At 62.2% G+C, this 65,708-nt stretch overlaps 4 protein-coding genes across 19 annotated transcripts; 1 reads left to right on the plus strand and 3 right to left on the minus strand.

Moving 5' to 3' along the window:
- Positions 1–7,214: 7,214 nt before the first annotated feature.
- Positions 7,215–16,698, minus strand: MIDN (midnolin). Of its 6 annotated transcripts, none has more exons than XM_025861198.2 (9): positions 16,559–16,698; positions 14,695–15,346; positions 13,575–13,662; positions 13,332–13,394; positions 11,203–11,331; positions 10,798–11,112; positions 10,474–10,648; positions 9,950–10,210; positions 7,215–9,235 (listed from the first exon to the last, which is right to left on the minus strand). In XM_025861198.2, exons 2-9 carry the CDS (start codon positions 14,925–14,927, stop codon positions 8,958–8,960), a joined length of 1,542 nt encoding a protein of 513 aa, XP_025716983.1. In that variant the 5' UTR covers positions 14,928–15,346; positions 16,559–16,698; the 3' UTR covers positions 7,215–8,957. The 6 variants fall into 6 exon arrangements, with proteins under 6 accessions (XP_025716983.1, XP_025716985.1, XP_025716984.1 ...); XM_025861200.2 differs by having other exon boundaries at positions 10,474–10,618; positions 16,559–16,697; XM_025861199.2 differs by having other exon boundaries at positions 10,474–10,621; positions 16,559–16,697.
- Positions 16,699–19,742: 3,044 nt separating this feature from the next.
- On the minus strand, positions 19,743–22,142 carry ATP5F1D (ATP synthase F1 subunit delta). The gene is made up of 4 exons (XM_025861276.2): positions 21,920–22,142; positions 21,112–21,265; positions 20,510–20,598; positions 19,743–20,359 (listed from the first exon to the last, which is right to left on the minus strand). Exons 1-4 carry the CDS (start codon positions 22,058–22,060, stop codon positions 20,237–20,239), a joined length of 507 nt encoding a protein of 168 aa, XP_025717061.1. The 5' UTR covers positions 22,061–22,142; the 3' UTR covers positions 19,743–20,236.
- A 1,591-nt stretch (positions 22,143–23,733) lies between these two features.
- Positions 23,734–33,777, plus strand: CBARP (CACN subunit beta associated regulatory protein). 7 transcript variants are annotated; one of them, XM_025861215.2, is made up of 10 exons: positions 23,738–25,080; positions 26,834–26,947; positions 27,034–27,173; positions 27,409–27,473; positions 27,829–27,973; positions 28,179–28,332; positions 28,534–28,671; positions 29,170–29,380; positions 30,572–30,755; positions 31,606–33,777. In XM_025861215.2, exons 1-10 carry the CDS (start codon positions 24,367–24,369, stop codon positions 32,687–32,689), a joined length of 2,949 nt encoding a protein of 982 aa, XP_025717000.2. In that variant the 5' UTR covers positions 23,738–24,366; the 3' UTR covers positions 32,690–33,777. The 7 variants fall into 7 exon arrangements, with proteins under 7 accessions (XP_073743374.1, XP_073743372.1, XP_025717000.2 ...); XM_073887270.1 differs by having other exon boundaries at positions 23,739–25,080; positions 28,534–28,722; XM_073887275.1 differs by having other exon boundaries at positions 24,966–25,080; positions 26,051–26,947; positions 28,534–28,722.
- On the minus strand, positions 33,561–54,830 carry STK11 (serine/threonine kinase 11). 5 transcript variants are annotated; one of them, XR_012376605.1, is made up of 11 exons: positions 54,541–54,830; positions 44,909–44,992; positions 43,633–43,722; positions 42,132–42,264; positions 41,910–42,046; positions 40,766–40,893; positions 38,570–38,627; positions 38,106–38,302; positions 35,405–35,618; positions 34,151–34,651; positions 33,561–33,776 (listed from the first exon to the last, which is right to left on the minus strand). XR_012376605.1 is itself a non-coding variant. In XM_025861190.2 (10 exons), the coding sequence occupies exons 1-10, from the start codon at positions 54,828–54,830 to the stop codon at positions 34,282–34,284; spliced, it is 1,701 nt and encodes a 566-aa protein (XP_025716975.1). In that variant the 3' UTR covers positions 34,091–34,281. The 5 variants fall into 5 exon arrangements, 3 of the variants coding, with proteins under 3 accessions (XP_025716975.1, XP_073743377.1, XP_025716977.1); XM_025861190.2 differs by lacking the exon at positions 33,561–33,776 and having other exon boundaries at positions 34,091–34,651; XM_025861192.2 differs by lacking the exon at positions 33,561–33,776 and having other exon boundaries at positions 34,515–34,651; positions 35,405–35,623.
- Between the last annotated feature and the right edge of the window lie 10,878 nt (positions 54,831–65,708).

Consider the following 65,708-nt stretch of genomic DNA (forward strand, 5'->3'; position numbering starts at 1 on the left):
TCATTCATTCATTCCGCCAGCACACAGTTATTAAACGTTTACTACGAGCCCGTTGCTGGGTACTGGTTTCCATGTATACCCACGACTGTCCTAGGTTCCCATTACAGAAAGGACCCATACCTGGGGACACCTGTTGCCAGGTGCGCCTGCTCTGGGCACTGTACGGAAACTGTGTGCGTCTCAGGTGTGCTGCCTGTCTCTGTCCCTGTGGTTTCCCGCATCTGCGTGTCCGTGTTGGGGGCGCTCAGGGGTCTGGGACCACCTTCATCGCTGTCGCGACCGCTGCGCCACCCTCTCCCCACGGACACGAGGGGGCGCTGCAGCCTCGCTGTCACCCCAGCCGGGGGCTCCGGGTCCCGCCGCAAGCTCCAGCGTGGGATGGGGTCCTCGTCCCGCCCACAAGCCTGGCCCCGCGCCTCTGCCAGTGCGCTGGGAGGGGTGGGTGGCGGGGGGGTGGAAGGATGAGGCTCAAAATAGCCGCGGGCACGGGAGAGGCTGCTATTCGTGGCCTGGCCGCGCGGTGCTCGCCGCCTGCCCGGCGGGACGGGGATTAGGCCGGGAGGTCCCCGTCGACGTATCTACCAAATCGCCCCTCCGCGAGCGGCCGCCGCGGAGGGGGCGCCCGCCTCCAGGACCACTTCTCCCACCGCGGTCCAACCCCTCCGCGTCTGGGCGCCCCACCCGCGGGCGTCGCCGTGGAGACGAGGGCGGGGCCGCCTCGCTCCCGCCGCACCCCCTCCGCCTTCCCGCCGGGCCGGGCCTCTGGACGCCGGGTCCTCCCCCGACCCTGGCTAATGACCGGGCGGGAGGCGGTAATGAGCGTCTGGGTCCCGGACGGGCGTTGGCCGGGATGAAAGGCGCGTGTGTGGGGGGGGACCCTCAGGCCGCGTAATTATCGCCCCCTCCCGGTCGGCCAGGCGGGGGCCAGGACAGTGCACCTGGCGGCCTCCCGGCGGGGGCGCACAAGTGGGACCGTCCTGGCAGAGACTCGCCGGCCCGCCTGGCCCAAACCCGCAGGGCTCAGAGCCAGGGTGGGGGAAGCGGAGACTGGATGAGTGTGCGTGTTGCCAGGTGTGGTGCACATGTGTGCCGGTGAGCTGGGGAGTCGTGGGTAAACAGACACAAGGATGGCTGGGGACTGTGCCTGTGTGGACGGGAAAGTGGGGGCTGTGTGTGTGCGCGCGGATACGGAAGTGTGTGCGTGGTGCTCCGTGCGCAAGAACGCAAGGGGGTTGTACACGGACTCCAGAACGTGTGCATAAGGAATATGGATGTGGGATCAGTCACGGACAGGTCTGCGTGTGTGTGCCTCAGGGGACAAGACTCACAGAGCATATGTGCCCGTGGTTCGTGGCGTGACTCATGCCCCCGGGCTGGGCAGAAGTGCTATGTGTCCGCGGTGGCCAGGGTCTCCTAGGGCAGAGGACAGCTACAGGAGGCCAGAAGCCCTGCGGAGAAAGAGTTAAACTGCCCTCCCCCAGTTCCTACCTGCATGAGGAGGTGGGGGTCCTCCGAGGTCTCTAGGAGGCCCCAGGTGGCTACCAACTGTGAACACAGGAAACTCAGCTGTTTGCCACCCTGGGAGAGGTTGCCCCTGGCCTCAGTTTCCCTCCTGTTCCTAGGAAGGGGTCTCCGTAGTGGAGAATGTGCAGGACAGGGGCTGGGGGCACCTAGTGGAGCCCGCTGTGAGTCAAGGCCCAAGAATGTGGAGGCTACCACTCTTCTGTTCCTGCCCAGGCTCCCATCCCAGGATTGCAAAGGCCAGGCACAGCGTGGTTGGTGTTGGTGAGCACAGACTATGGGGCGGGGCCCAGGGACACACAGAGATACACCTGTTGTGTACTTGCAACCCACCTGTGAGAGGGCGAGACCTGTGGGCGTCACATGCCTGCATGTTCGCTCTTTCTGTACTCACGAGGCTCCACAGACCCAGACAGTGACCCCTTCCCTTTCTACGGAGGGAAACAGAGGCACGTGTGTGGCAGCAAGGGCACAGATGGACAAGCACACATCAAGTAGAGCAAACGTACACCAGATGTCTGTGGAACGCCAGAGCTCGGGCATACACAAAGACCCCTGTGTGCTCACAAAAGCCCCAAGGCTTGCCTTGGTGGGGGCGGGGGACACAACCCACTGGATTTTGAGACTGGGGAAGGGCTGAGGTTCACACCGCCCCACCCCTGGGGGTAGGAGGAGCTGTCCCCCACAAGTGTCCTATCTGCTCACTTGACCTTGGCCCCACACTCAAGATGTCATCCACACACAGGCTCCCTGTGGGCACAAGGAGGGGCTTGTGGTATCTCCATGGCAACACTGGAGTGGCCAGAACGGAGAGTGCCCCCATCCTGTGGCAGTTGCCAGGGGCTCAGAGAAGACAGCTAAGCTGCTGTGGCCCTGGGCAGCCAGCACGAGTGCACATCCCAGCCCCATGTGTCGATGTCACAAGTGTTGGTGTCCCACAACTGGCTCTTCCTTGAAAGTCGGGGATGTCCGGGTGCCCAGCTGTGCAGGCTGCTGTTGCCAGGCCCCCCTCTGGGCCTCAGCTGCCCATCTGAGAAGTGGGTGCAGCAGCAGGGATTCCTAGGGTCAGTGTGGGTGAACGAAGGGCTGCCAGCCACGGACAAGAGCCCACCACGGGGCACTTGGGGTTCTCTGCTTTTTCTTCTGTTGCAGAACACAAAGAAAATGGTCTGATGCTCACGCCCCCTTCTTCCAGGTCCCAACAGGGATGGAGTGAGTGAGTGCACGCACCCCCCGCCTGTCCCCAACCCGGATCATCAGGTCTCTGCTCCTCTGGTGGGCCTAAAGCCATGGAGGGTATGTGGGCAGTGTGTGGCTGGAGCGATGGGTTGTGTTTGGGGGAGGATGCTGCCGTGGGTGACAAGTCTCTGAGGATCTGAGTGCCTGCCCCTGCTGGGTGTGACTTTCAGTTTTGTGGTTTTCTTAAGGGAGGTCTTGGTCCAGGGTGAGAATGGGGGTGCCATTGTTTTGAGAATCATAGTGTTGATTGAGGTTGTAGTGGCACCAAAGTGTGGGCTGGGGCCAGTGTGTGTGTGTGTGGGGGGTGTATTGCAGAGCCAAGAGCCTGGCATTCAGGTGGGGATCGTTATCTACCCCTTAACTGTTGAGGGGTGCACTTCTCCTGAGCGTGGGCAGGAGGGCGTGCTGGTCGGTCTGGTGGCTGGTCGGTCTGCGTGGGAGTCGGGGGTTGCGTGGACTCTCTCGGAGGCCTGTGGGCAGTGTCTGGGGGGTGGGGCGCGTGCAGTCCGGTTGTAGGCAGCTGTCTAGAGGCCCAGCTCCCCCTGCCTGCGGGTGACTGCCTCCCCTCGCGGGTGGCCCCGCCCACATTCCACAGGAGTTGGGGGTGCCCCCTACAGCCCCTGCCCACACCCCAACCTCTGACCCGGCCTGAGCCCACTCCCTCCATCCTGGGCACCCAGTACAGCAGCAGCTGGTTCCAGGGAGGGGCAGCCGGGCGGGGGTGGAGGCTGGAATGTGTGCCGGGGGTGAGGGAGGGCCCCTCTCCCCCTCCCCCCTCCGGAGAGGGGGCGGAAGAGGGGAGGAGTCGGTGGGGCAGAGAGACCCAGAGGGGAACAGAGACAGACCGAGATACTGAGGAAGGCAAAAAGAAAGAGGAAGACAGAACCGGCCAGAGGCAGGAATGGCAGAGGCAGAGAAGTTAGGGAGAAGTCGAGGCAGCAAGCCAGGGACAGGGACCCAGAGGGAGGACCGGCACAGGGGCAGGGCCACAGGTGACAGCAGCCCCGCCCCCACACCGGGGCTGGGCTGCTCACCTGTCCCGGGTCACACCAGAGGCTGCCTGTCCCCTGCCCTCCCAGGGCGGGGCAGCCGTGGGTGGGGCTGGAGTCAAGACTCCTGGGTTGGGCCCCAGCACCCTTGGCTGTGGCTTGGTAACTCCCATTCCCAAGGCACCTGGAGAGTCAAGCAGGTCCCACTGGGCCCGGTGGGGGCAGCTGTGCCCTGGGCACCCGCCTGGTGCTGGGGGTGCAGGAGCAGGCTCCGACGGGGCACCGCTCGTTCCCATCTCCCCAGATGGCTCCTTGCCAGAGGCCCGGCTCCTCCCCAAGGCAGGCCCTGATCCTGGCCTTTGGCATTTCAAAACCGTGGAGCCAGCCCCAATTACCCACTTGGCCGCCCCCAGGGGACTCTGGCCTCAAGCAGAAAGCAGTGACCCCAGCGACCTTCTCCTGCTTGCCCACCTGGACGCAAGCCTCCAGTCCAGACTGCATGCCTTGGCAGCCACACCTGTCCACACAGCCCACCCGACCCGACTGAGTCTTGCGCTTGCCCAGCCTGGGGCTAACCTTGGACCAGAGGTTTTGGCCTGCATGCTCCCCACCTGGCAGAGCCTGCTCCTGGTCACACCGACCGCTGCCTTCTCTGAACGGACTCCTGGTCACAACCAACCTTGCTCCCCTCCGCCAAGCCCCTAGCTCCTCGCAGCCCCCTTGCCAACCACCCCGCTACGAACCCGAGGCCGCCTTCACACAGTGCCCCGTCTGTTCCTCCTCAGGCCGCTCCTCGAGGCCCAGGCTGAAGGCCTAGCCACTGAGCCACGTGAATGTTCTGCTCCCTGGGGGCCACTCAATCCCCAGCCACAGACTTGGGGGATCGCCCCTTTCGGGTCCTCGCCTCGGCGGCTTCCTCCCACCTGTGGTTTTCTCTCCCCCAACTAACTTCGCAGCTGCCCCCCCCCCCAAAATACACCTGCTTGCACGTCTCCAGGTCGTTGCGCACGCTGTCTCCCACCTAGGGGCACCCCTTCCCTCTTCCAACGCTTGGCAAACTCCTATTCCTTTGGCAAAACCTCAGGCCAAGGGCTCTCCTCCCGCTCGCCTTCCTGCGCTCCCCCCGCCCGGGGGCTGCATGCTCCCCCAATCCGGAGGTCGCGTCACCGAGTCGAGGAGGAGGGGGCAGCAGACAATGCCTGGACGTGGAAGGAGGGGTGCGAGCGAGCGCGCCGGTGCGGGGGTCCACGTGCAGCGCCCCCCGCTACGCCCCCTCTTCCGTCCGGGCGCTGCCGAGCCGTCAGACCCTCGGCGCGCCTCCCGCCCCCAAGTTTGCAGACGCGCGACCACAGGGAGGGGGCCGCCCGCCTCCGCGCCGCGCTTGCGCACTCAGCCGGCCCGGGCGCGGTCCCACCCTCCGGCGCTAACGCCACGCTGTCATTGGTGCGTGCGGAGGAGCGAACGGCGGGGCCACCAGTGAGGCGTCCCCCCGGGGTGGGCGGGGCCTGAGCCCCCCGACGCGCTGACGGGGGCGAGCGGGGCGCCCTCCCCGCGGTGACGTCAGACCCGATTCGCGGCGCGTTGCCGTGGAAACCGCGATTCCATTCCTGCGGGTTTCCGGGGGCCACCCCCTCCCATTCAGCTTTTTCCTCAATGGGAGGAGGGGGCGGCGCAGGGCAGACAGCGCCCCCTGCGATCTCCGAAGACCCAGGCCTCGCCGGGCCTCAGTTTACCTTTCTCTCACGTGGCCTAGCCTGCAGCCCCTCTGGCCGCACCTCCCCTCGGTCAGGCACCGCCCCTTGGCTAGGTGCGTGCGCTGTGCGCCCTGCCTGGGGGGGGAGGAGGCCAATGGCCCGCAGCCCCCACCGGGGTGTTGTCCTCCTAGGACCCCAGGGCAGGGCCGTGACCCTTGGACTCCCGGGCTGGGCGCCAGGCAGCGCCCTGAGGGGTGGGTTCCCGGGCAGCAGGGCAAGTGCCCCCCGCCCTCAGCGTGCACACACAGCCTTCGATTCAGCCTGTGATTCAGCGGGTGCCTCAGTTGACACCTCCTTCCACATCCCCCACCCAGCCCTGTGGAATCACCTGGGTACAGCCCTCGGCCCTGACCCCCAGAGGCAGCTGCGTGGGCGGAATCTTCCACCTGAGCTGTCCCACCCACGCCTCCAACCTGTGGCCGTTGACTCTGAGGTCTGGAGAGATCAGCCTGACGTGTGGCATCCTACCTTCCTGCCGTGGGCTTGCGATGATTTTGGGGTGACTGGGCAGGGAGAGGGGCAGAAGGTCCTTCCGGAGATGCTCCCAAGACACTCCTGGGACGGGACCTGTGTCCTTTACCCATGGGGTCCCTGGAGCTGGGGCTGGGAGGGCAAGGGCTTGGGCCATCGGAAATCTGCCCAGGAGTGGGTGGACACCCCGATCCTCTAGGGCACGTGATGTTTCTCTCTGGGCATGGAGTTTTCTCACATACTAGATGGCACCATAGTTAGTTGTAACTCCTGGGGGCAGTGCTCGTTGACTGAGGAAAGACAGGTGAGACGCTGTTACTGTCCTGCCTCTGCCCAGCCCCAGAGTGGATGACAGTGGGACCCCAGAGGGCTGGCCCCTGGCCCGGCCCTCAGCGAGATGCCAGTTGAGTTAGTCCCTAGGCAGTGCAAGGGCAGACAGGAGAGGGGTGTTCCTGGTAGGGCACGGCCCGGACAAAGGCCTGGAGGCTTGATGCATGACCGTCAGGGCTGGGGAGCACTGGAATGCAAGGCCAGGGTGAGGCCAGAGAGGGGTGAGAGTTCACCCAAGGCTGGGACGGCCAGGCCAGAGGCCTTGAACACAAGCCTCAGGCCCTGGGGAATCACTGATTTCCGCCAGAGAGCTTCTGGAGGCCAGGCCCCCAGGAGGGGGCTCTGGTAGCCTCTGGGAGGGCTCAGGTCAGGGGCCCACCCAGGCAGTAAGTACCTCCTGCCCGGCCCAGCAGTTGGAGCAGCCTCCCTGCCAGCAGCTGGGGAAACTGAGGCCCAGAGTGTGTGGTCAGGTATCCCTGGTGACAGTTCCAGGGGTCAGTCCCCAGCCCACTTCCCAGAGCCAGGAACTGAGGCCCCACCCAGGGCGCACTGTAAGCAGGCCGCCCTGTGCCCACACCCTGCAGGACTTCCGGCCTCGGGTACCGGGGAAGTGGCTGGCCCCTCCCTCCCCTGCTGGGGCAACTTCCTGCCCACCCTCACCTCAAGCCGGGAAGGGAACGTGGGAACTGTTCTGGGATGCAACCCCCACCCACTTTCCAGCTCCCACTACCTGAGATGGTGGAAGCCAGCACCTCACAGGGCCACCTGATCACCCCAAGCCCCCTCCTCAGAGGAAAGACCCACCCACCGTGCCACTTCGAGGCATGTAAGACCACCCATCGTACCTGGGAGTCCCCTGTGATGGCCAAGACCCCCCCCCCCCAGCTCCCACAAGTGGGCAGCACATTCACTCGTTTCATTTTCTGTTTATTACTTGAAATCACGGTGTTTGTATAGGTTTATCTTTCCCAATTTTGTTTTCATACAGGAAACTCAACGCAAGGTGCTGGGACCCCACAGCCCGAACCCTGAGGGTGGGTAATGCTTTCTTGGGGGAGCCCTGGTGAGGGCAGAGGGGGGCGGGCTGGTTCCTGCCTGGGGCCTCCACCCTCAGACCCGCGGAGGCACAGGTGTTATTTAAAAATCGTTTAAAAAAAAACCAAAACAGAACACATTTAAATAGGTATCCAAGACAGTTCTTCAAAAACAAACCCACTCCTTTTTTCTTTTTTTTTTTTTTGGAAAATGAAAACAAAAAAACAAATCCTTGACCCCTACCCTCTGACCCCTCCCTACCCACCCCCCCACAAAAAAGTTTACAGAGCTACAATTAACACATGATGTTCACATCTGAAAACCATTAACTTTAAACACATAGGGGGGGCGGTGTTCACCTACGACAGGATGAAGGGAGGAACAGGCAGGGGTGGGGGTGTCTGGAGGACAGAAAGGTGGGGCAAGGACAAGACTGGGGGGCAGGGGGCAGGGGGCAGGGCCCGATCATCTCCATTATCAGTAAAAAATAAGTGAATGAAAAAAACTCCACCCCCATTGAAATGGCCCCAGTAGAGGGCTTGTCCCTCTGCCCCAGGGCAATCTGGGGAATAAGGGCACTAGTGGGGAGGGTCCAATTTAGACCAGCAGCGAACCCCCCCCAAGGGGGTTAATGCTACACAGCGTCACCCCTACCGGGGGCTTCACAGCTCAGCACCCCCTCCCCTCCTGGCCGCCAGAGGGCCTCCAGACACAGCCCACAGGCCCAGATCCCTCCGGTGGGGCCAGGAAGGAGGGCTGGGGGTTATTTCCCCTGTCCCCCCAACCATTTCTCTCCCGAGTTTTCAAGAGACTCCCAACCACTATTGGCTCAGAAAATTAATAGTCTATAAATACCCCAAGCTCAGAACAAAAAGGGGGTGGGGCAGGAGGAAATGGCACAGTGCGTGGACACGAAGGCTGGCGGCTGTCTGTCCCCCTCCCTCTCTTTCCTACTCAGGAGAGGGCCCCACACCCCCACCTGAACCCAGAGGCAGGCTGGGGTCAGCCTACTGAAGCGCCCCCCCCCTTTTTTTTCCTGGAAAAAAGAGACCAAGAGAAAAAAGCACAGATGTGGAGGAGACCTGGCCGTGCAGGTGGCGCAGGCGGTCTCCGGTCGCTGTGGGGCCAGCCGGCCGCCCTGGAGGCCGGGGTGCAGCTGCAGCGGGGCTTCCCTCCTAGGCCCTGCCCGTCTGTAAAGTGCATCATGAGGCATCTACGTTTTTGACTTAAACCTGAAGGGGTGGGGGCGGCTTCCTCGTCTCGTCCCACTCTCAACCATCTGGAGTGACTGCTACATATCTGGAGCTTGGGAAGTGGGCGGGGAAGGACCCAGCTCAGGCCGAGGATGGGAGCCGGCGACGGGAGGCAGAGGCGGGGAGGTGTGAGCTGAACCAAGGAGGCAGGAACCGCGTCCATGGAGAGTTCGGAAAACCATGGTAAGAATGGAAATTAAAAAAACAAAAAACAAAAAAACCAACAAAACGAAAAAAAAAAAAAAAAACTAGAAGGAAGCTGGCGGGGAGGGAGGGGCCCCCCGCTGCCCTGACCGCCTGCTCTCCCGCGCGCAGGCCATGCTGGGGGACTCCGGCCCAGGGTGGTCAGGTGAGGGACGCGGTTCCTAGGCCACCACGAACTCTGACTTAATGTCAGGATTGACTTCCGGCTTCCAAACGGAGTCCTCGAAGTCGAGGCCCAAGCCGGAGGCCTCGCTGGGACCGCCACCTCCCCCGCCGCTGGTGGTGTCGCTGCGGCCGGCCTTGCGGCTTGGCGGCCAGTGGTAGGGGCCGCGGGCGTCGCGCCGGGCCTTCCTGCGGAGCCGCTTCTGCTGGAGAAGCAGCTGCAGACGCTCCACCTTGCAGCGCGTGGCCCGGTTTTCCGTCTGCCGCAGCCGGTCCCCTGCAGGGAGGCAGTGATTGTGACCCCTGAGCCCCTCGGGGCAGAGGCCAGACCCCCCCCCCCCGCCCCCGGCCCGGGTGTAAGGCACAACCCAGCCTTCCTGGGCGCAGTGCACCAGAGAGGGAGCCTCGCTCTAGAGTCCACTGGGTCTGTGGTGGAGCCCGGGGCGCAGTGAAGTCCCTGGGACTCGAGGTGTCCCTGACCTGTCCCTGTGCCGACTAGGCCGGGTCCAGGACAGGCGCTGAGCACACCGCCAACACGCCTATCAGGTGCTACATGGGCCCTCGGGCCGGTGCCTTGGTTTCCCCTTCGCGACCTGGGCTGCAGACCAGCCAGATGCAACAGGGGCACTATTTGGCAGACTCGGGATTTACTGGGGGAAACCTGGTCTCTGGGGGACACAAGCTACCCGGAGCAGCTCTGGCCCCCTCCTTCATCAGACTCGGCCATTCACAGAGGCTCCACCTGCCATCTGGACAAGGTGCTGGGGGGCGGGGGGGCCGGCAAGAAGGAAGTACCCCCCTCAGGAGAGGACAAGGACACTTTGTGCCCCCAGCACACATGCTCCCTTCTCTCGGCTCCCGTGCAGAGCAGGGCGAGAAGCAGCTGCTGGCCCCCCCAGCCCCCCGGGGGTCAGCTGCTCTGAGCAGCGCACAGAGGGGCCTTGAACAGCCCAGGGACGGGGGGGGGGGGGGCGCGCGGCTGGACACTCACCCAGCGGCTTGCACATGCGGGCCTGGCTCAGGGAGGCCGGGGCTGCGGCCGCCAGCTTCTCACAGGAGGTAGTTTTGGGGGTGAGGTCCGGGGCGGGAGACGTGGGTGTGCACTGGGCATGGCAGCGCAGCTGGGTCAGGGACGGGGGCATGCCCTGGTAGTGCCGCGTGGCACTCAGAAGGTCATTGAGGATCTGTAGGATGGTGCCGATGTCACGCCGCGGCCGCCCGCTGCTGTCCTGGCAGTTGGGGTGCAGTGTGCCTGCAGGAGGCAGGGGAGTCGCTGCTGAGTGCTCGCGTGACCGACACGTGGCCTCCGGAGCACACTCGTAGATAGGTGGGACCCCGGGGCGAGAGAGAGACACACAGGGTCTCGCACCCCCCACGGGAGCCCACAGCCTCCTGCGTGGTCATACACGTGCCAGGAGACCCTGGGGTGGGGGTATGAGTGAGAACGTACCCCACCCGCAGCCGGTGATCTCTGGGGGGAGCGGGGGGGTGGCACAAGGGTCCTGTGACACCTACCAGAGAAGGTCCCTGAGAAGACCCCCGGGGCATGGTTCACGAAGCTCTCAATGACGGCACCGGGTTTGCGGGAGCGGGAGGTAGGGCTCCCCGCGGGGGTGGGAGTGGGGCTGGTACCAGCACTGGCAGGGGTCGAACAGTCCATCTGCTGGTCGGAGAAAGGAAGGCATGTAAGCTGTGGGGTGCAAGGAGAGTCCCTGGAGTCCAGAGTCTGGCGGTGGCCTTTCGTACAAAGCACACATCTGGGACTCTGAGCCCCTCCCCTCCCCAAGTCTGGGACAGCCCGCCTTCCCGGCCCCAAGAATAAGCCTTCCCTAGACTCACCTCAGAGCAGGCGGCAGAAGCTGAGTGGGATCGGAAAGAGCCGGCGGTGACAGGTGAGGGGGACGCAGAGGCAGGGCTGCTGGACATCGGGGGGACTCGGGCAGCACTGGACACAGGCCGGCAGGGAGAGGACACGGGGGTGGTCATGCTGGGGTCGCCCCGGGCTGCGGCGGCTGCGGCAGCAGCGGCAGCCAGCACGTGGCGGTGTTGTAGTGGGGCGTGCTGGGCAGCAAGCTGCAGCTGGACGAACATCATGTGGTCACCCACGCGCAGCGCCAGGGTCAGCGGCGAGCGGCCGGACAAGAAGTCACTGACCTGTAGAGAGGGGCCCCGTCAGCGCCAGGGCCCCAGCCTGCTGCGCGCCCCCAGCCCGGCCCAGCCCCGGCCCCCCCCGCGCTGTGTGACCTGGGGCCTCTCGCCGCCCCTCTCTGGGCTCTGGGGTCCCTGTCGGTGCCACGGATGCTTAAATAAAATGAATCGGTATTTCCGGAAGACGCCTCCGCCAGCCCGGCCCGGCCCGGGCGCCACTGGGGGCTGTGGGGGACAGAGGCGGGTCAGATGGGGGGGCCTGGCCCTCCCTGGCCAGCTTGGTTCTTTCAAGGGGAAACTGAGGCCAGAGGGGGCAAGGCCCAGTCAGCAGTCACTGCCCTCGAATAACCCCACCCTCCCAGCCCCCAATTCTCTGCCCGTGAATATGGGAGGGGAGCCAATCTCAGACCCCCTCCCAGTTAAGCCACCCAGGCAGCAAGTGGGCGGGAATTCCTGGACAAATTCTTCTTCCTAACCTTTGCTTTCTCAAGATAAATATTTATCTGTCCTGGGTGGGGCTGAGACTGAGGGGGAGGCTTCGCTGCTGCAGGAGGGGGCCCTGATGGTTCTCTGAGGCCTGGGTCCTGTGAGACCTCCACGTAGCCCGAACGCAAACCCCCAAATCTGGTGGGTGGTGGTGGTGGCGGGGGGGGGGTGCATCTGAGCTCAGTCTGCACTGGGCTCCTCCTCTGGAGCCTAGCCAGTGCTGAGCTTTCCCCAGGGGCCAGGATGGTGGTGGTGGTGGGGGGGGAGGTTTCTGAGAAGTGACATAGGCCGGGATGACTCAGAACCACCGCCTCCCAGCCCTCCGCTGGCAGCGGCTGGCGTAACCTTCTCTGCTTGGGGGCCGTGGGGAGGAGGCGAGGGAGGCGGGCAGTGTGCAGCCCCCACCCTGAAGCCTGGTCTGCATGGCACCCCCCCCCAGCCCCAGAGACTCCCCTTGCAGGAAGGGCCTGGGCTGGCTTCCCAAGAGCAACTGGGGAGTCCCCCCCACCCCTCCACCCTGCAACTTCCTCCCTGGAGAGGGCGAATAGGAGGGCATGACTCGGTGCCAGGCGGGGAAACAGCCCTGGGAGCCCAGTCACTCCGCCCAGTGCCCCCCCTCCCTCCTGACGCAGGCACCCTGGGGCGGATGTGAACCGAAGACACCCCTGGTCCCCCTGCCAACCGCAGGCCCCCCATGAGCAGAGAGCTCAGTTCACATCTTCACCAGGAAATCCAGTGCGGCCCCCCACCTAGCTCCCGGGACCCCAGCTCTGCCTTCAGCCCACCGGCCCTCCTGATGGCAGACCACCCAGCGCCAGTGCCCCTCTTCCTCCTTGCTAGCTAGCTGGTGAGGACAGGATGCTACATGTCGGGGAGGGGGCGAGGGCCTCAGGGCAGGAGGAAGGGAAGCCGCTGAGCAGGTTTCCTGCGGCCAGCCCAGCCCAGCCCACCCCCTAACCGGGGCGGGCAGCAGCCTGCTTCCCCCACCCTGGCAGCGGGCGGATAGCTGAGGCCTGTGTCACCCTCCTGGGAGGAGGGCCCCGCCGCCAGAAAAATGAGGAAAGGAGGAGGTAAAAAAAAAAAAAAAAAAAAAAAAAGGCTGCAACAAAACCGGGAACCCGGCTGTGGGCCAGTCCCTGCCTTCCTCCTCAGCTCCTGGCCAGTTGCTAAATATTTTCCTAACATCCTGTCTAGGCTATGGCCCTGGGGCTGGGTGCCCCCCTCCCCCTTTTGGGTCAGAGAACAAAGGCCAAAGGGAGAAGGGGGAAGGGTGACTCCCCACCCCTTACAATGGGGTCAAAGAAGGCGGAAGGAGTGTCACCTAGGCTGGCCCCTCCAGCCCCCCCCACCCACCCACAGAAATTTGGGGGGGAAAAAAAAAAAGAAAAAAGGTCGCCCTGGGGAAACCGCAGTGGCTGTAGAGGGGGTGCTCCTCAATAGGGGCTGGGGACCCAGGCCCTGGTGTGGGAGCGGTGTGGGAGCGTGGGCCAAGGTCACCCCCTCAGGCAGGCTTGTGAAAGCCCAGCCCCCTCCCCCAAGGCAGCCACCGTGGGAGAGAAGGCCCTCAAGGTCAGGTGGTGAGTGTGAGGGGGGAGGAGGAAGAGGAAGCTGGGTGACCAGGCCAAACCGGCAGGAAGGCTGGGTGGCGCGTACCCTCCCTCCCCGAGGGTCTCCTGGGAGCACAAACACCACCCCCCAGGCCCTCCCCCTGGTCTGGGAGGGACCGGCGCGGGTCTTACCTGCGTCTCGGTCAGGCTTTCCAGGGCCTGCATCACAGACTGTTCTGGCCTTGAGGCCTGGGACTGAAACAGAGAAGCCGCTCTGAGCGTGCGCTCTGGTCCGAGGGCCCGGGCGCCAGGGCAGGGGAGCTGCTCGCCGACTGGGACTGCCCTGGCAGGGTGTGTGCTGGGAACCAAGTTCTCAGGGGAAGGGGCTGCCCGCCTGTGCCAGAGCCTCTGGGGCACTCTGCCCCAGCCATTTACCATGAGGCCCGCCTCCACGGTGGGCACCAGCGTCAGCTTGCTGCCGTCCCCCACGCCGAACTCCTGCAGCTTCCCCGAACTGAGCCGGCTAGGAGGAGGAAGGAAGGAAGAGGGTGAGGCCAAGCAGACAAGGCAGCGACCCAGGGGAGAGCCGTGTGCCTGGGGGAGATGCGGGAGCCCTGCCCACCCCTCTCCCTGCCTGGCCTTCAGAGCAGAAAGGTGGTGTGTGGGGGGGGAGGGGAGCGGGGAGTGTCAAACATCTGGCCCAGAGGGCCCCCATGCGAGTGGCTCAAACCTCCTTCCCAGAAGCCCCAACTCGGCACCGGGGCACCACCTCTGCACCTCAACAAAGCACTTTTTCATCACCCGGGCGCCACTGAACCCTTGCCGTCCTCTGCCACCCTTCCCTCACCCCAGGGCCGGCCCCTGCCTGTAATTCACCAACTCCGGCCCGGCGCTCCTCTTTGTGGGAGCCACAGGGCTTAGCCTTTAGGGTCTTTTGCGGGGCCAGGCTCCCCCTCCTCCCTCCCCCCTCCCTCTCTGGCGCAGGCCGCCGCGGCTCAGACAAAGGAGACCCTCCCCCAACCGCCCCTCCCCCACGGGGGCCCCTCCGCTGGGGATGGACACTGCGTGTCCCTGGAGGCCCGCGGGGGGAGTGCTCCCGGGCCTGGAGGCGATTTAAATACTAGGGAGGAGGGGGCGACTGCGAGAGTGTTCGGTGGTTAGAACAAAGGGGGGTAGAAAAACGCAAGTAGGGGAAGAAAACAGCCAGACGTAGAGGGGGGGCACCGAGCAGATGCGGAAGCCAGCGGGAAATAAGGCAGAGAAGGAGGCGGCCGCGCCCCCCACCCCCGCTGCCGGGACCCCCACAACTGACCCGGACTCCTGCCTTCCCCAGAGGGGAGGGGGCGGCCCTCGCAGCCGCCTTTGTGCGGCGACCCCGGGCGGGGGAGGGGGCCGAGGCAGGCAAGGCCGAGCAGAGGGCGCCCGAGAGCGCGCGGCGCGCCCCCGCCCCCCGTCTGGCCGCCCCCTTCCTTCCCCGTGCGGCGCGCTCTTTGTTCCCGCCCGGGGGCCTGGGCCCGAGGGGGCGGCGGGTCCGGGGGCGGCGCGCGGTACCTACGTGTCTTTGTGGAGCAGCGCCAGGCGCTCCTTGGGCACTTTGAGCCGCTGGGACAGCCGCTTGCGCAGCCCCTCCACCGTTTCGTCCGGGGGCACCGACAGCTCATAGCGGGTGCCCGTCGTGCTGTGGATGGCCAGACTCATGGGCGCCGCCTCGGCCGCCGGGCCTAGGTCGCAGGCGCCGCCGGGGGCCCCGCGCCGGCAGCTCCGGGCGCCGCCGGGCTGCGACTCCATCCCCGGCCGGCGCTGGAGGGCTGGGGTCCGCGGGGCGCCGCCAATCCTCGCCGCGCCTCCGGGCAGTGCGGGGGGGGACTCCCCGAGCCGGGGGTCTTCGGGGTTCCTAGGGGAAGCGCACGTCCCCTTCGAGAAAGTCCCAGGAGCCGAAGGTGAATCAAGAATCAAAAATCCGAGCGGCGCTCCGGGGTCGCGTTGGCTCGTCGGGGCGCCTTCCGGGGGTGGGGACTGCACTCGCGGCTCCTTTCAAGGACGCTGGGCGTGGGGGAGGGTCCGGAGGAGGGGGCGCCGCTTAGGCGGTCGCGCTCGGTACCGTCCGCCGCTCGGGCCGCGCTTCCCCGCGCGTCCCCTCCCTTAGCAACAGCCGTCCCCGCCGCCGCCGCCGCCGCCGCCGCCGCCGCCGCCGCCGCTTGAAAGATCTGGGGGTGAAAGTAACAAGAAAAAAAAGTTATAATGTATCAACGTTCCAAGGGGCGGGGCTGCCGCCCCCTCCCATTCACTACTTACTCCGCCGGCCCAGCGTCGGCCAATCGCCGCGCGCCGAACGCTCAGTCGGCCGCGCGGGCGGGCCAATGGGAAGCGCCGCGGCGTTGCCCCACGTGGCCGCGCGGGCCCGCCCCTCGCCCCGCCCCCGGCCCGGCGGCCAAGGGGAGCTCGGCGGGGGCGGGGCTGGCGCCGCTCTGGCCCGCCCCCGCGCTCCACCCGCCCGCGCCGGGGGCCATTCATACGGCCCGCAACAAAGGGCAGGCGGCCCGAGAGGGATCTGGGTGGGGAGGGGGCGGCGCGGGGTCCCGGTCCCGGGGGACGCGGCGTGGGGGCGGGCACTGTCCCAGCGCCAGGAGGGGCAGGAAGCCGGGGGACCTCCCCCAGCGTCTGTCCGGGAAGCCGCCGCGAGCGGAAGCGGGAGGCGATCCTCGCGCTTCGTGGCCGGGCGGCTCTCAGGAGGTTCGGCCGGCGGGCGTCCCCGACCCGTGGGGCGTGAGGTCCGGCGAGGAGTGGGGCTGCGGGCGGGGCCTGCACCCCGGTGACGTGGGCCGGTGCCGGGAGGGCCCCTCCCGCGCCGGTACCACCTTGCGTCCCATCCCTGTCCCGCGGGCCGGGCCCGCTTCCCGAGTCTCGCCCGCCCGAGCCGTGACGTGACGCGGCGTCCCCGGCTGCGCCCGCGCGCGCCGCTTGGGGCTGCGGTGAGTCAGCAGCGCCGGCGCGCCCCCTGCCGGCCCTGCCCGGGAGCGCTGCCTGAAGTCCTGGGGAGGGGGCGAACGAAGCTGCTGCCCCGGGGCCGGGGAGAGGCCTACGGGACCGCTGGCGAGGTGGGAACCTCTGCTAGGGGTCTGAAGCCTCCAAGGCGGGAGGCTGGGGCCGCACAACTGAAGAAACTGAGGCTGAACAGCAACTTGCTCAAGGTCACTCGCGGGGTAGGAAGAGTGCCCGGGAGGCGGGGCGGGGGCTGAGGTCTTGACGGGGCGGTGCTGCTTGCGCCGAGCCCCTCCCATCCCACGACCCGAGGGGCTTACCAGGGCTGGAGACACCTCGAACCCTGCCTGCCCCCAAAACAAAGAAAAGTGGGGCACCCGTAAGAGCCTAGAGTGGGGACCCTCCTACTCATCCCGCGAGATCCCACCCGCACTCACCGGACGCGGCCAGTTCGAGGTCTCAACAGTCCTGAGTGTACCCAGGTCCGGGGACAGCGCGCAGTGGCGGGGCAGGTCTGGGGCCGAGCGGGCGGCCCCCAAGCCTTTATCCGCACCGCCTTCCCTCGGGGTGGAGTTTGGGCGGGCAGGGGGCGGAGGGCCGGGCGGCCGGTGACGCAGGCGGGCCCCCGCCCCTGTCTGCAGGCCAGGGCCCTGGGGCGCCTTGGGATCTGGGCCACCCACCCCTTAAGCCTCGCCTCGTATATTGGGGGTCGCTGCTGAACCCAGGGTCACAAACGGCTTCACTGATGGGCCGGATCCCCAGGACGGGGTTTCGGGTGCACAGGTTGGCTCCCGCCCCACCCCCCTCCCTGCCGCTCTAGGGCCCGGTGCTTCCGCCTGGGGGCGCCCGCGTGGGGGTGTGCAAGGGAGGGGGGTGCCTGAGTCAGCGGCCACGGTCCAGGAAAACAGGCTGGAGTCACCTGCCTGTTGTGGGGGTGCCCCAGCCAGCTGCCCCGGCAGCCTGGCCTCCTGCATCTCTTAACGGTGACCTCAGAAGGCATTTATGGAGCGATTAACCTGCGCCAGGCCAGCCTGGTGCAGCCAGCCACCACCCGCCGCGTTGTGACCTTTCGGAGCCTGTTTCTGCGGCGGTCCATGGCTGCAGTGGCTCACTCTGGGGCCTCGAGGGTGGGCAGATCACCCTACCCATTTCACAGACCAGGTAACTGACACCCCACAGCAGCAGGTGAAAATGCGGCAGGTCCCGTTTCTCCCAGCGTGTTGCTCTGGGTCGGGAACTTTTTGAGGATGACCGATTGGTGTGGGGCCTTCTCAGTGCTCCTGCTCCGTCTGCCCAAAGGAGGGGACCGCAGGACCTATTCGCCTGCCCCTTGTCCATTTATCTGGTGTCTCACTTTATCTGGTCTGACCACCTCCACCTCCACCCTAGTAGTGGGCACCCCTCCCAGGGCTGTGTTCCTTTCCAGGCCCCCATCCTGCCCCCATCCTGCTCCTGCAGCCTCTGACCCGCCCCCTCCCACGCTCACCATCACCCACACCCAGAAGCTCCCAGCCCCACAGGATCAGGAAACCTTTGGGAGGGGGTCGCTGGGGGCTGGGATTGAGGGATGGATTTGGCCGGACAGAGGACAGTGATCCAGAAAGTGAGCCAGCCAGTGCAAAGCTCAGGCTTGAGGGGGTGCTGTGTGTACCCCCCCACCAGGGGGAGCCTGGAGAGTAGGTTGTGGGGCCACCGCTCAGGGCCTTGGAGGGCCCTGCTGCCAGAGGGATGTGGGGGTGGCAGAGGGAGCTGTGCGCTCTGAAGCCAGAGCATCTCCATGCTGGAGGAGCTCCAGATGGAGCAGGTGGTGCTGGGTCAGGGATTTGTAGCCAGGGTAGCCAGGGCTGCGTGATCTCAGGTGGGTCTGAGACCTTGCCCTTCAGGTTACCAGCGGAGCAGCTGGTCCTCCCAGAACAGGGGCCCCGAGCATCCATGCACATTTAGGGATAGGACAGTGCTCTCAGGAAAGGACTGTAGCCCCAGCCTGGCTCTGCAGGTCCAACTGAAGAAACACACTAAGTCAATCCACTTCCTACTTTTTTCCTTGTTTATCCCATGCTCTAGTCAGTCCCTGGGTGTGAGAACACACGCAGTCCCAGGGGACCCCCTTCCTCAGGATCAAACCTTTATGAGAGCCTGCCTTCAAAGAAAGGGTTGCAACCTCCGGTTCCTGGTCGTATGACCCACTCCACCCTGGATGCTTCCACCCCAGGACAAGGCCTCGGTCAACACAGGCTGTTCCTGCAGGCCTGTATCAGGTGTGGGCATCCCTAAGGCTCCACGGCTCACACTTCCCCCAGGAGGCCTCTTTGTGCTGAGAAACCTTACCTACGTCCGGAGCTGTACCCCCAGCCAGAGGCCGACATCTCTCTGGGAACAGGGGTACACCTAGAGGGACTGCTGGTGTGGGTGGTGCCGGTCCTGTAGCTTGGTTGGAAGTGTTACTGTCATGGTTGTGTTCCCTCGACCACCACCTGAACCCCCTACCCTGTCCTCGGTCCCAGGCCTGACCAGGAACTCTAGGGCCTAGGCTCCAGAACACCAAAACAGGGAGGAACGGGCCTGCACCTGTGGGCCCATGGCTGTCAGCATTCTCTGGCCTGGGGGTTCCTGGGAAAGTGGCGGCCAGCTCCTTGGGCCTACCAGCCCGAGTAGGGGAACCCAGAGAGAAAGCCCGCATAGCTGGGAGCTGGTCTGGAGGCCCTGCAAGCACAGTTCCCGCCACACTGAGCGCCCGTGAAGCCACGGGACAGTCACTCGCATGGGACCGTGACACACGAGTACACAGCCCATCTGTGCCGACAACATGCCCAGGAAAGGCCTCCCTGTCACCTCCAGGCTGCCAGTGACACATGGGAAGGCCCAGACTCTCCTGCACACTCACCCCCCTGGAATCCCCTGCCACCCTGCTCAGGCCCAGGGCTAAGGAAGGGAGATGAGGAGACCCCTTCCCTCAGAGTCTCCTGCTGGCCACCTGCAGCAAGCTTCTGGGCCACCCCTGTGCTTGCAAAAGGGAAGAAATGGGGCAGCACAGAAGCTGCCCAGTGTTAGGGCTGCCCCCACCCAGCTGCCCCACCCCATCTGGGGCCAGCCCAGGGGCCTGGACAGCACAGAGGTGCCACCACCACCGGGGATGAGGCGCACGGCCAGCCAGGGCCACCCACAGGCCGGGTGAGCAGAGGGCTGGGCCTCTGTGGGAGCAGGCAGGACCCGCCTCTTCCCAGCGTGGCTGGGACGGGCCGGGGTGCCCACAGGGCAGACGGCACAGCCTGAAACCTGGCAGAGCCCCAGGAGGCTGTCCAGCAGCCCAGGCCTGGCCCAGGAGCTGGAGCCACGCCCCTGCCAGGCCAGCAACTTGTGCCAATCCCCACCCTCTTGGAATGATGGCAAACAACCTGCCCCCCACCTACCCTGGTTTCACGGGCTATGCCCCCTGCACACCCCCACTCCCCAGTTTACTAGACCCCTGAGGACCCCTTGGGCCCCAGCTTCCAAACGGTGGAGGCTGAGGCTGTTATTTAATGCCTTATCCCACCGCAGGGAAATGCAGAGCTGGGACAAAGACCAGGCAAGGTCCTGAAGACACAGTCCCAGACAAGACACAAAACCAGCATACACGAGTCAGGTCCCTGGTTTTTAATGGGGGGCTCAAGCTGGGGCAAGCTGTCCCACGGAGGTAACTGGGAGCTGAAGTCTCCACGGCAGGGTCTACAGAGTCAGAGGGATGGCGGGTGGCACATCAGGTTGGGAGGGAGGGAGCTGGAACGTGGGAAGAGAGCCCATGGTGGGGGGGTACACACAGCCCCCCTCAAAAAGCAGAGCAGGTCTCTGGGCTCACCCCCAGCCACCAGGCCTGCCAGCCCTGGCAAGAAGCCTGTTCCCTGGGTTTGATGGGGCGTGCTCTTGGCAGAAAACTAGAACCGTGCTGCCCCCTGGCGGCCTTCTCTGGCAAGACCAATCCCTCCACACGGAAATCCCTTTAGGCGGCTTGCTGACCTTCCTCCCCACCCCCCCCACGGTCAGACTGGACCCGCGCGAACTGGTTCAGCCTGCCCAGGACATCCTCTGCCCAGTTCTGGGCCTCGGTTTCCCTGCTGGCAAGGACCACGCACTGCCTACTCGAGAGCTTTCACCAGGGCCTCGTTGGCCTCGATGCGGATTTGGATCTCAGCCCTGGAGGCCTCATCTGCTGCCCCTGACAGCTCCGACTGCGCCTTCTCCAAGTTCACCTTGGCTGCCTGCAGGAAGTGGGCAAATGGGTGAGAGCCAAGCAGCGACCCAGCCTGGTGCCTGCCCCTCCACCAAACTCCAGTTCCCTTCCCTGAAGCCCATGAACTCTAGGACAACCCCAGCCTCCTAGGTACACCAGTCTCTCCTGGGACACTCACCCCCACATCCAGCATGTCCAGCGTCACAACCTCTTCGGCCAGCAACTGGACTGAGGAATCAGCATTCACGGTGACAGAACCACTGCTCACTACAGAAAGAGAAAGACGTAAGACCTCCCCACCCAGTCGTAGGTGACACGAACACCCCCAAACCAGAGAAGTGGCTCCACAGGTAGCCCTAGAACCTAACATGGGAAACAGACAGCTGGAGAGAATGGAATACGCACAGGGGGCCCAGGAGCACCCACTGGGGGCTGGACACACAGAATAGAACCTTGTTTCTTCACCCACCAGTCCATCAGCTAAGCTCGGATCAGGGATGATCGGGGAGCTGAATTTGAATCCTGGCTGTCCCTCCGAGTTGTGCTGGGGAAGCACTTCTTGGGATCCAGGATCCTACACCTCCTCTTAATCGGCCCCTCCCGCATAGGATTTGACTTGTCTCTCAGACACCTGTCCCCCACCCCTACCCTGCCTCCCTACAAGCTCCTTAACCCCAAGTTTGCCCTATGTACTGTTCTTTTATCAACTCTATGACCTGAGACTGGGACCAGCCTGATGAAGTATGGGGCCCCTACCCAGCTCCATCCCACTGGACTCACCGAAGTATTTGGAGGTGGTGCCATCCTCAGCATGGACAACAACCAGCCCTGGCCGCAGGACCTGCAGGGTGGGCACGTGGGCCGCAAGGATGCCAAAGGCTCCTGTCTGCGTGGGCACATCCACTTGCCGGACGTTGGCACCGTTGAAAAACACCTGCAAAAAACACACAGGGAATGCGTCACTGCAGCCCAGTGTTCCAGCGCTCGAGACTGGCTCCCCTGCAGGACAACGGTCAAAGGCGGGAGGGAACACGGATGCGGAACCCAGAGGCGGTCACGCTGGGGCGGGGACTTCAGTTTCGGTCCCCCGCAGCACCTGAGTACCGGCATCTAGCGCAGAGCCCGTCCACACAGAAATGCTGTAAGAGCACAAAAGGCGCAGCGACCCAGGACAAGTGCCCGAGGCTCTGGGACCTGCGGGACGGGGCGGTCCAGTCCTTGGGCGTTGGGACTCCAGAGAAAGGTTACTGAACTCGGAAGACTGTATAGGGCTCGGATTCCAGACCCCAAGAAAGCGCGTAGGGCGCAGATCAAGAGTGTGGGGCAGCCCCTCTGGGACTGGGGGGCTCGGAACCCGGACCAAACGAGGCGGAGGGGGCATGGGTCAGCGGCCCCAGATGCGGTTGTGGGCCTCGGGGCCCCGGGGGCTGGGGAGCGCGGATTCCAGACGACACCGGGGAGGAGCACAGAGCGCGGAACAAGTGGGGATCGACAACCCGAAGGCTGGGGTCTCCGACTGCGGACCACTACGGGTCCGGGCTGGAAATGTCGACCAAGGCGGGGTCCCGAGACGGACCGGCACCCGAACCTGCGTGGGTGAGGCGAAGGTGAAGGACATCTGTCCCGGGCCCGCAGCCGGGGCCGGAGCAGCGGCGGCCTCGGCGTAGGCGCGGGCCCGGCGTCCGAGGGAACGCAGGCCGGGGCGGCGGAGGACTGCGACGGGTAGCATGGCGACGGCTGCGAGCGGACTCCGGCCGGACGCAGGCAGCTTGGAGGACGAGGAGGACGACGCCCGGGGACTTCTGGGAAGGAGTCCAGGCAAAGGCGCACGCGCGAACTACGACTCCCAACGAGCCGCGCAAGACATTGCAACGACGCATTGCGCCCCGCGCGCGGCATGCTGGGGGTTGTAGTTTCCTTCCAGTCCTACCTGCCAGCCGGATGGCAAGATGGGATGTGGGTCAATGCGGAGGACCAGAAGCCTCCGCGGAGCACGGGTCATTTGAATTCAAGGTTTTGGAGGCGCTCATCGGATGCCAAGCACAAGATCCATCAAGGGGAATACCAAGATTCCGGCTCTGGTTTGGGGCAGTGGGGACGTTTATCAAACATTCAATGTAACGAATACGCAAATCATATGGCATATTAGAAGTTAAAAAGCATTTAAAAGAGAAAAGAAAAGCAGACTTGGGAGCCAGGATGGGGTAGGCTGCGACTGTTAGAGATGCAGACGTGCCGGGAAGGACATCCTAGGCGGAGGGTCTAGCGCGGATAAGCGCCCGGCGCGCTGCGAGCGCGGCGCGGCTCGGCTGCAATCCCCGAGCGCCGGCAGAGGGCACTCCGCGACCGGAGATGCATTCGCCGCGGCCCCGCCCAGCCCCTGCCCCCGCGCGCCGTTGACGCACGGACGCGTGCGCGGGCGGCCCGGGGCTCCGCTGACGTCATCTCGGCTCGCGCAGCCTCGCTTGCGCCGTTGACGTCACCACTCCGCCCCCGCGCTCACGCAGGTGGTGCCTCGGGCCAGACCCCCAGGCCCACATCTTGGTCTCCGGCAAAACGCGGAGTGTGGGTTGGGCCGGGCTGGGGCCGACACCGGGTAGGGCCTTGGCTGAGGGCAGAGAGGTGCAGGCCACAGGGGAGGTAGCGGCACTCGGGCCCGGGTCTGGGTAGGCGCGTTGCGACGCGGTGTTGCCTCGGAGACTCCCCAACCCCGGGGACTGCCTGCGCCCTGGCTCCCTGCCTTCCAATATCTGGGCCGCCTGCGGCCAACACAGAGGAAGGACCCAGGCTTAGCGCCCAGACCCCCGCCCCCTCTGGGCCGGCGCTGTGGGACAGAGTCGGGGCATCCTGGCCCAGGGTGCGCGTGTGCAGAGAGAAGCCCCATTCGCATTTCTAGGGGTGCGTCCTGTGCGCAGTCCCAACCGTTCCCAGAGCTCCGGACCCCACATGGAGGCAAGCCCAATCTACGAATCAGTCGGCTTCTCGAACCCATCCACTGGACAATTTCTCTCCCAATTCCTACTCCAGGGTGGCCAATGGGTAAAGGCCCCAAACCTAGAGTTACCCTGGAGATGGCCAGTGGACCCCCGTCGGCATGGCTTGTCCACTCAGTGGGGCCACTAATGGCCACTATTACCGGTTTGCACGGCCCAGCCTCCTCCCCTGTCCTCCAAACAGCTGGGTTCACACAGAGCCAGAGGCATCATGTCATTCTCCTGATGGGAACCACAAGACGGCTTTCCTTGTTCCAACACAACACATTGAACTACAAACATACTTTCGTACCTCAGGTCCTTTGCACATTCAGCTCCAACTCGCTTGAGTCCGCCTTTCCTGGGTATTTACGCACTTAACAAGCACTTTTTGTCTTCAGTGTGCCAGCCCTGTGCCATGCCTGGGAACCCAACTCCTGCCTTGGATGGAACTCACCCTGTAGTGAGGGAAGGGGTGAAGAGGGACACAACACATTGGAGCAAAGAACAGGCGACATGAAGTCCACGGAAAGGGGCAAGGAACTGAAGTGTGGGGTGGGAATTGCTGTTACCAAAGGTAGCCAAGAGGAGATGCACTGACTCTTGACCATTTAGGAAAGAGTTGAAGGAAGCCAGAGAGTGAATCTTTTTTTTTTTTTTTGAAAGATTTATTTGAGAGAGAGAGAATGAGAGATAGAGAGCACGAGAGGGACAAGGGTCAGAGGGAGAAGCAGACTCCCTGCTGAGCAGGGAGCCCGATGTGGGACTCGATCCGGGGACTCCAGGATCATGACCTGAGCCGGAGGCAGACGCCTAACGACTGAGCCACCCAGGCGCCCCAGGGAGTGAATCTTGAAGCTGAGCGGGGAAAGAGTCCGCGAGGCTCAGCACCTACAAGTGCAAAGGCCCTGAGGTTGAAGTGGTAGTGTCAATTTTCACTGGAGGGGAAAGGCATGACATTGCGGTGAACATAGGGCCAGGTGGGCTGGGCAAGAACCCAGACCACGCTGGTGTAGGTTAATAAGCATCTAGAAGCACAAGGCACGATTTTCTGAGATGGAGAATGGGGAGCAGCTTTGGGGTTCACCAGTCATGGAGTTTCTGCCAGAGTAGTCCTGATGTCACCCGGGCTGGGCAGGCCATGGTGGCATTCAACACAGATAATATTTTATTATCTTCACTCATTGTTTGTCCCAGCAAGGCAGCGCGCCTGGTGAACTCGACAATGCCACATATTAGGGAAGAAAAGGGGGGGGCATGTGTCCAACCCCCCAAACTGTGCATCCTGGTGTCCCCCAAGTTAGGGGACGCGAAGGAAGGGAAACCGATGGACCCGACTCCTTCCCTTCGTTCCCCGTCCCTCCGGACCCTGGGAAGGGTCAGGAGCTGTGTCGCAGGGGAGGGGGTGGAGACTCAGCCGCCGCGGGAGACAGCCGCTCCGCGTGAGGAGGGGGCGTCCGGAGCGAGGCTCCGCCCCCCACTCCCGCCGGAAGGGAAGGGGAGGCGGTGGCCGGCGCGCAGCGAGCCAGACGCGGCGGCGAGCGCGGCGGGGGCGGTCGGCCCGGGACCGGGTGGCACCCGCCGGGTCGGAGCGGGCTCGCCGCCAACGCGGTCACGTGCGCGGTCCCTCCTCTTGCGCCTGCCTCCCCCGCGCGCCGCGCTCTCCATTCATAAATTCTCCGCCTGCTCCGCGGCCACCGGGCACCGGAGCCCGCCGGGAACGCCGCGCAGCCGCCCGCCCGCCCGCCCCCCATGGGCCGCGCGCCCCGGCGCTGAGGTAGGCGCGGCGGGCCTGGGGATACGCCAAGGCGGGCGGGGGCAGGCCGGGGCCGCGCGGCCCATGGGATCGCCGCCGGCTCCGGACCACCGGCCCTTTCCGCGAGGCGGCGAGGCCGGAGGGAAGGAGTGGGGGGAGCCGGGGCGGGCGTGGGGGCCACTCTGCGGGGTTCTGCATCCCCCGTTAGTGGCCTGGTGAAGGACCCCCCCCCCCCCCCCTTCCCCGGCCTCAGTTTCCCCCGTGAGATGCAGCGAGGGCGATGGCGTCTCCGTCTCCTGGGTTAGCCCGAAGCGGAGATGTGCCTGGAGTCCGGGCTCTCTGCCTCTCCTTGAGGGCTCTCCATCCCGCCCCGGGGCCGGTTGGGGGCGCGGGGATGGGCGCGGTGGCGAGCGAGCTCGGGGAGGACGGGCTGGACCTCAGGGGCGGGCCCGTGGGGAACGTCCGCCCTCGGGTCTGGTCCCCGCCTACCCCTAGGAGTCCACCTCTCTTCCCCCTCGGCTGCCTGCCATCTTTTCTGATCTCCTGTCGCGGTCCCTGCGCTTCTGCCCCCTCCCCCTCCAGCCGGAACTCATTTCCCGACCTACATATGCGCGCCCCATCCCCCTTGAGGATCCCGGGCAGCCACGGTCATTCTCGGACCGGAACTCTTGAGAACACCTGGCTTTCGCCAGGTCTCCCCCACCCCCATCCTCTGGGCCTGTCCCCCCTGCTGTCGAGTGGGGTTAAAACCCGAAAGGGTTGGGGACGCTGGGGCCTGTGCACTGGCTCACCCTTTCCTCTGGGGACAGACCGAACGCGCGCCCTGCCTGCTCAGGGCTGCGGGTCATCCCGGCCCAGCCTCTGCTCCCTGAGATTCCAGCGTGCAGTCCCCGGTCCTTCCCACCGGGAGGAGGGGGCGTGGGGGGGGCAGTCAGGTGCAATGTCCAGCAGTCCTTTTCCCGAGGGCTGAGCTCCCCTCCCCCGGCCTCAGTTTACCCCTAGCGTGAAGCAAACGTGGAGGCTGGCCTGCTCAGCCAGAGAAGCTGCTCGCGGAGGCGCGGGGCCCCGTGCTGGGCGCTGGCGGGGCGGCGGCTGCAGCAGCCATCTTGCCGTCCAGGACCGGCTCAAGCCGCCCTGCAGGAGGCCTCCCTCCCCCGCGCCCCCTCCTCTCCCCAGTGCGCCCTGGCAACACCCCCCCCCCCCGCTCGGCCTGCTCGCACAGTCGCCATGGGAACCAGATTCTTCAGGGCTGGGAACAGATGCGCCTTCTTTGGCCTTTTCGCTCCCACTAGCGCTGGGTGGAGGGGAGCAGCTACCTCCGGAGTCGTGACTTGGTAGTCGCTGAGCTCAGTGCCTCCGCCCCCTTCCAGCATCCTGATACCACTCGCCGTAGAACCAGTCTCCCGGGACTACGGCAGCCCCCTCCTGTCCCCTGGCAGGGCCCCTGAGGGCTCACGGTAGTGCGCTGACATCTTCAGTGTCCCTCTTCCCCCAGGAGTGCTTCCCCTTTTCTGGGCAGGGTTCCCGGACAGTTGCGACCTTGCTGGGCCGGCCCCACCGGCTGGGGAGGTGGTGGATAGCATACACCTCCCCCGTTTTAAACACGGGGAAACGGACGTCCCGGCGTGGATCTAAGCGGGGTGGGGGCTGCCTCGGGGCTCTCCTCCACCTCTCCGTGAGTCACTGCCCCCTGTGGACTCCTCCTCCCTCTCCCTGGGAGCTAGGAGGGGGAGGGGACAGAGGAGCTGGTCTGAGCAGGCCCTGCCCCCCCCAGGCCCCTCCTCCTAGCCTCACAATGCAGCCCACGCCCACCATGGCCCCTGCCGCCAGCACCACGGCCACGGTTGCCCTGACCTCGAGGTGGGACAACGCCACCGGCAGCCCCACCGTGAGTGAGGGGGATGGAGTGGGTGGCTGGGCCGGGCGGGCCTCCAGAGGCCACGCCCCGCGGTCCTGACCCCTGCTGGCCCACAGGCGGAGCCTGACCCCATCCTGGACAACTACGCGCTGCTGGTGGTGGTCATGTCGCTCTTCGTCGGTGGTGCGCTAGTGGTTCTGTCCGGCGTGCTGCTGCTGTGCAGGCGCTGCTGGGAGGCCCACCGGCGCTTCAACAGGTGCGCAGCCCGCCCGTCCCAGCGGCCTCCCCCGGGCCCGTGCGCGCCTGGAGCCGGGTGACCGTGCACGCGCGTGCGCGCTGTTAGCAGGCGTGTATGTCAGCCTGTATGGTGTTGGGGGCCTGCTTCTAAGTGCCTGGGGAGCACAGTGTGCTACTGGGGCCTAGCCCGATGAGCTCGGGTCCCGGCAGGTGGGCCCTCCGTCCCACCTTGCTGCCCTGCGGTCCCTCCCCAGAGCGACGGAGGAAGCAGAGAAGACCACCACCACCTACCTGGACAATGGTGCTCACCCGGCCCAAGGTGCGGCGCCCCGCCAGGCCCGCCCCCAGCCCGTCTGCCCGCCCTCCCGCCCGCCCCCTCGGGCCGCCTGACCGGCTGTGTCTGTCTGTCTCCCCCACCAGACTGGGCGCAGCTCGATTCCGACTCATCTCTGTTTCCTTAGAGCCCGCGCGTAGGTGCTCACAGGCGCGTGCTGAGCGAGTGAGTGTGTGAGCGGATGTGTGAGTGCCCACCCTGCCCCCTGCCCGGTCCCAGCCCTCAGTCGGGCCCCACCCTTCGCCCCCTCCCCGACCCACCCCAGCCGGCCGCCCGCCCAGCGCCTGCCCAGCGCCAGGCGCGGCGCGCCCGGGGCCCACCCTCTCCGCTCTCCTCGCAGACCCCGACTTCAGGGGGGAGGACCCTGACGGCCAGGATGCAGAGACGGAGCGCTTCCTGTCCACCAGCTACACCGGCCGCCGGGTGTCCTTCAACGAGGCAGCCCTGTTTGAGCAGAGCCGCAAGTCACAGGACAAGGGCCGCCGGTAAGGGGCGGCGCAGCAGGAGGGGACCCTGTCCCCAAGGGAGGTCACAGAGCCTGATGCCCTGTGATTGGACTCACTGCGGGGCGGGTGCTGGCCTTGCTCTCCCTCATGGTGGAGCTAGGGACAGCAGCAAGTGTGGGCTTGGGGGGTTGGGCTGAGCATGGAGGCAGGCTGGCATGGTGACAGGCAGCCATGCCGGGCACAGGTACACCCTGACAGAGGGGGACTTCCACCACCTGAAGAATGCCCGCCTCACTCACCTGCACCTACCACCTCTCAAGATCATCACAATCCATGAGTGCGATCTGGGTGAAGCCAGCACCACCACCCCCCCCAAGGCCAACCTCGCCATATTCCAGGTGAGTATATGGGTGGCAGCCAGCCTGGGGCTCGGTGGACAAGACACCCACCCTGTAGGTGGCCCCTTTCCCACTCTCTGGGCTGGGCCCCTCATCTTAGGACAGGGAGGGGGGCCTGGCTGGGGTGCACAGTGGGCTGTGGGTCCAGTAGTCCCCCTCACCCACCCGTGCTCTTTGACCTGTTACTGCTTCCTCCCCTAGCCCCCGGGGAAGGCCCTCACCGGCCGCTCCGTGGGCCCCAGCTCCACCCTGCCAGGTGACCCCTACAACTCAGCCGTGGGCCCTGCTGACTTCGAGATCAGCCCCTTGGCATCCAGCGACTCCGGGGAAGGCACCTGGGTGAGGGCCCCCGAGCGGCCCCTCCCCTCCCTGCCCCACTCCAGGACAGAGGTCAGCCTGTGGCCTCCCCTGACCCTAACTCCCCTTGCTCCTGCCTGATCCCCCTGCATGGGAGGAAGAGGGGTAGGCAGCACATAGACTACACAGCCATCCCCCACATGCACAGAGCATTCCCACAGCTGGAGAGGGTAGGGTCAGGGCACAGCCCAAGCCAGGGCATGAGTGCTCTTGGACACTCACGTTCAGAAACTCCTCTGTCCCGGGCTGGGAGAACAGAGCTGGGCAGAGCCAGGCTGAACCCCGGAGCTTAGCATAGCTTCCACCCAGCCACCAAGCGCTGTTCACTGCTCCTCTGCGTTCTGGGCGGGGCGTGTCGGCACCGTCTGCCAGGGTGGAGGCCGCCCCCTAGAGTGCAGAGCTGGGGCCCAAGCTGGAGCCAGCATGTGGGGCAGCAAGGGGAGGGTCCTCGTGCCTGAGAGCATTCCTGTTTCCTTCCAGTTGGAGGCAGGTACCAGGAGCACTAAGCCTGTCGGGCCAGGGGCCACGACAGGGCCCCGAGAGGCAGGCCCAGGCTCTGGGGCCGGGCCTGTCCTGCAGTTCTTTACCCGCCTGCGGCGCCATGCCAGCCTGGATGGGGCCAGCCCCTACTTTAAGGTCAAGAAATGGAAGCTGGACCCCAGCCAACGGGCATCCAGTCTGGACACTAGAGGTGAGCTGTGGCCTCGACAGAAACCAGAGCCCAGGGGGTAGAGCTCCAGCTGCTGCCCCAGGCGGCCTTAGAGCAGGAGGTTCTGCACCAGGAAGGAGTCCGTGCTCTTGAGGGGCCCCCGGGCTCCTGCCCCCTGCTGGCCAGCAGCACCCATTTGCCAGTGGGCATCTTGCCCAAGGGCTCAGAGCTGGTTGGGTCACTTACTGTGCCCCAGTAAAGCAGGGGGGTGGGCAGACCGTAGCCACGATTGGTGAACTTTTTCGGTAAGGCACTAGACAGTAATGCTTTTGGATCTGTGGTCAGTCTGGTCTGGCAGCGTGGAAACAGCTGTAGACTGGGTATAAATGAGTGTTGGGCCAATAAAACTTTATGTACAAACAGTAGGTTGCAGGCCCATTTGGTCTCTGGGCCAGAGCATCCCCACCCCCGAGCTAATGACAGCAGCCCTTCAATCCCGCAGACCGCCCGTCATGGAGAGCCCTGGATATAGGGCTTCCTTATCCTCAGCCCAAAGCAGGGGTACTCAGGGTATACTCAGTACACCCCAGGTATACTGGGGGAAGTCAGCCAGGACGGGACAGGCTGAGGGGGTGCCTGCTGCCCTGTGGAGGTGGTGGGTCCAGTGCCGGGACAGGTAAGGAGAGAGAGCATAAGCAGGTGCATGGCCTTGACGGCACAAACCCCCTTGTTGGGGCCTGGCTCCAGCTCATGCAGGGAGCGGAGGGGCCCACTCCACTGCCTTCAGGAGCAGACATGGAGCCCATGATTCCTGAGGGTGGTTAGAGCTGAACGGAGGCGCAGAAGTGCCCAGAACCTGTTTGCTGGCTGACTAGCCTCCCCACCCCTGGGGCTCTCCCACCCAAGCGTCTCCCTGGCGCCCACCAGCCTGTCCCTTCTCCCCCACGTGCCAGCTTCCACACTTTAGTCCAGCTGTGTCTGCTGCCAGGTGTTCAGGGCACATCTTGGCCCCAGCCACACCTTTCTGGCCAGAGCTGCTCTGGGTACTGGCACCACCTCCACACTGCACTCACACCTGCCCTAGCTCTTCTGTTCTCGGGGCCTCGGTTTCCCCCTTGCAGAGCGGGGTGCCCACTCACCTGGACCAGGCTGGTCCTTGCTTGCCTCTAGGGTGGGAGTGGGGCCCCAGGCTGAGTGGAACCCCGGCAGGCTGACGCGCCTTCCTCTGTACAGGCTCCCCCAAGCGGCACCACTTCCAGCGGCAGCGAGCCGCCAGCGAGAGCACAGAGCAGGAGGAGGGGGACGCGCCCCACATGGACTTCATCCGGTACATCGCCAGCGCCGGCGACGCTGTGGCCTTCCCGCCCCCCCACCCCTTTCTGGCCAGCCCCACCAGCCCATCCCCCACTCTCGGCAGGTATTTTTCAGTAGATAGAAGTGCTAGGGGTGGACCTGTGGGCCCCAGCCCTGCCCAGTCCCCGCCCCGTTGTCCTGGGGAGGGCTCTCCGCACCCTGCAGACGGGCGGTCACAGTCCTCCAGCCCTACCGCCCCTCCCAGAGGCTGCCTCACTGGGGCCACCTCTCCAGCATGCATCACAAGAGGGAAACCGGGGGAGACAGGGTAAGGGCAGAGGGGCAGGTGGGGCCCTGGACGATGGCCCCAGGGTCCCCAAGACGGGATGTCTGCTCAGTTAGGGCTGCCAGGGGTATGTGCCTGCTTGGATGTTATCGCTTCCTGGTGGAGACCACGGCCTGATGGGCTCTGCTGGGGCCTGGTGCTCCTTTCCACCTGCTCATATTCCTGAGGGCTGCATGGCCCCTTCTCAGAAACTGACCCCTTCTGCCCGCAGCACCCCACTACCCCCCCAGTGGATGGGGGTGGTGGGGTGGTGAAGTCCAGGCATAGAGGCTGAGTGGGACTGCACCTGGTCCAGTCCCTCCCATGCCAATCCCTTCTACACTAAGACATTAGGAAGAAAGTAGCTTCCCAGCAGAATGTTCACTCTCTCTAGGTGAAGAGCCAGCCACAGACACTGTGAAAAGTGACCTGGTTGAAAAGCAGGTGCTAGGAAGGCTCAGATTTACCCAGAAAACATACCCTGCAACAGGGACTGGCAGCATTTTTTTAAAAAAATTCCTTTTCCGCACTCTGGCCAAACCTAGGGGGTCCCCGCCCATGCCCACCCTTCCGGACCCAGAGTCGGGGGGCTGGGGAGCAAATGCAGGGGCGCGCACAGCCTTCTTGACTGCTGCGGCCTGGCTTGCAGGCTAGAGGCAGCCGAGGAGGTGGGCGCCACGGGAGGAGCGAGCCCCGAGTCTCCCCCAGAGCGCAGTGGCGGTGTGGGGCCTGAGCAGCGGCAGCAGGAATCTGATGGTGAGCGGGACTCGGGGCCAGAGCAGGCCCAGACCATCTACCGGGATATCTGGAGCCTGCGTGCCTCTCTAGAGCTGCATGCCGCAGCCGCCTCGGACCACAGCAGCAGTGGCAACGACCGCGACTCGGTGCGCAGCGGAGACAGCTCGGGCTCAGGCTCCGGGACCACTGTGCCCACCTTCCCACCGCCCTCGCCGCCGCCCACACCTCGCTCCGCGGATAGTGAGGCGGGAGGTCAGCGAAAACTGCTTCAGATGGACAGCGGCTACGCCAGCATCGAGGGCCGCGGCGCGGGCGAGGACGGGCTCCCCAGCGCGTCCGAGAAGCGCTCTTCCTTCACCAGCGCCGGCCGCACGGCCACTGTGGGCAGCAGCTTCGAGGGGGCGCTGGCGCCCACCGAGGCGCCCGCCCGGCCCCGCAGCCCCCGCGCCTGGCCCCGCCGCGCCCCGCGCCGCGACTACAGCATTGACGAGAAGACAGACGCGCTCTTCCACGAGTTCCTGCGCCATGACCCGCACTTCGACAATGCGCTGCCCTGCGCCACCCGCCACCGCGCGCGCGCGCATCCGCACCCCCACACGCGCAAGCAGTGGCAGCAGCGCGGCCGGCAGCACAGCGACCCCGGCGCGCGCGCCGCCACCCCCGCCCCGCCTGCGCTCACATTCGGCCCCGACGCCCGCCCCACACGCGCGCCTCTGCGCCGAGGCGACAGTGTCGACTGCCCGCCCGAGGGCCGCGCGGGCGATGACCCGGCTGCGCCCGCTATCCCTGTCATTGAGGAGGAGCCCGGCGGCGGCAGCGGAAGCTGCCCCGGCTCGGGCCTGTGCGTCGGTTCCCCGGGGACACTGCTGGACAAGCTGGCGGCTGGCATCGACGACAGACTCTTCCCGCCGCGCCTCGCCCAGCCCATCGCTGCGGCTCCTGCGCTGGCCGCCGCCGCCGCCGCGCCGACGTCTCCCGACCGTAGCCCGGCCTAAGCCCTGCGTCCCGCACCCACCTCGTCAGCTTCTCCGGTGCCGCTCGGGATCTCCGCCGCCGGACACGCCTGGGGCGCGACGCTCCGGCGGGCAAACGCCGGGCCCGCGGGGCCGCGCACGCGCTCGTCCTCCAGCCGCCCCCCAGGTGCGCATGCTCATGTCCTCGGGACACCCTCGGGCCGCCTCTGGTGCGCACGCGCACAGTCCCCGCTGGTCACCGAGCGGCATCCGTCTGTGGCTCCTCAAAGTGCAGGGCTGGACTGGAGGGAGCGGGGCAGGTTCTCATCTTCGAGCCCCTGGGGACTACGTTCATCTGCCTTTGGCCCCAGACAGCAGCCTCTGGGTGGGGGCGTCTTGGGCACAGAGCACCAGGAGGCGCACGCCCAGGACCCGCACCTTGGAGGGTCCGCACCTTGGAGGGTCCGCGTGGAGGAGCAGAGTGAGGCGCATGCGCAGGGCGCCCCTAGCGGGGCCCGTGGAGCCTCGAGGGGGTCCAGGCTGCGCGCGCCGGAGTCTGCAGCGGGGCTCCTGCGCCGAGCCCGCGGGGACCCGGACTGCGGGGGCATGGGAGACGGGCGACGGGCGCGCTCGCTCTGGGCTGGCAGGTTGGGTGGAGGCCGCCGCCGCCAAACCCCTGAAGCTGTTTTACCTCACCGCGGCATGTGCTCGCGGCAGTCTGCCCCCCCCCCCGCGCCCCCTCCGAGCAATAAAACCACAGCCCGCCGCCGCCCCCTCCCGCCCACCGTGTCCAAGTCCCCGCGCCCGCCCCAAGCATGTGAGTGGGCCACCTGCCCGCCCCGCAGTTGCACCGTCCAAAGAGCTGCCAGAACTCATTAATGTTTGGAGACACACAAAACCCAAACGGCCAAGGTTTCAAGTTTCCCAAGCTTTATTTATTGCCAAAAGATGGGGCAGCCCTCGCCTGCGGCCGAGTCGCCCCACCCCGCCCCGCCCCTCGGAGCTTCGTGCCGTCTGTGTACCATCCAGTGATGGAGTTTCTTGTGTTTGTTTTCTGGTTGATTATAAACATTTACTGCACACTCTTGCTTAGTCCGGGTTTTCTCTGGGGACCCAGGAGCACAGAGACCTTGGAAAGAGGGTCAGGGTCCTGTGATCAGGTAGCTCCCCGGCTGCTGCACTGTGGACTGGTGGGCCCTGGGGCTGCGCAGAGGGCCCTGCTGACCTTTGGGGAGACCGGTCACCACCGAGAGGACTGCTGTCCAGCATGGCCAAAGGCTGACCCCCACGGAAGCCCCAGGTCCCACCACCCGCCCGCCAGACCTGCAGACCCCAGCCTGCCTCCTGGGCTGTAGGTCCACAAAGGGGGCTTGGACTCAGATCCCCTACCTGCAGGACACGGTGCCAACCCAACAATTCCCAAACACCCTTCACAACCACAGCTCAAATCCACCTGCTTTATTTTTTCTTTAAAAAAAAAAAAAGAAAGAAAAAGGAACCAACCAAACAAAAACAAGGCAGCCGCCTGGCTCCCTTGGGCTCTGGGCATGCATCTTGGTTGACAGGCCTGTTCTTCATCCCGGCTCCTGCTGTGGCTGTGGTTTGTCTGAACACATCACTAGGTGTGGGAGGCGCTAACGTGGAGCAGAGTAAAAAGAAGTCAGGGCTGGGGAGAGAACCAGTAGTCTGAACATAAAGTGCGTGGCAAGGGCTTCCCACAGGGCCCGTGAGCCGGTGTGCTCCCTCCTCCCCTGGCCAGGGGAAGGGGCTCGGCACAGGGCTGCAAAGTCAACAAGAGGGCGTGTCCACTGGCCATGAGGGGAAGGCCAGGCCCCAGGCCCTGCTGTCCCCCAGCCACGGCCCTCCAAGACCCCTGGCTTCCCGAGGGGCAGTCGGCAAGGAGGGTGTGGTGGTGGCCTTCCTGGGCAGCAGCCATGGGCCAGCAGTCGGCGGGAAGACTCAGGACCTGGGCCGTGGCACCTGGCTGGGGCTCCATGAGACGGGCTGCAGACAGGAATAGAAAGGTCACTCCTCAGCCAGCAAATAGGCTCTGCATCCCAGGAGGCAGGCCCCACCCACCCTCTGGTCTGCTGACAGGGTGGGGAAAACTGAGGCCTGCTCATATGGAGCTGTGAGATGTCCAGAGAGGCCAGGGAAGGTTGCACTGCTTCCTGGGGTTACCCTGTAGTTCACTCTGCCCAGTGGAGTTAAGCACCAGCCTCCACGGAGGAAGCCGGGCTCCCAGCTCTCCTGGCTGGTTCTGATGCTGGCAGATCAGCACCACAGGGCCATCGGGGCAGGGGGCAGCACCCCAGGAGAGGGCACCCCGCCTGCATCCTGAGCAGATGATGGGATCTCTAGCGCCCCTGGGGCCTGATTTCCCACCACACACACCTCGGACTGTGGCAGGCAGGGGTGGGAAGAGGAAGCAGAGGGGGGCCGAGCGGCCACCAGGATGACAGCCTGGGCCAAGCTGAAGACATCCCAACCTTCCACCCACCCACACATGTCTCATGGGCTGAGTCCAGCATCACCCAGGGCTGGCAGGACAGGCCACCAGTGTGAGGGGGCCCCCCTCCTGCACGTGGGAACTGCTGCCCAACCCCCACCCGACTGGCCAGTGTCCTGGGGGCAGTGGGCGCAGACTGACAGAACTGGCCCTGGTCAGCAGTGGCTGCAGCTGTGAGTTGGGCTGGGTGCTGCCAGTGCCCGCGGTACGGCCCCCACCCACTCCCACAGGCCCCCACAGCAGCCTACCTGTGGGTGGCCGCTCTCACTGCTGCTTGCAGGCCGACAGCCGGCGGATCTTGCTGCTGGCCGAGCAGGCCTTGCGAGTGGGGTTGGAGGCAGCGCTGGCCCGGCGCTCCACCTTTGATTTGGTGCTCAGCTGGGCTGACTCTGTGCCATTCATGCACACCACTTTGGGTGGGCCCCGGCTCTGCCCGTTCTGACCAGCCTCCTCCTCTGGGACCTGTCCTAGGAGGGAGAGGGCGAGTGTGGGCTGATGGGGGCCCAAGACCAACACCCCTGCCCCCCCCCCACCCCACCCCATTCCCCAGGCCTCTCCACCCAGGCACAGGGTCCTCCACCACCTGCCCCACCTGTCCCGTCTAGGTCCTGCCTGCGGGGCCCTTCATCCGGCTAGAAGGGGCAAGGGCCTCAGAGTCGGCCAGCCAAGGTGGGGGCCCAGCCCATGCTCACCTGCCTGCTCATGTGTGAGCCTGGTTTCTCACGCAGGTGGCTGGGCTGCCCTGCTCACCCTCACCCCAGCACACGGTGAAGGCACAGGGCCCGATCCTGGGCCCGCTCACCTGTGTGGAGGCCAGACCTCACTGGGCCCTGTGGGGCTTGGGACAGGCTGGGCTCAGGCCAGGTGTGCAACACTCATCTTTCCCCTTGAGGCCAGCCTCAGCTCCCCAAACTGGGCACTGGATGAAGAGATCAGAGCCAGGGGCCTGCCATGCCCCTACTCACTACCAGGCAGCACCAGCCCTTGCTGGCATCCGGGGGCCACAGGCCTGGGGCGGCACGGCTGCCTGCACTCCTGTGCTCTGAGGTGCAGTGGGGAGGAGGAGGGCATGCAGGGGTCGGCCAATCTGCTAGGGCCCATGTAGCTCATTCAGTGCACATGGAAAATCGGCCTCCTGCCCATGGCCCACCCTTCTGGGACACTGGTGGGAAGCTGCCCTCAGCTGCCTCTAGTCCACCTCTTCACCAGCACAGAGCCCCCTCTAGCCCAACGGTCCCCAGTATCTGACTCAGCAGCTTCTAGAACTTGCTGTGAGTCACCCCTATGCACACAGGAAGCATCCTAGGTCAGAGCTCCTCACTGCTGACCGGTTCCTGCGGGGGAGAGGTCTTGAGAGGGGTCAGGTGCCCTGCCCTGATGGAGGAGGGGCCTCGCAGGCACCAAGTACTACAGCTCTGCACAGACCACCTGGAGCCCAGCTACTGGAACAGCGACTGTGGCTGGGGACAGGGGGCAGGGTACAGGGTCTGGCCTCCTTATCCTCAAAGGACTGGAGCATCATCCACAACCACCCACCTCCAGCCCAAGGCCCAGCACCCAGCTCTCGGTGGGAGGCAGACCCCCACAGGGGGGACAGTCCCAGGAGACCAAGGCCAAGCAGCTGAGAGCCTCTGAGGGCGACCCCAGCACTGGACTGCAGTGAAGAAGGACTTGGCTGCAGCACACCTCCCTGCTGACCGGATGGAGCAGAGTTCTGCTACTTCCACTGTGGACGGATCCTCTCAGGCCAGGCATCTGCATGAGCCCTCCCCAACCATGAAAGGCAGCTCCTGGCCTCTCACACACGTATTCAGTGGTCTGGCAAGGTTCTGGGGATCTGGCAGAGTCCTCACTCCACCTTGCTGGGATAGCAGACGGCCTGCCAGCGAGGGTCATTCCCAAGGACCCGACACAACAGCCCAGTACCTCTGAGAGGCAAAACACCTCTTTCCTGTTCTACATAGGGGACAGGCCTCTGCAAGGCCACATCACCTCCCGGGACTCTACAGGGAAACAGCTGAGCCAAAGCCACAGCTGCTTGGGGTCCAGCAGGTGACACCTCCAAAATGGGCATCACTGACCCCCAAGCATGCCCCCTGCGTGAATGGGATGCATGAACCCCGCCCCAGCTCTGCCAGGAAAACAGTGCTGGGCCCATAGAGTTACTGCCTAGTGGGGTGTCCCCAGGGGCCCCACCCACCACACAGGCCACCCCCAAACACCAGTTTGCTCTACAACAGAAATCTAACATTTGGCAAATGAGCCAGGGAAAAGGGAGACAAGCATCACCCACACATGCACTGCGGGGCAAATCTTTATGATGGGAACCTGCGAAACTGGCCCCAGAACAGAACAGTGAACACTGGGGGGTGGGGGTGGGGCAGCTGCCCTGGCCACCCTCAGATACCTGGGCAGGGTCAGGGAGGGCCGGTGGGGGTTGCTGAGGCCTGGCCTCTCTGGCACAGGGTGGCACGGGGGGAGGGGCGGGAGCAGCGCTACACTATGGCCTTGAGCTCCTGTGCACCCCCGGCCTCAGCTTCCTCTCCAGAAAGGTCTGAGCACTGACTCTTCTGGGCGCCTCTCTCCTCTCTAAGCCCTGCCTCAGACGTCTCTTCGCCACCTGGGGAAGCAAGGCGACACGTGTCAGGGTGGGCAGCCAGGCACCAGGAGGGCCACTGGACCCTCTCAGGGCCATCAGAGGGGCTTCCCCTATCTCTCACCGCCAGCAGGACGTCACGTGCACTCCCCAGAACACAGGCGGGTGCCCTGGGTGGCCTCTGCCCTCCAGGATCCCCACCTGCTTCCGTGGGAGACGGGAGGGCCGGCCACACCCCCACGGCTGTCTGTGCCCTCAGCAGGCCCTCCGAGGCCAGGTCGGGGACATCAGGGATGTGAGCTCTGCCACGCAGGCAGGTGGACATGGAGGCCAGGCTGTGAAGCTGTGCTCACCGGGCACCGTGAAGTCCTGAGTGTAGATGATGTCATCCTCGATGTCGAACAGGTCCTCGTCCCCGTTGTCATCAGCACAGCCGTGCAGGTCCTCCAGGTAGGGCACCACCGTCATGCCACGCCAGCGGTCTTTGCAGTCCGTGCTCGGCGGGATGGGCACCAGCTCCTCAGCTGGCGGGTGCTTCTTCCGGAACCAGCTGTGGAAGTCAGAAGTCAGGACAGCCCGGAGGCTCGCCCAGTTCCCTACACAGGTCTCGACCTCAGGGCCCACCCCTAAAATCTATATGGGGAGGGGGAGGGCGGGCAGGAGAGTGAGGGCCAGGAAGGCCCCTGGCACCCCAGACCCCCACATCCCACCCCCACCCAATCTCATCATGCACACCCCTGCACCCCCAGAACCTCCCCATTTACTCCCACCACGAGGACCCCGACCCCCCGCAACTGGGCCCCACACAGACACTCACCTGTGTTGTCTGATCTGCTGTATGGAGAACCTCCTGGCTGGCTCGTATTCCAGCATCCCTGACGGAAGACCAGCAGGCTGTGGGGAGTCATCGCTGGGCACACGGCCCAGCCCTGCCCCGTGTCAGCCTGTGCACAGAGGACACCCCCAGGAGGAGGCGGCACTGGCATGGAGGAGTGGAGCCTCAGCTCAGAGTGCTCCAGGCATTCCACCCCCCACAATGTGGTCCCCCATGAGCCCGGCCTCCACCAACAGGGCGGACCTGGGCATGTGGCAAAGACGCAGAGCCCTAACTGTGAGGAGACAAGGCCCTGCAGCCCCAGGGGGCTGCGTGGCAGGAAGGAGCAAAGCCACAGGCAGTGGGCATGGTTGGGCAGACAGCCAAAGGACAGCAAGACACCAAGAGCTGCTGGGAAGGACAGTCCCATCCCAGGGACGCACAGCCTGTCCACATGCTGGAGGATGACGAAGCAGGCGGGCCTGCGCTCTGCCTTGTTCATGCGAGGGCCCAGCCCCAGGGGCAGGTCCCGCCCCAGAGCCCACAGCTTCTGCTTCCGGCTTCCCCACAGGAGGGTGGAGCTCCACAAGTGTCAAGCGGGGGAGGGGTGGGGGTGCGCAGCTCTGAGAGTTCTGCACGGCACCCACTCGGAGGGAACACCCAGTGTTCCCAGGAAACCTGTGGCGATTTGGAGAGCTGGGGGCTCAAAAAGCTGCAGGTCTGAGTGGGGCCAAAAAGGTGGTAAGACCATGGGCCACGGCCTCAGTACTCAGGCTGCAGGCAGGGAGGACGGCCACCAGGCCTCGGGGCCAGGACGGTGTTCTAGGAGACACAGGGAGCCACCCCACCAGTCCTGGCTATGGGAAGAGCCTCCGGACCATGCACCCCCAGCGCAAAGGCCCTGGGCCAGGCTTGGGTGCAGGGGGATGTACAGACCATGAGCCCTGCCTGGCTACCTCGGCCTTAGGGCAAATGCCATCCATGGAGGAGGTGAGGGACAGGGCTGCCCTGCCTGGATCTGGGGACAGGGACCCTGACGCCCTCTGCCATCTAGGTCATCAGCCTGACGGGGGCTGTTTCGAGCACTGAGAAGACTAAGAGTAGTAATGGACTGAGCGAACAAAGCCTCATTTAGAGAACACGCTAGCCAGCCAGCGCCTGTCAGGAGAGCGAGCCCCTTGTAGCCGTCTCTACAGTGAACCCCAGTGGAACGGCCCTCGGGGGGGGGGCCTCTGGGCACACTTGAGGACAGGGCCAGCTGACACCACAACCCTCCCACAGAGAGTGCCTGAGAACTTCCAAGAACTTGAAGGCCAGGTCGGAGCAGTGGGAGGGCTGGGCCACAGCACGCAGCGCGAGTGAGGCAGGGCTGCACCGACCCAGCCATCTTTGAGGGTCCCGGGGAGGGGATGGGGGTGCTGCCAATGCAGGCCTGTGCCTGGGAGTGGAGTCCAGCTGCTGCAGACCAGCAGGCCATCTTGAGCTCTACTTCACTCCCACCAAAACTTAAAAACCAGCCCGACCCTGTTATTAGAAAATAAGCACTTTTGGGGTCACGGGAATCTACTGTTTCCACGGTAAGTTACGTGCAGTCTAGAAAGGGACTGAGTGCAGTCAGTTCTACCCCAGAGCGGAGGCCGAGGCAGCATCTCTGCGAGGACTCCCAGGTACCGGGGGCACGTGGGGGCGATGCTCTGCACCTGCTGTCATCAAAACAGGCTCCAGCCAAACGTCAGGATGTCAGCTGTGGCTGTCCCCCCACCAGTCCACATCTGGTGGGCCCAACCCTGGACAGGCCCGCGGCTGCGGCTGCACGGCGCGTATCGCAGGCTGTGCAGCAGGAAGAGACCCGAGGACTCAGGAGCCCGGAGCCAGGACCCGGCCCGGGCTGGGGGGCTAGGGCGCTGGGGCGCCGAGGCTGGGGCACAACTGCTATTTCCCTCTGGGGGGTGGGGGTCGGAAGAGGGTGGAGCAAAGGCCCAAAGCAGACAGTAGGGCCGTGTACACCGGGCCCAGCCTCAGCCGCTCTCCACTAACCAGGCCCATTCCTGGGCGGGGTGGGGGGTGGGGTTTGGCTGCAGAGAGGAGGCCCAGCTCTCCAGAAGCCCGTGGTTGGTACAACACCCCTAGGACTCCCATCACCCCCTGGCAGCCCATGCCCGACACGTCCAGCCCCAGGTGCCGTCCCGAGGGCCTCACCTCTCAGCAAGTCCGAGAGCGGGGGGCCGCAGTCACCCGGGATCGTGTAGTCTCCCTTCCCGATGTTCTCAAACAACTTGTAGATGTTGTCCCCCTCAAACGGGTACAGGCCTGTCGTGATGTTATAGCTTCGCCCCCGACGGGAAGGAGAGAGGCCCTGTCAGTTGGGGCTTCTCCTGCAGCCCCGGCCTGGAACCAGCCTGGCACAGGAGCCTTAAACCACCCTCACCTGTGGGGCCTCATACCAGGTGACAGGAATGTTCTGGAATAGATGGTGGTGGGGGCTGCACCACTCTGAAAATACCAAAACCCACTGCACTGTATGTCTTAAAAAGGTGCATCTTGTGGTATGTGAATTCTCTCTCAATAAAATAAAATGGGGGCACCGGGATGGCTCAGTCGGTTAAGCGTCCGACAACTGATCTCATCCTCAGGTCTTGATCTCAGGGTCGCTGAGTTCAAGCCCTGTGCCGGGCTCCACAATGCCCAGTGTGGAGCCTACAACCAACCAATCCACCAAATAAAAATAAAGTAAAATGGACCACCCACGCCAGTCAGCAGCTGCCCCACAAGCGGGGCCAGGACGGAAGGTTCTGGACTGCACTGGTCAGTGCTTGGGCTAGGCCCCAACTCGGGAGTGAAGAGGGTCCCACAGAACACTGCAGCCCACTCAGCACGGCTCACGCACGAGTGCTCAGGGCTGTGCCCTGCTGGATGGGAAAGCAGAATCTGGGCGGGGGGCACCTAGCGGCTAGCTGAGCAACACTCCAACCTCCCATTTAATCCAGTGGGAAGACCAGGACGAGCCCTCGGCAACCAAGGCGGAAGGCCAGGGGCGGCCCAAGGAGGACGGCCAGTCTGTGTGCGCACCCCCCTACACCAGGTCTCTGACCCTGAGAACCCCACAAGGTGGGAAGCAGTTCCAACTGCTCCTACCCACAGGGGGCTCTGAACCTTGGCTCCACAGTCTGTCTGACACTCCGGCCACCCAGCACACCCCAGAATGGTGTCTGGGGGACCCATTAAGAGGCGCAGGTTCTAGAAGCCTGGAGCCCAAAGAGGGTGCCTGAGTCCTTGGTGGGCAAAGGAGGGGCCCCTGGGGGAGGGGGGCAGAGCAGGGAGACCAAGGCCCCTGGGCACTTACAGAGTGACCCCAGCTGACCAGATGTCCACCTTAAAGCCAGAGAAGGTGTCCAAGCCATTGGCAATCTCAGGGGGCTGGAATGCTGGGGAGCCCTGGCTCGTCCGGCACGTGTCGTCCTCGGCAAAGGGGTGCAGGGCCTGCAGCAGCAGCAGCAGGTGGCCCTCAGGGAGCAGCCCTGGGGGGACTGCCCCCACCCCCGCGTGCTGAAGGATGGGCACCTACCTCAGCCACACCCAGGTCGGAGATCTTGAGTGTGCCACTAGTGGTGAGCAGCAGGTTGCCCGGCTTGATGTCCTTGTGCACGATGCCCTGGCTGTGCAGGTACTCCAGGCCGTCCACCAGCTGGCAGAAGTACCTGCGGGGGCGGGACCTCTGTAACCTGCCCCACCAAGAGGTTCCATCTTGTCCATCGGGGCCCCCTTGGCACAGCAGCCACCTGGGATCAACCCAGCAGGACCAAAGACGGGAGTCCTCACAACCAGGCAAACAGGAATGACGGGACGGGTGGCCCAGCCAAGCGATTCCTGCCCAAGGCCTATGGACCACTCCAACCTGAGCCTCCTGGGGAAGGCAGAGGAGGGCTCCCCGGCCCCCAGCAGCTCCCTCCACCCAGGCAGCCCTTTGTCACGCTCCCCACGAGCCCAGTGGCCATGCTGGGTCCTCCAATCGGTCTGGCTCGACGTAACCATGTCTCCTCCCTGGTAGTGCCCCCCAGGGCTGGGGACGCTTGACCCCCCCACCCCCCCACCCCCCCAGGAGGGCCAGCTGGCCTGTGACAGCTCAGGAACTTCTCAGGGACCAAGACGTCTCACAGCCTGAGGCAGGGGGCACGCAGGGCAGGGACGTATGCAAAGGGGCTACTCTCCCAGCAGCTGGGCTGAGCATGCTACAGACTGAGCCCCTAAAGCTGAGGCTTAAAACACACTGGAGGGCGCCTGGGTGGCTCCGTTGGTTAAGCGACTGCCTTGGGCTCAGGTCATGATCCTGGAGTCCCGGGATCGAGTCCCACATCGGGCTCCCTGCTCGGCGGGGAGTCTGCTTCTCCCTCTGACCCTCTTCCCTCTCGGGCTCTCTATCTCTCATTCTCTCTCTCTCAAATAAATAAAATCTTTAAAAAAATAAATAAATAAAACACACTGGAGTTTTTTGGGGTGCCTGAGTGGCTCAGTCGTTAAGCGTCTGCCTTCGGCTCAGGTCATGATCCCAGGGTCCTGGGATCGAGCCCCACATCGGGCTCCCTGCTCGGCGGGAAGCCTGCTTCTCCCTCTCCCGCTCCCCCTGCTTGTGTTCCCTCTCTCGCTGTGTCTCTCCGTCAAATAAATAAACAAAATCTTTAAAAAAAAAAACACACACTGGAGTTTTCATCTCACTGGTGATCAGAAAACCTGTTGGAGGGGCACCCGGGTGGTGCAGTCGGTTAACTGTCCGACTCTCGGTTTTGGCTCAAGTCATGATCTCAGGGTGGTGAAATTAAGCCTCACGCTGGGTGCCGCACTCAGCAGGGAGTCTGCTTGAGATTCTCTCTCCTGCCCCCCCCCCAACTTGCTCCCTCTCTCTCCCCCTCTCTGTCCCCCCCACCCCACTCTCACTCTTGGGGAAAAAAAAAAGGAAAAAGAAAAAGAACCTCGTTTGAACATGGGACTGGATCCTTGAAGACCATGGGCCGGTGGGCGACCCTGCAGGAGGGAGGGGTGGCCATGGGGCCCCAGCAGCAGGCACTTACCCATGGGCTTGGCACACAGGGAAGCGCTTCTCCGGCACACTGTCCAGCATCTCCTGCATGCCACACACGCAGTACTCCATCACCATATACGTGTGGTGCTAAGGAAGCCACGGACTGGCAGAGACCCCCGCCCCAGGCAGGGCCTATCCCCAGGGAACAGATGGCAGATGCTCGTGGGGAGGGCCTGGGGGAGAAGACCCCGACTGCATCTGATGGCTGTACGAACAAAGATAGGCAGGAGTGCCCAAAGACAACAAGAAAGACCAGAGGGATTACAGGGCCTGCAGGGCATCTCTGCCCCTCCACTGACCCTCCCAGAGTCAACTCAGAGAGATCTGTGGCCGCCTCCTCTGGGCTCAGTGCTCCGGACCCACAAGAAGCCCTCCCCAGGCATTCAACACCCTGAGGAGCTCCAGCCCCACCCCCAGCCGCAGAGGAGATGAGGAGACAAGGCTTGCAGGACAGGAGGGAGGGGCAGGTGGGATGAGGGGCTCCGAGCCGGAAGAGGATGTGGGCCTCAGAGCCAGGGGACGAAGGCCTGGGGGCGGCCAGGCCACACTGGAAGTGGCTGAGGGTCTCAGGCCAGCAGGGGAGAAGGGTAAAGCCCCCTGTCTCCGGCAGAGGTGGCCACGAGAGCAAGCTGGAGAGGAGCCACGTGCTGAAAAGCCCATCACCCCATGCCCAGCACTGCTGTGGGAAGGCGGCAGCCCCCTGGCTAGACCTAGGGGCCCCATACGTCTGCTCCCTAGACCTGGAGCTGGCCAGAGCCACACCACCTTGAGGAGATGGAGCCCATCCCCAGGGAGTAAAGGGCAAAAGTCGAGGACACTCCCAGGGAAGCATTCTTGCAGAATCACACACTCCCCACCCCATGTCCTACCCCAAACAGAGCAGCCCTGAAGGGCAAGACGGGAGCCTGAATGCCAGAGGCAAGGAGAGCCCTCGCCACGAGGCCCCCCAGACCCAGGGTCACCTAGACCCAGCACTCCCACTCTGGGGCATAGGGTAAAGGGAGGACCCCAGCATCCACAAAAGTAAAGGAAGTCTGAGACACTATGGGGACCTGGCAGGTGACCTGATGGCACTAGCTGGACAAGGCCAACCACTGACCGGGGCTGGTGCTGCCTTAGGAGCTCCTGGGTTGGCTAGTCTACCAGCCAGAGTCACAAAGGGGCAGGTGTAGGGTCAGGAGACAGCACTCTGAGCCCTACCCCCTGCTCCTCCTCCAGTATGGCCCTGACCTGGCGCTCTGGCAGATCAGCTGCCATAAGGATATATTTTCTGCTTCTCTTCATTGTATAACACATCCACCAGCTGGATGACGTTTTTGTGCCGTAATCTCCTCAGAAGTTGGATTTCCCTAAAGACAGAAAACAGAGGCATCAGCCGACCTGCCAGTGAGAATGGCTGGTGCCATATTTGTTCAGAGATCCAGCTTGCTCTGCTTGGTAAGAAGGGAGAGCTCGCCCTCTGGGTGCCGTGCAGAGGACACACCGGGCTCTGAGGCGGGCGGGCACGGGGAGACCCAGGAGAGGCTTCTCTGCTGCCCCTTCCAAGCAAGCAGCTCCATCCAGTGACAGCAACAGGGTCTCCCCCTGAGTCTGGGGGACTTCAACAGGACAATGCAATCAGGATGCTTTTTAAACATTTTAACGGAACAGCTTTTCCTTATAAAAGACCACAGCGATGTGGGCATATGGACAGCAAGTCAAGGGTGGAGTGAGCACCTACTATGTGCAGGAGCTGGGGTTCAGTTACCCAGGAAGGCCAGGCTACCCCAGTCTGCCCAGCATCCCTGCTGTGCCTCTCCGTAGGAACAAAGCCCAGGCACTGCACCACAGCTGGACCCATGTCTCCATGAGGACTCCCTTCTCTCCCTGCAGGAAGGATGGGGAGCCCTTCCCACAAGGGCCCTGGAGACCTCAGCTGCTGCAGCCTGGGCATGGGCAGAAAGCAGCCCCACCAGCCCCACCAGAATGGCTGCCACGGCACAGCCGCCCACCTGGCACCAACCTTGCCCACAGGCCCACACCCAGTGCCGCCTGCTCCGCAGATGGCCATCTGATGCTTCACCTGTCCAGGGTCTGAGCAGCAGAGAGGGCCACGCAGCAGGTGTTGGGGGAGGGTTTGGTCAAGTTACCAGCTGAACCAGCAACTCCATGGCAGGTACGCGCCCGTGACAACCGGAGCACGTCCACACAGAAAGCCGCATGAGCATGTTCACGGCAGCATGATCCACAGAAGCCCCGAGGTGGGAACAGCCCCAGTGTCCATCAGCAGGCGGATGGACAAACACAGCATGTCCCCCCCCCACGGACACGTGACCTCAGCTGCGACCAGGAGCGAGGCGCCCACACGCACGGCCCCGGGGACGGACCCCGAGCCCACGACGCTCAGGGAGGGAGCCAGACACAGAAGGCCACACGGGGTGCGAGTCCACGTGGGTGACACGTCCAGAACAGGCTCATCCGCGGACGGGAAGGGGGCTCGCGGGGGCCGGGGCTGGGGAGGATGGGGGAGGAGACAGCTAATGGAGGCGGGGTTGCTTTTGGGGAGATGGAATGTTCTGAAATAAGATAAAGGGGTTCCCTAGGAATACACTAAATGCCACCAAATTGTATGATTGTGAATAATGTGTCAATAAAGTTTTTTAAGAAGTCCTCACCAGGAAGCCCAAGCATGGGACCTAAGAACAGCTGGGCAGGGGAGGCCCCGTCCTCCTGAGAGACTGAAGTCACATCCGTCCCGCTGTCCAGGCTCTGGAAGAAGGCTGCCTCTTCCAGGAGGCCCTTCCTGACAGCCACCCCCTCCCAGTGCATGAATCCTGGCCCCGACACCACTCACCCTCCTGGGTGCAGGCCCTCTGTAGGGCCGTGAAGCCTGCACCCCCCAGCAGCTATGGCCATACACCTGCCAGGGCCCCAGAAATGGCATCTGTGCACAGCCCCCACCCCAGATTGCAGACCCCAGACCCACAGCCATCAACTTGCAGAACAAAGACAGCCTGCGGCCACTATCCCAGAAACTCACCAACAGAAACCCACCCCACCCCACCAGAGGGTTCCGGGAGCGACAAGAATCCTACTCTGGTTTTCGCTCAGACGGCACCCTGACCAGCTGACCCCTGAGCTCCCGGGATGCTGCACACACTTCACTACACACACTGAGTGGGGGTGACTCACAGACCCTGGGGTCGCCCTGGTTTGTCCCCTCTGACCCCTGGGGGTTTACTCTGGTTTCCAGCATGAGCAGGGGTCAGACCATTATATTTTCCAAATAATTAATGCAGGGTCTGTCCCCCTTGGCCCTGCTGACATTCTGGGCAGGTCACTCTCTGTGGGGGCCTCCTGGGCTCTGTGGTGGGGGGGCAGCAGCATCCCTGGCCCTCACCCCCTCGGTGGCAGGAGTAACCCCAGTCCTGACGACCACAGCCATCTCCAGACATAGCCCACTGTCCTCTGGGGACGGGACAGTGTCGGGTGAGAGTTCTGCGACAAAGGATCAAACAGGTCCCTGATGGGTTGGAGCAGATCCCGGAGCCTCTGGACCAGGGCAAGTCGCCCCTGGAACCCAGGCCCCACCTTCCTCCCTCGCTCCTTCCTCCACCCCTCCCCCACCCAAACCATCCCATTGCCCTGACTCTCCCGCCCTGCGCCCAGTGCCCAGAGTCCACCTATGACCCAGAGACTCTCCACGCACTGGCCCGTTACACCCCATTTCCACCTGACGGATGGTGGCAGCAACACCCATCTCCATGGCCTGGCCCCCAGTCAGCCCCCAGCCAGCGGCCGTGGGCGTCACCACCATGTGCTGCCTGGTGGGAGTACAGAGCAGCTCCTCTCGGAGACCACTGTCCAGCACCTGCTGTCCACCAGTCAGGCCAACACCCACTGAGCCACCTGGTCAGCAGCCAGGCCGGGGAGGCAGCTGCGTGGGCACCTGTCACAGGGCGGATTCAGCAAAGGCGCAGCAGTGAGAAAGCCCCAGAGGAGAAGGCCATCCACACAGGCCTTGAGCTAGACTAGCAAGCCCTGCAGGGTGAGCCTCAGAGACAGAACCCAACTCCTCTGGCTCTAGCTTCCTGGGACGGCACACAGGACTGGGAACCGTCCACCCAGCGTTGGAATGAGGCTCCCCAACACGCTGGGACAGCTCAGGTCAGCTGACGGCAGCCTGGGGAGCCAGCAACTTCCTTGAGCTGTCCACACCAACCTCCCGACCTCAGAGCACTTTTCTTCATCGAAAGAGATCACTTGAGGTGCAACACAACTAAAACCATGTGTTGATGAGGCGCCCAGCCAGCTCAGTCGGTAGAGCACGGGGCTCTTGATCTCAGGGTGGTGAGTTCAGGCCCCCACTGGGCGTGGAGCCTACTTAAAAAACTAAATAAAATAAAATAAAAATTACAAAAGTAAAAACAAAACACGCATGTTGGGACAAGGAGGCCTTTCCTCTATCCAGCTGAATGGCAGCCACCTGTGGGGGGGGCAGGTGCCAAGGAAGCAGGACTGGAGAGTTTACAGCTGAGCTCCATGAGCCTCTGGTGACCCGTGCCTGCGACCACACTTCTAAACTCCCAACAGCCAGCCAACAAAACTGCACAGCAGCTCTGGGAGCAGGGACCCCCACTGCAAGTCAACGGCCCCTGGAAAACGCACCCTAGGTCCTTACTGGTAAGAGGGCGAGCCTACGGCTCTGCATTCTCTTCTCCTGTCTCAAGACAACCCAAGCCGTGTCTCGCCCTTTGCCCACTGCCATCAGGATGAAACCACCACCAAATAAACGTTCATCCTCTGTGAGAAGTTCATGTCATGAGCTCCAAACCAAGGCAGAGGGCAGCACCCCTTCCTCTGCAACGGAACAGCTCAAGACACCTATTCCATTGCCCGAAAAGTATGTTCTTCAAAAAAAAAAAAAAGCCCCTGGGCGCCTGGGTGGCTCAGATGGTTAAGCGTCTGCCTTCGGCTCAGGTCACGATCCCAGGGTCCTGGGATCCAGTCCCGCATCAGGCTCCTTGCTCAGCAGGGAGTCTGCTTCTCCCTCTCCCTCTGCCTCTCCCCCTGCTTGTGCTCTCTCTGTCTCTCTCGCAAATGAATAAAATCTTAAAAACAAACAAACAAACAACAAAAAAAAAGGCCCCACTCTAACAGAACCAGGCTGACCCACCATGGATGTGTTGGACTGTTCATCTGTTTGCTCGGGTAACTGTGATCAAAGCATCGTGTGTGGGGCGCCTGGGTGGCTCAGTTGGTTGAACCGCTGCCTTCAGCTCAGGCCATGATCCCAGGGTCCTGGGATCGAGCCCCACATCGGGCTCCCTGCTCCGCGGGAAGCCTGCTTCTCCCTCTGCCTGCCGCTCCCCCTGCTCGTGCTCTCTCCCTCTCTCTGTGTGTCAAATAAATAAATAAAATCTTTAAAAAAAAAAAAAAAAGCATCGTGTGTAAGCGCGTAAGCCACCTTCTCCACACCAGGAAAGAATGGACACAACGCCAGACTCTAACAGAAGGGGCGATGGGAGCCACGCACACAGAACTTCACTAGAGAAAACGCGGGAGGAGGGTGCACCCGGCCATTAGCCCAGTGACCTCCGGGGTGTACTGAAGGGTTTCTATCACCTCTGTATTTTCAACGTCTCCTACAAGTTATATCTCGGGTCCAAAAAAAAAAAAAAAAAAAAACAATGTTTAAAGAAAAAGGAAAAGCGAGGAGCTCAGCCAGGATGCAGGAAGTGAAGGCAGAGGAAATGGTGCCTTCCGGCCCGCCTCCCCCACAGGGGCTCCATGCTGTGGTCACTAACACCACCCCCCACCACCCTCCACCCCCGCTGCCTGGGACCTGCCCAGGGTTGCTGCCTAACCAAAGTGGACTGCTTATTAGTTCACTTGTTGATTAACCAGAAGAAAAACTGAATGAGGGTCATAAAGCCATTCAAGCTTACAGAGAAATACAAAGCTACCTCCACGGTCAGGTCAGCCCAAAACAAAACACACAGGGACAGGCCCGTGGCCACTGCCCTGAGAGGCATCAGCTCCATGCATGCCAGAGTGAGACTGAGCCGCCCACGGAACTCTCCACAGGTCAGTCCACTCCAGACAAAGAAGGGTGCGCTGGGTGCCCAAGGGGCGGGCCAGGGGCAATGGCAGTCCTGAAGGAGGGACACTGAGCAAGACCCCCCTCACCTCAGCCCCTCTGCTGATGCTTCTAAACATATGACCAGAGGCCCTCAGAGGTCCAGGAAGGAGACTAAAACAAGAGAAATTGCTAAAAGTGCAACTCAACACAGATACTTGTCCACATGTCCCCAGCAGCATGACTCATAAAAGTGGATACAACCCAAAGACCCATCACTGGGTAAACAGACAAACAGAACGTGTCCACCCACACACGGAAGCGTCCTGTGGCCGCGCGGCCCCGGGGACGGACCCCGAGCCCACGACGCTCAGGGAGGGAACCAGACACAGAAGGCCACAGGGGGTGTGAGTCCACGTGGGTGACACGTCCGGAACGGGCTCATCCGCGGACGGGAAGGGGGCTTGTGGGGGCCGGGGGGGACGGGGAGTGACAGCTGATGGGGTGGTGTTTCTTTTTGGGGAGCTGAAATGTTCTGCAGTTAGGCAGTGTTGAGTTTCACAACTCGGTTAATGCCACTGAATTACACCTTAACGCTATGAAGTCCAGTACGTGAGCTATGTATCCATAAAGCTGTTGCAAGAATAAACTACAGTTCGGCCACATGGTGGATCCAGGGTAAAGGGCAGCTTCTGCAGCGTTCCATACACTCCCAGGACTGGCATACGTCCCGACGGCCCCCAGAGCCCAGTGTGGCCCCAAGCTCCACACTTCAGTCCCACCCCAACCCGAGAGGGAAGGACCAGACATGAGGGAGGCCACCGGGACCTTCACTGAGGGTGAGCTGCCTCACCCTCCTGCTGCCACCTCTGGAGGCCAGCCAGCCGGGGCACACAGTGGAACCCTTCCCAATATGAGGGTGGCGGAGGGAGAGACGCCGTAGAGGCCACGTGGGACAAGAGCAAGAGTCAACAGAGTCCAGAGCTCTGATTCGGGACACACTCAAATCCCAAACACTCATTACCCAGATCCAACGATGCGCCAATCACCAAGGCGGTCCCGGCCTCACTGAGGCCCCAGCCTGGAAACCGGCACCTGCTCACAGAGCTGCCGCCCGTCTGCAGAGGACCCAGTGCTCCTGGTGGTCACTCAGTAGAAGCTGGCTGGACGAGACTGGCTGGGGAGGCTGGGGGGACCGGCAGTCTGGACGTAGCTTATCAAATGTACACATGCTCCCTCTGACCCAAAGCTCCACTTGTGGGACATGCCCTTCAAATACCCTTGCACTTATCATGGGACCGTGACACAAAGTAATTCACCACCACAGCAAACAGAGCCACGAGCACAAGGTAGGTTAGACCCAGCCATGGAGCCCTGCCACCCCCAACAAGACCACCGTGGACCCCCGACCTGGAAACAGGACGTTAGAAAAGCAGTGACTCAGGCAGAAGGACAGGGGTCCAAGAAGCACGGCCTGAGGGGCAACAGTGACGGTAACAGCGATCATAGGGCGGTGAGCAATGAGTGATCGATGGAAGAAAACCCCACAGGGAACAACGTCTTGTGATGCATTAGACTCTGAAAAGAGAGTTGCGCCATCGAACGTTGTGGAGGGCACATCTGCTGCCGGCGGCGGTCTTCCCACCGCTCCCGCACGGGTGCTCGGTGTGCTCGGCCCGTGTGGCGGAGCCGATCCCCTAGCTGCCCTCTGAACTGAGCCGCCCGGGGAGTACCTGCAGGTCTGCTCTCCCCGCACAAAACCCTGCGGCAGGACCCTCTCTGCACCCCCCCGAGGGAGACTCCACACACACCGTCTTCCCAACTTTTACGGGGTCAGTCCGTGTGATTCTACTGCCTGTCAGAAAGACAAGTACACTGATTTTCTAAAAATGATGGGGGATAAAAATACAATAAAAATGATAGGGACATATAAAAAGTGTTTGCACAGATTAAAAAAAAACCAAAAAAGACTTGAAGGGTATGTGGCAAGATGGGTCAGTTCTGAGATCATGAATGATTCTTTACTTGAAGCTCTCTGAAACTTCCTTGCTCTACAACAAGAACCTGCTAATTTAAAGAATAGTGAAGGAGAGAGGGGGCAAGCGCAGGCCCATGGCAGTTCCTGGGAGGAAACCACATGAAGGGGGGACGTCCTTAGCCCCCCTCCCAACCTTGGTCACAGACATCATTCTTTAAGAAAAAAGCTTCTGATCCAAGTCGGGACTCCTGACGCCTGTCTGGAAGGTTCCGGACACTTCACTTGGAGAAAAGCTAGTGGAGTTTATTAAGCCTCTCCAAGACAAAGGAGCCTTTCTTTCCTGCAGCCGGCTGGCAAGGCTGGCCGGGGAGCCTGGACCTCCGCTTGCAAGGACACCCCTTTCCTTCCTATGAGAGCCGGGCCCTGAGCTGATGAAACGGGCACAGAGCCCTGCAGCTGTGACACCTAATGCTAACTGCCAGCTGGGGACACCCAACACTCGGTCTCCCAGGCCTCAATTTCCCCTCAGGTTCTTCTGATGGACGCTGCAGGACCGAGCTCCTTGCAGCCCCAACACTGCACACCCAGATGTCTCCACAAGCTCTTGGGGCCCGGGCTGACCATTCAGGAAAGCAGAGACTGGGACGCCAGTGCTCCTCAACCCTCCGGTCAGTTTCTGGTCATCTGCGCCTCCCATGGGGCACAAGGGAACTCCTGGAGGTGGCAAACCTTCCTCTAACTTGACCTCTCGCTCCCAGTGAGTGGCAGCCATAAGGAGGGGCGCTCCCTCCTGAACCCAGCAAGAGGGATGGAGACAGGGCTCCCACCACCCTCGGGGGTCGGGGAGACTCCTGCAGGCAGACTCCAACACCTCTGTGATGCGTCTCGTGAATGAGCACCTCCGCAACATGTACCCCGTGCCTCGGCAGAGACAGGCACCTGCCCACCTCAACAGCACCCGACCATCGCAGCAGGGGTCTGCAGACTTCTGGGACCTGCTCCACTCTGCTCCCACCAGTTGCCCCAGGAGAGCCAGCAGAGTGGGCTTGAGTGCCTTTAGCCACACATCAATTGGTGCTGGAACCCAGTGCGGGCCCTTGAATGGACTTGGGGACTCTGGGAACCTCGGGGTGCTGCTCCCAAGAGGCTGGGGCCTGGGGTACCAGAGCAGCACGGAGCAACATGGCCAGCCAGAACACCTCCATGGACCCACGCTGCCTCCAATGAGCAAGGTTCAACCACGCAGGAAGAAACCAGTACCCTGCCGTCGGACGTATCAGGGGATGAGACCTGAGAGGAACCAGCAGGACAAAGATGGACCCCGGAGATCGGGAGAGGGCTCTGTGTCCAGGGGCAGGATCCAGGAACCCAGGAAGAAGGAGCTCACTGCCCCCTCAACCTCCAGCGGTGGCAGACCAGCAGCCTGAGGCCACATAACCCCCAGCTGCTTCTTGCTTAATGAGAAAACAAGACTTAGAAGCCAGCAGTTGAGTGGGGGTTTCTGACTGGGATGAGGGGTCGTGTGGACCTCAGGGGGGTGCTGGCTTGCCCCCTGCCTCAGTCTCCCCCAGCACACAGGGGCCCCTGCCCAGTCCCACCTCACAGGTAAGAGACGGCCCCTAGAGCACCCAGCCATCCCTGCTCCATGTCCACAGGCTGGGGCACGAAGACTAAAGAGGCCTCAAAGTACCTCCCACCTTGCCTTTGGACCACACTGGAAGCCAACTGCTATGACTAGCTGGGGCACCAACACCAGAGCCAGTCCAGTTTCGGTTCTCCGTTCCATCCACAATTTCACCACACCCAGACCCAAGCCAGCCCAGAGCAAGTGAACAGAGCAAGTGAAAACAGCTCAGCTTATGTGTGAGTGCAGGCTACGCCAGGAAGGGGGGAGGTGAAAGCCGATAGGGGAGCAGCACTTTCCAGGATGGGCCTGGAGGGAGGGTCAATGTTGGGACGTGCTGGGACGTCCAAGGTCGTCAGTCAGTTCTGCCGCCTGGCCTGCCTGGCCTGCCTGGCCCATTAGATAAACCCCTTCTTGGAAACTGGAGGCTGGGAGGAGCATGGGCCCAGGTAGGGCGGGGTCCCAGTGAGTGGCAGCCATAAGGAGGGGCGCCCCCTCCTGAACCCAGCAAGAGGGATGGAGACAGGGCTCCCACCATCCTTAGGGGTTGGGGAGGCTCCTGCAGGCGGACTCCAACACCTCTGTGATGCCCAGGCGCTGACACATGCCCGAAGAAGTTTGGGTAAAAAGTTAGCCAGGACACAAGCTGATTCCTCTCCCAGGGAGTCACCTGGGCCTGCAGTCATGGATGTGTCTAGTGTCACAGCCCAAGTGAGCAAGAAAGGGCTAAGTTACCCCCTGCTGACCGATAAGCCAGCGCAAACAATTATTTTTGGCAACCGCAGGGCTCCCCTCCAACAGGGTAAACAAATCGCATTTCGCTGGGCCCTAGTAACAGCTGCACTCTGCACAGAAAACCTGCTGGTGGCGGCCAGGGCCGTTCAGGAACACAAATTCTCAGGGCCAAATAAACATTGGCTGGTTCTACTGGGCACCTAAATTCTTCGGACAGCTGGGAGGGTGAAAGGGGATGGGCGCAACCCCCCCCCCAAAAAAAGGCTTTGACACCATCATCTGAAGAAAGGGGACACCCAGCTGCAACAAGCCAGCATGACTTCGTCAGAGCCCTTCAGCAGTTTCCAACAACACTTTCCCTGGCAAACACCACAGGGGAACTGGCTGGTCACCTCCAAATTTTAAGGAAAGGGAGAAGGAGGGAGGGCAGGCAGGCAGGCAGGAATGAAGGCGACCAACCTTGCTGGCTGGCCGCACACTGACCCAGAAAGCCCACACTTACTTCTTGACGTTCGCCTCCCCGTTGGGGATCCTTCGCAACTTCTTCTTTTTGAGGATTTTGACAGCTCTCCTGCACAGCGTCTCTGAGTCCAGCACCTCCTTCACCTTGCCGTAGGACCCCTCCCCCAGCAGGTCTCCCATCAAGTACTTGCCGATGAGCTTGGCCCGCTTGCGCCGGGGCTGATAGATGACTTCCGTGGAGTCAATGCGGTGGATGAACGTGTCCATCCCCACGGACATCAGCTCCCCCTCTGTAAACATGCCCAGCTGCTGCGGGTCGGCCACATCCATCCTGGACCCAACGCCTCCGACTCTCGCCGGCCGTCCCTTATCTATTGCCCCTGGTACGCACGGTTCTTCCTTTTGTCCCCCTAAAATTCCCTTCTCAAAAAAAAAAAAAACCCAAAACCAAAAGTCAACAAAAACGCAAAAAAAAAAAAAAAAAAAAAAAAAAGGGGAAAAAAAAAAAAAAAGAGGAAACCCTTCTTCGAAAAGAAACGATTGTACTAGTCGTGAGTTCAAGAGGCGCGCCTGGCCCAGAACCCTGGCACCCGAGGGTGCGGAGGGTCGCAAGTCTGGGTGCCTGCCCGCCTCGCAGCTTCGGGTCGGGCCGGCGCATCCACGGGGGCCCTCGGTAGGCCGGTGGGGCTTCCAAGTGCTAGGTCATCCTCCAGGGACTTTAGACCCTCGGACAAACGCCGGTGCGGCCAAACCGAGTCTTCTCCAGGATGGGCATTACCAGCGGGCCGTGGCGCGCGCCCAAAGCGGGCCCCGCGGCGGCCGGCCGGCCCCAGGGCCCCGGGCTGCGCAGCCGAGCTTCGCTGGGGGCCGGGCGCGCTGCTGGGGGCGGCTCCCGGCGGGGCCCGCCGTCCTGGGGGCCCGAGGCAGCGGCAGCGGCAGGTGCCTATCCGGACCGCGCGGGGGGCACCGACGTCCGCCCCCGCCAGCCCCGGGCGCGTGTCGGGGGGCCGGGGGGCTGCCCGGAGCCCTCCCGCCGCGGGGAGCAACTTCCGTCGGAGCCGGCCGCCGCCGGGGCTCCCCCACACCGGCCTGGGACCCCGGAGCGGCCGCCCCCCGCCCCAAACGGCAGCCCGCGCTCGCTCTCGGCCGCGAACGCCGTCGGCCGCGGGCCGCGGGGCGCGGGGACCCGCAGGGCTCCGGGCGGCTGAGACGGCGCAGGCCGAAGGCCCGGGCAGGGGGTTCCCGAGGCCGCCGGGGCTCGGACGGCGCGTGCCCCCGCCGCAGCCGCCGCACGTGTGGAGCAGGCGGTGCGGCGCGGGGGCCCAGCCCATGCAAGGCGGCGCGGAGCCGGCCGGCGCCCGCCGCCGCTGCCTCCCGCGCCCCGCCTCAGTGGCGGACACCCCGAGCCGCCTCCCCCTTCCGCGCCCGACACGCCGCCGCCATCTTGTTTACCTCCCGCCCCCGCCCTGCGCCGCGGCGCCGCCGCACGCCCGCCGCGGGGCCCGCCCCTCCCGCCGCCGACGTGCCCGCCCGTTGGCTGAGCCAGTAGGCCCCGCCCCGCGACCCGACCCGCCGCCGCTGCCGATTGGGTCGTTTGGACCCAGGCAGGCGCCCAAGCGGGGATTGGTTCGCTCTCGGCCCCGCCCCGGGGGTGGCTACAGCTGGGCTCATTGGCCCGCGGAGGCGCCCTTCACGGGGAGAGGGGGTTTGGCGGGAAGCGGGCGCGGGGACATGAACCCGCGGTGTTGACCTCGGAGGGGCTCGGGGCTGGGGTCGGAGTCGTGAGCGACAACGGCCACCTGAAAACGGCTGTGGGGCGGGCAGAGCCCTCGTGGGCCGGGGCACTCGGCTCGGGGCCCCCCAGGCCAGGGCGCCTGCGAGTCTGCACCGCGGGGTCGTGAGCTCGACCCCCGCGCTGGGCGTGGAGATGACCTCAAAGACAAAGGAATCACCAGGGAGCCCAGAGCGGCCAATGCCAGGCCATGGGTCAGAAGGGGTGACAAAACCGCGCTCCCCTGCGCCAGTCCCGCACGCTGCCTCTCTGCTCCTGAGCACTCCATCGTGATCCTGGCCGAACGAACTGCTAGTCTTGCGTGAGGCTCCTGATTCGCCACAGCCAAAAAGAGGGAACTTTGAGAGCTGACGGCATCGGATGTGGGCTCCAGGCTGGGGGGTTCTGAGCCCAACACCTGCGAACTCCCTCAAAGTACGTGCGGCATCGCCTATGCCCGGGTGCGTGTTGTTGGCGACCATGAGCTTCATCACAGTCTCGAACGACCCGAGGGGCGGTTGGTGCAAGCTTTGAGGGGGAGGGAGGCACAAGCCACATCAGCTAGACTGCAACCCCCACACTCCTCTGTTGAGAAGGAGATCCTAAAGGTCAGAACAGAAGCCAAGGGAGTAGAAGAGGAAAAGAACAGGGAAAATCAGCGAAACCCAAAGATCGTTCTTTGAAGAGATTTTGAAAAAAATGACAAAAGTCTAAGCAGATTGACCAAGAAAGAAAGATGACCGACGTCAGGAACGAAAGAACAGCCGTCACTACAGACCCCAGAGCGATTAAAAAGGATTACATACGAGAAACGACTCTATGCCCATAAGTGGAACACCACCTTGAAAGACACCAAAATGAAAGCTCGCTTAAGAGGAAATAGATAATCAGCATAGTCAGAGAAAGACCTGTAGTGAAAAAGATGTTTCAAGAAAGACGATTAAGACCTCGACCTGTCAGTGGTGAATTCCCACCGAACATTTCAGGAAGAGGTATCATTGGTTCTAGACGATCTCTCCCGGAAAACAGAACAGGAGGGCCTGCTGCCTGACTCAAATCCTTCTGGTGCTTTCCGTTGCTGTGGTTGCTGGCTTACACCCCAAATGCTTGAAATCGGGGTGTCTGTAGGCTTCACATTCCTTCAAAGCCCACCCCCATCTCGTGATGGACAGGCCCCATGGGAGGGACTCAGGACATGTTAGGTGACCATTGTAGAAAGAGTCCTTGAAGGCACCGTGTCAGCTCAGAAGCCCTCTGGGTCACTCAATGGAACACAGCCCCGATCAGTTTGACTTCCTTTTCAAAACCTGTCACCATGAGAAATCGTCTCATGTACTGCTTTACCCATTTTTCCTCCATCTCTGGCACTAGACTGGGAGCTCTCTGGGAACAGGGGTGGATCTGCCTTGGTCACTGCTGTGTCCTCGGCAGTGAGAGCTGTGTCATCCATGACAGTACCACTGGCCACGTGTGTCCGTTAAGCTCTTATAATGTGGTTGTCCAAACTGAGATGTTCTGTGTGACTACACACAATTTCCAAGGCTTTGCATGAAAAGGTATAAACGTATACAATACCTTGTTAATAATTTACATTGATTGCACAATGAAATGACAATCTTGGATATGTTAGATGAAAAGAAGCATGTTATGAAAATGAACCACTTCACACCCACGGGCATGGCTGTGACGAAAACAATGGACAATAATAAGTGTTGACAAGTATGTGGAGAAACTGGAAATCTGGTACTTTGGAAAAAAGCCAAAAAGTTAAATACAGTGTTTCCATGTGGGCCGGCTGGCTACTCCTATCCTGGGCCTGGGCCCACATGTCCACAAAGAAACTCGTATACTGTGCGTTCATGGCAGCACAATTCACGACAGACAGAAGTGGGGGGTAAAAAAAAAGAATGTCCACCCACAGGTGAATGGATACACACGTCGTGTCCACCACGCACGAGTATGTCCCTCGGCCTCAAACAGGGGCGAGGCGCCCACACCGCGCGGCCCCGGGGACGGACCCCGAGCCCACGACACTCAGGGAGGGAACCAGACACAGAAGGCCACACGGGGTGTGAGTCCACGTAGGTGACACGTCCGGAACAGGCTCATCCGCGGACGGGAAGGGGGCTCATGGAGGCCGGGGAGAGGGTGTGGACTGACTGCTGATGGAGACGTGGTTGCTTTTGGGGTGATGGAATGTTCTATCACGGATGAACTGACTGAGGTTTGCAGAGAGGAAACCTCCTATCCAGGTCCATGGTGGAGCCGGGACTCCAGGTTATGGGCGATGGGGAGGCAGGTTATAGCGGGAGATCCCAGGTTATACACGGAAGCTCTAGGTTGTAGGTGGGGGCCCAGGTTATAGAGGGTCCCAGGTTACAGCTCCTATGTTACAAATAAAGGGCCCCAGGTCACGGGTGGCGGACCTCCAGTTATAGGTGGGAGCCCCAGATTATAGGCTCAAGCCCTAACTTACCGGTGGGGGACCCCTGTTACAGGTAGCAGCCTCAGATTATAAATGGGAGTACTCCGATTTACAGACAGCAGTCCCAGCTTACATATGAGGGCTCCAGGTTATAAATGGTAGCCCCAAATGATACCAGGGGGATCCAGGGAGCAGGCAGGGGCCCACCAGCCCCTCCAGGGCTTGGGCCCCGCCTCGGCCCTCACCTCTTCCCCACACGCTATGCCTCACGCCTCTCTTTCTCCCGACCGCCCCATGACCCCCCCAGACACTTGTGCCCAGCTGACCCCCTTGTCCCCCTCCCCCCGCTGACCTTCCCACGTCTCCCAGTTCTGATGCCAAGACTCCCCTTGCCCCCTCCCCCAAACCAAGGACAGAGGAAGCCAGTGGTCCTTTTGACCAGTCTCCTGGCTGGTTGCTCCATCCCCGATTTCCTTCTGCTCAATGGTTCTCTTCCACATGGGGTTCCTGACCCCAGGCCCACGCCTCTGCATGGACCCAGCTCAGCCCCATGCCCACAGAGCAGGGGCCCCGGGAGGCGGAAGGCGTCCTTGCAAAGTGAGGTTAGCCCCCACTGGGGATACAGCCATGGTTCCAGGTGAGGATGTGGCTGGGAGGGGCAGAGGGTGTGTGTGCGTGTGTGTGTGTGTGCGTGTGCGTGTGTGTGTGTGTGTGTGCAGCCATGGTTCCAGGTGAGGATGTGGCTGGGAGGGGCAGAGGGTGTGTGTGTGTGTGTGTGTGTGTGTGTGCAGCCATGGTTCCAGGTGAGGATGTGGCTGGGAGGGGCAGAGGGTGGGTGTGCGTGCATGTGTGTGTGTGTGTGTGTGTGTGTGTGTGTGTGTGTGTGTGTGTCGGCCTCTGTGGCCGCCAGGGGGCAGGCAGGGATTGCAGCCGAGGCCCCCTGACGGTGGCAGTGTGTGTGTGTGTGTGTGTGTGTGTGTGTGTGTGTGTGTGTGTGTGTGAGGTGGGGGGAGACAGTGTGTGTCTCTGTGTGTGAATGAAGCGCTCAGGACCACTCCTGATCCCTCAGGACGGGGACACCCTGGATCATTGCGGTTGTCCCCCCTTGTTGGACCTTGTCACACACATGGACACAGACAGGGATGCCCAAAGTCACACATGCTTCCCTGTAAGCCAGGTCCCTCCCGCTTTCCTGGCACTGAGGGCACTGTGGGGGCAGAGGGCGGGGGTCATCCTCTTTGGGGGTCTTGCACCCTACGGGCGCTGAGCAGTGTTCCCACCCCCACTCATGTGATGCCAAGAGTGCCCCCAGCCCTGACAACCACCAGCTTCCCCAGACATAAGCTGGTGTCCCCTGGGGGCAGAACTGTCCCCAGGTGGGAATCTGCTTTAGAGACACACACCGAAGCGTCTATGGATGAAAGGCTAGGATTTTGCTTCAAAATATTCCTAGGCAGAATGTACCAGCTGAAGGATTTGGGAGAAAGTGTCCTGATACGGCCCCTCATGTTTTTATTTTTTAAGTAAGGTTTATTGGGTTGAACCTGTGAATGTTTGGAAATAGGGCTTTTGCTCTTGTTAATCAAGTTAAGGATCTTGAGATGAGATCATCCTAGGTGGCTTAGGTTGGCTCTAAATCTAATGACAATCGTCCTTATAAGACACACACACACACACACACACACACACACACACACACACGGGAAATCTGACAGAGAAGACCAGGTATGGATGGAGGTAGAGATGGAGGGTCTTGTGGCCTCAAGCCCAGGGGTGCCTGGAGCCCCCAGAGGCTGGTCAAGGTAGGAAGGACCTCCGGAGGGAGCGTAGCAAGCCACACCTGGATCTCGGGCTTCTGGCCCCAGAGCTGGGAGACGATGGATTTCTATTGTTTCAAGTCACCCAGTTTGTGACCATTGGTTACAGTCGTCCTAGGATAAGAACACAGACGCTTATTGAGAATTACTCATTGCAGAGAAATTCACCCTTTTAAGTAGACAGTTCTGTGAATGTTGACAAAAGCATGTAGCTTTTTAATCACCACCATAATCAAGAAATAAAATCTTGGGGCGCCTGGGTGGCTTTGTCGGTTAAGTGTCCGACTCTTGGTTTTGGCTCAGGTCATGATCTCAGGGTTCGAGGATTGAGCCCCACGTTGGCCTCCACGTTCAGTGAGGAGTCAGCTTGTTTCTCTCCCTGCACCTCGCCCTGCTTCTGCTCTCCCTCCCTCCCTCTCTCAAATACATTTTTTTAAAAATCCTAAAAATAGGGCGCCTGGGTGGCTCAGACGGTTGGGTGTCTGCCTTCAGCTCAGGTCATAATCCCAGGGTCCTGGGACCGAGTCCCGCATTGGGCTCCCTGCTCCTTGGGAGCCTGCTTCTCCCTCTGCCTCTCTCTCTCTCATGAACAAATAAAATCTTTTTTAAAAATCCTAAAAATAAAAAAGAAATAATATCTTTTTTTCACTGCCAAAGCCCCCTGACACCTGTTCCCTCTGCCCCCAGCCCCTCCCAGGAAAGGATCCAATTTGTCCCTTACCCCTTGGTCTTTTCTGGGGGTCGCACACCTGGAATCACGCAGTACGGGGTCAGCGTCTTCGCTCAGCAGAGTTCCTGGGAGAGTCAGCCATGTTCTTGTGAGTGTTAGAGATTCGCTCCTTGTTATGCCCCCTGGCATTCCCCTGTGTGGACGTTCCACGGTTTTCTGGTCCCTCTGCCGGTCAAGGGACATTTGGGGTGTTTTCTGTTTTTCGCGACTGTGAGTTGTGCTGCCGTGAACAGGCGTGTGCAGGTTTTTGTGTGGATGGAAATTTCCTTTCCTCTTGGGTAATATCCAGGAATGGGATGGCGGGATCACTGGGCAGTTCTGGGTCGAACATCTTGGGTATCCGCAGCCTCTGCCTGTGACGTTTGAGGGTTCCAGCTGTCCTGCAGCCTCACCAACACTTGGTCTTGTCCGTTTGGGGGCTTTTGTTGTACCGTTCAACACACACACACACACACACACACACACTGAATTGTGCCTGAATACAAGAAAGGAGGGATGTTTGCACATATGGGAAATACAGTAAAATGTTAGTCATAAGAACGAGGTATTGAGGGGCGCCTGGGTGGCTCAGTCGGTGAAGCGTCTGCCTTCAGCTCAGGTCATGATCCCAGGGTCCTGGGGTTGAGCCCCGCCCGGCAGGGAGCCTGCTTCTCCCTCTCCCTCTGCCTGCCGCTCCCCCTGCTTATGCACTCTCTGTCAAATAAATAAATAAAATCATTAAAAAAAAAAAAAGGAACGAGGTATTGAGCTTTTGCTACAAAATCCTTTCGAGTCTTCTTTGCATTTGGAAATGTTCATAATATGGCCAGCCCTCATGGGAGCCTAGAGGGCACTTCCAGGGGTCCTGGCCGAAGGGGGTCCCTGGGGAGCTGTCCCCACCCTGCCTAGGGCTCTCCTCTCCCAGAGACTCCCAGACTCATGTGGATGCCTCTTGACTTGAATTGCAGGGGTGGGGGCTTCAGGGCAACCTTACCAGAAGCTGGTGCTCGGAAGGGAGCAGGCCCGCCTCCCCTGGGACCAGAGGTCCGTTACTCAGATGGGGCCTGGGACTCAGAGACACGTGATGGCCAGCCGGACACACGTCCAGGCCGGTGCAGAACTGAGATTCCAGAACATTATTGGGTGTAAGTCCCCATTCTATAGTTGGGGAACTCAGGGAAGGCCAGATTGCTGGGTGGCCGGGTCAGGGATGAGGGTCACACCATCTCGGTGTAGCCAGGCCACTATCACCTAATTGTATGTGGTGGTCCAGAGCATGTGGCCCTAGGCTGGGGGCCATTATACTACAGCCTCATAGTCCTGTCATCATCTTCCGTAAGCGGAGATATGTGCTTTCTGCCCCAGGGCCTTGGCACTTGCTGTTCCCACGGTTTGGAACACGCTTCCCCCAAGGGTCCAGGTTGCCGCTGAATTGTCACCTCCTCAGAAGCACCCCCTCCGACCCTCCTGGCTAAGCACTCCCCACCCCGACACCCACACATCACCCCATGAACTCAGGGTGCAGGATGCTGCCGATGTACCCTACCGAAGACGATTGTACAAGGTTGCGCCCTGGTTCTCACCCACAAGGACTGCCTTCTCCTACCTGCCTCCTGGGCAAGCTAGAGGAGGCCCTCTCTCCAGGCCACCTGAAGGGTGGCAATGATAATCATGGTTGACAAATGCTGACCCAAAGTTCACTGCTGGCTGGCCCGGAGGCAAGGTCCTTCCTCCTTCTCACCAACCTCAGTCAACAGAGGAGACTCCCGGGCTTGGAGAGATGCCTGTGTCTTGTCAAGGGACATAGGGCCGCGTAGAGTTGGAGTTGGGGTCAGCTAACCTATTCTCCAAAGGGCCAGAGGTCCAATATTTTCAGCTTTACAGGCCAAACAGACTCAGTCACAGCTGTTCAACTCTGCCAGCTGTGTTATGAAAGTAGCCAAGGCCGACGTGTAAATGAACACATGTGGTTGTGCCAATAAAACTTTATTAACAGACAGACACTGAGATTTCATATCATTTCATGTGTCCCAAAATAATTCTTCTTCTGATTTTTTCAACCACTTAGAAACATAAAAGTCTTGGGGCACCTGGCTGGCTCAGTCGGTAGAGATGTGACTCTTGATCTCAGGGTCTTGAGTTCAAGGCTCACAATGAGTGTAGAGCTTACTTTATTTTTTTTTAAGATTTATTTATTTATTTGAGAGAGAAACAGAGTGAGAACATGAGTGGGGGAAGGAGCAGAGGGAGAAACAGACTCCCCGCTGAGCAGGGATCCCGACATGGGGCTCAACGTGCGGATCCATCTCATGACCCTGAGATCATGAATTGAGCCAAATCAAGAGTCGGACGCTTCACCGACTGAGCCACCCAGGCGCCCCAGAGCTTACTTTAAGAAACAAAACCAAACAAGAGCACCTGGGTGGCTCAGTTGTTAAGCATCTGCCTTCAGCTCAGGTCATGATCCCGGGGTCCTAGGATTGAGCCCCTCATCGGGTTCCCTGCTCAGCTGGGAGCCTGCTTCTCCCTCTCCCTCTGCCCCTCCCCCTACTTGTGCGTGCTCTCTCTCTCTCTCTCTGTCAAATAAATAAAACCTTAAAAAAGAACCACATAAAAGTCTGTTTCAGTGCCATGCTGCGTATATAAAGAAGGGTGACAGGCTGGACTTGGCCTGCAGACCTCTCCAAGCAGCTACACCATCTTGTCCAAGCTTTGAGCTGCTCTCCAGAGGCCCATGTGAAGGAGCCAAGAGGTGCTAGACAGAGGTTGGTGACACTCTTTGAAGGTCTTGGATCTAGCCAAGCCTGAAAGCAGTCAGATCAATGGGTCTCATCCGGGGGATGGGTGACACTGCCCCCCCAGGGGATACCAGGCGATGTTTGGGGATACCTGTGCTTGTCACACTGGGGGAGCTCCTGGCATGGAGGTGGTGTGGGCCAGGGATGCTGCTCAGTCTCCCCCCCAGCCCCCCAGTGCCCAGGATGGTTGCTCGATGCAAAGAAACATTTGTCTCCAAATGTCAGCAGTGCTGATGGGGAGAACCCTGAGTTAGATCTATCCCTGGATCTTTCAGTTCCATGAGCAAAAAAATTCCCATTTACAAAAAAAAAAAAAGCTAGTTTCAGTTGCAGTTTCTGTCACTTGCAACCAAAAGATTCTAACCAATCTGGGAGAGAAGACATTCATGCAGGGGGTTTTGGACATGGATGTGCAGACAGCTGGCCTTGGGTGGGCTCCTCCATGCAGGAGCAATAGCATGGCGGAAGGACAGGGGTCAGGGCCCATGCTTTATTTTGTTATCGGCTTAATTTTAGAACCGTAGGCAAGCTGCAAAGGTTGCGTGGAGGACCCTTGTGTGCCTGCCACCCTTCCCCTCGCTGAGAACCTTTCACCTTAGTGTGGGACATTTGTCATCCATATGCTAGTAACTAATCTCCTCTGTTTGTTTAAGATTTCTGTAGTTCTCCCTGATGTCCCTTTTCTGCCCCAGGACCCCACTGGGATCCCACACGACACTCAGTTGTCACATCTCCTTAGGCCCCTCTGGGATGTGATAGTTTACCGGACTTGCCCTGATTTTGAAGACTGGCCAGTGTTGACATCAGGTATTTTTTAAAATATCTCCTGAATGGAGTTTGTGCAATGTGGTTCTCTGGGTTAGACCGGGGGGGGGGGGGGGGTTTGGAGGAAGACCACAGAGGCCAGATGCCCTTCTCATCCGGTCCTCTCAGGGACCCCTGTTGTCCACACAGCTGCTGGGTCAATGGCCACAGAACTGTTTGCGCACTGGGCGTATCCATCAGAGCCAGAGCCGCGACAGATCCACCAGCGTGTTTGTGGATCGAGGGAGCAAGGCTGAGCCTGCTGTGAAATCTATCACCCCTCTGACTGTCGGCGGCGATTGCCTTTTTGTTTTCAAGGTTTTTTTTTTTTTATTTTAAGTAAACTCTACGCCCAATGAGGGTCTCAAACTCATGAGCCCAAGATCAAGAGTCGCATGCTCCGTGGACTGAGCTGGCCAGGCGCCCCCCTGATTGTCTTCTTGTTCTTCTGGTGAAATTCACATAAAATCAGGCATTTTCAATGATACAGTTCAATCGCTTTGAGTGCATGCACAGAGCTGTGCAGCCACCAGCTCCCCGGTTCCAGAACATTCCATCGTCCCTGAAACATCAAGTCCCCATCAGCTGTCACTCCCCAACCCTCGCCCTAGCCCCTGCTCCCATGGGCCCCCTTCCCGTCCGCAGATGAGCCTGTTCCGGACGTGTCACTCACGTGGACTCACACCCCGTGTGGCCTTCTGTGTCTGGCTCCCTCCCTGAGCGTCGTGGGCTCGGGGTCCGGCCCTGGGGCAGCGCGTGTGGGCGCCTGGCTCCTGTCCGTGGCCAAGGGATGCTCCCATGTGTGGGGGACCGTGTGTGTATCATCTGTTTGCACTTCTTGGCTATTATGAACCATGCCACCAAGAAGTGTTTTGTTTTCGGGG

The sequence above is a fragment of the Callorhinus ursinus genome, unplaced genomic scaffold (genome assembly GCF_003265705.2).
Source record: "Callorhinus ursinus isolate GAN/ISIS: 27379988/994484 unplaced genomic scaffold, GSC_fseal_2.0 scaffold77, whole genome shotgun sequence".
In the NCBI taxonomy this organism is placed as follows: domain Eukaryota; kingdom Metazoa; phylum Chordata; class Mammalia; order Carnivora; family Otariidae; genus Callorhinus; species Callorhinus ursinus.

Bases quoted from the DNA above. Each gene is read 5' to 3' on its own strand.
- MIDN (XM_025861198.2), bottom strand. From the start codon at position 14,927: ATGGAGTCGCAGCCCGGCGGCGCCCGGAGCTGCCGGCGCGGGGCCCCC. The intron at 11,113-11,202 runs GTCACACAGCGC...CCCTCTCTACAG, and splicing joins GGGGCGGCGAGAGGCCCCAG to GTCAGTGACTTCTTGTCCGG. The intron at 10,649-10,797 runs GTGAGTCTAGGG...TGCACCCCACAG, and splicing joins CTTCTGCCGCCTGCTCTGAG to CTTACATGCCTTCCTTTCTC.
- ATP5F1D (XM_025861276.2), bottom strand. From the start codon at position 22,060: ATGCTACCCGTCGCAGTCCTCCGCCGCCCCGGCCTGCGTTCCCTCGGA. The intron at 21,266-21,919 runs GTTCGGGTGCCG...TGTTTTTTGCAG, and splicing joins CCTTCGCCTCACCCACGCAG to GTGTTTTTCAACGGTGCCAA. The intron at 20,599-21,111 runs GTGAGTCCAGTG...CTCTTTCTGTAG, and splicing joins CACCACCTCCAAATACTTCG to TGAGCAGTGGTTCTGTCACC.
- CBARP (XM_073887270.1), top strand. From the start codon at position 24,367: ATGGGGAGCAGCTTTGGGGTTCACCAGTCATGGAGTTTCTGCCAGAGT. The intron at 26,948-27,033 runs GTGAGTGAGGGG...GCTGGCCCACAG, and splicing joins ACGCCACCGGCAGCCCCACC to GCGGAGCCTGACCCCATCCT. The intron at 28,333-28,533 runs GTGAGTATATGG...TTCCTCCCCTAG, and splicing joins CCAACCTCGCCATATTCCAG to CCCCCGGGGAAGGCCCTCAC.
- STK11 (XM_025861190.2), bottom strand. From the start codon at position 54,830: ATGGATGTGGCCGACCCGCAGCAGCTGGGCATGTTTACAGAGGGGGAG. The intron at 42,265-43,632 runs GTAAGTGCCTGC...CCGCCCCCGCAG, and splicing joins CCTGTGTGCCAAGCCCATGG to GTACTTCTGCCAGCTGGTGG. The intron at 34,652-35,404 runs GTAGGCTGCTGT...TCCTGTCTGCAG, and splicing joins GTGAGAGCGGCCACCCACAG to CCCGTCTCATGGAGCCCCAG.